General features: G+C 47.3%; 1 pseudogene; it reads left to right on the top strand.

Annotated features, from left to right (window-relative positions):
* The first annotated feature begins 16,325 nt into the window (after positions 1 to 16,325).
* LOC147701394 (syncytin-2-like) lies at positions 16,326 to 39,009 on the top strand (annotated as a pseudogene).
* Positions 39,010 to 72,089: the final 33,080 nt, after the last annotated feature.

Below are 72,089 nucleotides of genomic sequence, written 5' to 3'. Positions count from 1 at the left end.
GGAATGATACTGCTTATGATATTCAGCTGCTGTCTCTGTCTGCAGTGTGGCCGGGCCATTTGTGGCCTGTGTGCGACTGCTTGTGTCCCACATCCACGTATACAAAAGATTAAAGATTAACAAATGATGCTGTATGATCAGATATACGGTCTCATGAAAATAGATGTGTACTGAAGGGTAAAGTAGGGGACAAGGAGGGAATGAGGAAACAGAAATTTTACATGGTCAATGTGTCCCCTGCTTGTACCCCAGCGTTTAGTGTATATGCATGTCACCCATGCATTTTCCCTCTGTGGCCTGAGTAATGAGGCCTCTGCATTTACGTCCCACATTAGGATGTCAGTTACCATGTCTTTCATAAAAGAAACGTTTATTCTGCACTGAGGCCAATGTTGCCAATGTATTTGCATTGTGCACGTTTAAAATCGAGATGAACCCATTTTGTGGCTCAGCCTGAGCCAGGACCCGAATTAAGGTTTTCATGCCTCCAGACACTCTGAAAACTGCAGCTACGTATCCCTGACCTCTCGCATACTTTTGGCTCAGCCGAGAGGGGCCCAGCCCGGGGTGCCAAGACAGTATTTTGCACACAGTTATCTGCTTGCTCTACAGAATCACATTCTTGCCTAGTGAAGAAGGTAAACAGAACCCGTCTGCAGAGATAGGGCCTAGCCTTTCTGTCTCCGTTTAAGTGATTTGCAGAGCTCGCATTCATAGAAAGCCCACGGCCCCCACGTAATGAACAAAGAAATATATGAAATATATGCCCACACTGGCCCTTAGTGATGAGCAACCTTTGCTTGAGCGACCTTTACTTCAGATAATACATCCCCGGACTTAAGATATCAGATAATACCAGACGTGCAGGTCGCCCTGACACTGAAGGTTTCTCTACTAGACCGAAAGTCAGCTTCCCCCAGTTACACGTCAATTGCACGTCATGACCAAGTTGCGCACACAAGTAGGGCAAAGGTTCCAGCTGGCCATGCAACCCCCTTCATGTATCCACCCACCTATGACTCACCTATGACTCCTCAAGAGTACGCCTACATGAACGCCCTCATGCACGCCCACATGCTCTTATCTCTCTCTTTCTCTTGCTCTGCCTGGAGCGCTCCTCCCTATGTACAAGATTGAATGTATAAATATTGTACTCTGTGAATAAAGTTCAGAAGACCCTTGCTGAACCTTAGTGGTGATGGAACCCAATTCTCCCTTAACTCGAGTTACTGAAATAAAGCCCTTTTGAATCGGACACCACGGACTCTGCCTCTCATTATATGCATGACCCTTTGTTTAAGCATAGAAATTATGACAGGGTAATACTTTATTTACCACATAAATCTGGCGCCCGAATAGGGACAAATCCTCTTCCCCACGCGCCGGAGATGTAGGTCCAGCCCTTGCCCCCTTCTACAGCCGTGACGGACTTCAAAGTGTACACACCAGCGGGACTTCCTGCTTACTCCCTCAGGCCCACGGAGGAGACGGACTGCGACCAGGCATCCACACGAGGCAGTGAGGATTGCGGATCATCCCAACCAGAGCCCAAGCCGTGAGAGAGCAAGGTCCGAGGTTTCCAGAGGCCCACCTGTTCCGAGGCGCTTGCGCAGTATCAAGTTTCCGAGGCCTTCAAGTTCTGCTTCCCGGTGAGTACCGCTATTGGGAACGCATAAAGTTCAAGACGGGTTCATTTATATGAACTCGGTAAAGACGTGTCTCTTTACGAGACCGGTAAAGACGTGTCTCTTTAAGAGACCGGTAAAGACGTGTCCGTTCACACGAGCACGGTAAAAACGGGTCCACGGTAAACGTGGGCACGGTAAAGACGTGTCTCTTTAAGAGACCGGTATGGTTGTACTGTATTCCAGTGCATAAAGTTAACTGTTTTCAAGTACATGTATCTAGTCAAACTGTATCTGTTTTAATGTTTTAGTGTTGCAGTGTGAATGATTGTTTCAGTCAGAGTATTTTTGTGTTTATTGTGTTGTCCATTAAGTCGGTTTCAACATGCCACTGTTTTCGAAGTTACGTCAGATAGGGACTAGGAAAGGCATATTAGAAGAGCCAGTTAACATCCCGCCTAGAGACACACCTGGTCATTACATGTATAATAAGCACGGGCTAGATGCCGTATTGTATTTAGAACTATGGGTAGATTACACGAAGGATTTAGAGGAGAAGTACAGATGGCCTATTTCGGGAACATGGGATTCTGAATGCATTATGAAAGTAGAGGAAGCGCTATGGAAAAGGAAAGCAAGACCCTCTCAGAAAGATGCCATCGAGTTATGGCGCAAAGAAGCGCATAGGAGATCAGAGAAAGAATTCCACCAAGCAGAGAGAAGTAAACAAGCAGCGGAAAAAGCCAAAGAAAAAGAACTGCGGGAGGAGGGGGAACGGGTCAAGGCAGAACAGGCTGATAGAGAAAGAAATGCCGTCGTTACTGGTATTTATCCCGTCCTCTCAGAAGAACTAGCTAAAGTGACCCCCTCAGAAACACCCCGTAGGTCGAGAACGCCACCACCTGTACCCTTTAGAGTACGTAGAAAGAAGCCGACAGCATCAGAGGCTTTTATTTCCTCCTATCTAGAGGAGCCCGCACCGGACTACGTAAATGCAAATTTCCCTCCGCCCCCATCAGCGGATCAGCTCCAACAGCTCCAGCAGACCGTGAAAGACGACGTAGGGCCAGGGGCCGTAAGGGGAGGAGGGCCAACGCCATCAACGCCATATAAGTTTACTGTAGATGTAGCAATTTCACGCTGTATTTACGATCCAGTACCAGGAAAGGGCTCAATGCTCGTGTTTTCACTAAGACTAAGAAAAGCCGTTGACTATTTGGTCACACTACCTGACATGAAAGAACATCTAGATAAAATGTATCGTTTCATTAGGACGGGGCAGGGACCCGAGAGTATAGCAGAGGCCATGCAAAGCAGAAAGGTAGGGGTTAAGAACTACATCCTACGCTTTATGATTAACTGTCTGATCAGGGAACAAGACGAAAGAGACGGAGATGTAAAGCCAGGTTTGTTAGAATGGAGTGACAACATAGATGCCGGTCGGCATGATAAACAGGGACAGACAGATAGCATGACAAAGAAAATACGAAAGGAAATATTAGCGATACACAGAGCAGGGTCTGACGAGAAGGGTGAGTCATCAACGGAAGAGTCAGACGAGGCAAAGGACAAAATGAATTATGTAGGCAAGGCACGACAGTTTGACAGGCCCAAGTGCCTCGACTACCGTAAACAGGGAATGGCTATAAAAGAAAGATATTCCCTTGAAAATATATTCCAAGCTACTGAAAAAGCCCTGAAACAACGAATAGGAAGCAAGCGATCTCACACCCCACACGAAAAGGAATTGGCCCGGTCAGCCACCCAGTGGGTGTCAAATTCTAATATATATAGCAATGATATAGTGGCTCAAACTTTCTTGAGCCTTCCACCGAACGAACAGCGTTTGGCTGGTATTTACATGGTCCAACATTTAATAACGTTGTATGAAAGTCAATATTCTGATCCTGGTCACTTGTATAAATTACTGGACGACATACTTCTAGATAGATGGACAGGCCTAGGTACTGACTTAATTAATGTCATTCTGGATCAACGACATAAGTACTTGAATTCTCTGACCACATGCATGCTTCCCGCCCCACACCACGACAGAAAGAACATATACATAGACAGACAGAACCCCCTACGAGAGGTACATCCCGTTAAGAATGCAACCGGTGAGCTTCAACGAGTGTATGTTTACACCCCCTTAACGAAATTAGAAATACTGGAAATGAAAAAAGATGCTGCCCTGCCATGATAAAGACCCGGGGGGGGGGGGGGGTTCCACCGAGAATTAAAAGACATTCTCCGCATTGGAGATTATACGTACGCTGACATTCTGAAACTATTGAAAGTACTGTTGCCTGCAGGTATTTATGAAAAGCTTAAGGAAAAAGATTGGGAGGTGGGAGAGAAAAAGTTAAGTTGGACAGAATTGGAAACAGAGGATAAAGCCAGGCTCCCGGGGGTGGGGCTTGGAGACAAAGCTAGAGAACTGCCTGAACTCTTAATACAGGTTTTGCCGAGACTATTGACTACTAAAAAGGAAGATTGGGATGCTATTTCAGCCTGTAAACAGAAACCAGACGAGGACACTAGTGATTTCTATTCTAGATTCGAGAAATGTTTTGCTATTAATAGTGGCCTTAAGCCCAGTAGCGAGTCATATCCACATCTTTTCGTGAGCAAATTAGTAGAGAATTCCCTACCCCAGATCAAGAATAGAGTACTGAAGGTTGAGGGTACTTGGCAAGCAAACAGCCCTTCACAAATGTTGCAGATGCTACAGTATCACCAGAACAGGATTAGAGAAGAGCAGGATCAGGAAAAGAGACGCATGAAAGAGACAAAAATGAAGGTACTGGTTGCCCAAACGGTACAGGCAAACACGAATAAAAATGGCAAAAATGGCACGACACCTGTCAAGGGGAACTGTAATTATTGCAAGCAACCAGGTCACTATGTAAATGAATGTGCTGTCCTGAAACACAATATAGCTACAGGCAAGACAAAAGAACGACCACACCCTCCTAGGCAGAATAGCACCCCACAGAACACACCACAGACAGTAGCAAATTTTCCACCCCCACCACCGCCTGTTCATGCCACACAGCAAATGTATCAGTACACACAGTCAGACTATCCAGAATACCAAGCATACTCATGAAACAGCCTTGAGAGGGAAGTTGGCTTGCCCCTTATTGAGGTTCCTGTAGATCAAGAGGGTCCCTATGTACATAGTCGTGTATTGGGACAAGACAGAAAGTTTCTGATTGACACAGGGGCGAGCAGAACTTCCATCAGCCATGACGAGGTTCCAGGGGCACCCCTCTCGGGCTCACAGAATGTTTCCCTGGGATTTTCAGGAAAGCCTATTGTTAATGAAGTATCGAAACCAGTCTCCCTAGGAGTTGGTCCACTGTCACGTACCACAGACTTGCTACTTACTAAATCATGTCCAGAAAACTTACTCGGTATAAAGACACTGAAAGAACTAGGAGCAGTTATTTGTTGTTCTCCGGAAGGAGTGCGACTGCTCTTACGTGATTTTAAAGGACATTATGTGTTGACAGATTTTGACCACAGACTCCAGAATGTACCTCAGCACCTATGGGCACAAGGTCCGACTGACGTAGGTTACATGAACATCACACCACACCGTGTCACTCTCAAAGTAGGAGTAGTACTACCACGTATACGACAATACAGAATGCCACCTGATGCCGAAGTAGCCTTATTAAAAATTATTGACGAACTCATTGCACAAGGGGTGGTGGTGGAGACTGACTCGAATGTATGTAACTCGCCTGTCATTCCTATCCTTAAACGAACAGACCCTAATGCACCATCAGTTTACAGATTAGTTGTTGACCTTTGAGAATTGAACAAATGTGTAGTTCCACAGTACCCAGTAGTCCCAGACATTTCTTCATTACTGACTGCTATTGATTCTGAAGCAACGTTCTTTACAGTCATTGACTTGAAGAATGCATTTTTTAGTGTTCCAATTCATCCAGACAGCCAGTATGTCTTCGGATTTAGTCTAAAAGGACGCAGCTTTAAATTTACGAGAGCTCCCCAAGGTTTTACAGAAAGTCCTAGCATTTACAGCCAAGCATTAAAAAGACAGCTGGACAGTATTAACATGCCTACCAACACTGCACTGCTCCAGTACGTAGACGACATCCTAATTATAGCACGATCAGAAACAGACTGTGAACATGCATCACTGACAGTTTTACACTTTCTGGCAGACAAGGGGCACAAAGTGTCCCCTTCCAAGTTGCAATTCTGTGCACAGCAAGTGGTGTACCTTGGACACTTGCTTTCTGCTTAATTCAGAGACTCTGTCCCTCACCACCCCTTGTTGTAAATATTTTTGTCCACCCTAAGCGTGGAAGGGTATTCTCAGATGTGAGACCCTTGCTCATTGCACCATCAGGATTCAAGCAAACCGGGCCGAAGACGGCTGTAATGCCAGAAACCGGTCCCCGGGAGCTTGTTTCCTTCCCAGTGTAAGAATTGGCTTTTGTAGTTTGGTTTGCCCTGTTCCCATCATGCACTGGGACAGGAACAGACTAATTTGCATACAGCCAGGTTCTGAAACTGGGATGGTGCAGTGAGCTAAAAAACGGTGTTGGATCTAGCCCTGATCTCTTGACTGGGTGAGAGCTTTCTGCTTAATTCAGAGACTCTGTCCCTCACCACCCCTTGTTGTAAATATTTTTGTCCACCCTAAGCGTGGAAGGGTATTCTCAGATGTGAGACCCTTGCTCATTGCACCATCAGGATTCAAGCAAACCGGGCCGAAGACGGCTGTAATGCCAGAAACCGGTCCCCGGGAGCTTGTTTCCTTCCCAGTGTAAGAATTGGCTTTTGTAGTTTGGTTTGCCCTGTTCCCATCATGCACTGGGACAGGAACAGACTAATTTGCATACAGCCAGGTTCTGAAACTGGGATGGTGCAGTGAGCTAAAAAACGGTGTTGGATCTAGCCCTGATCTCTTGACTGGGTGAGAGCTTTCTGCTTAATTCAGAGACTCTGTCCCTCACCACCCCTTGTTGTAAATATTTTTGTCCACCCTAAGCGTGGAAGGGTATTCTCAGATGTGAGACCCTTGCTCATTGCACCATCAGGATTCAAGCAAACCGGGCCGAAGACGGCTGTAATGCCAGAAACCGGTCCCCGGGAGCTTGTTTCCTTCCCAGTGTAAGAATTGGCTTTTGTAGTTTGGTTTGCCCTGTTCCCATCATGCACTGGGACAGGAACAGACTAATTTGCATACAGCCAGGTTCTGAAACTGGGATGGTGCAGTGAGCTAAAAAATGGTGTTGGATCTAGCCCTGATCTCTTGACTGGGTGAGAGCTTTCTGCTTAATTCAGAGACTCTGTCCCTCACCACCCCTTGTTGTAAATATTTTTGTCCACCCTAAGCGTGGAAGGGTATTCTCAGATGTGAGACCCTTGCTCATTGCACCATCAGGATTCAAGCAAACCGGGCCGAAGACGGCTGTAATGCCAGAAACCGGTCCCCGGGAGCTTGTTTCCTTCCCAGTGTAAGAATTGGCTTTTGTAGTTTGGTTTGCCCTGTTCCCATCATGCACTGGGACAGGAACAGACTAATTTGCATACAGCCAGGTTCTGAAACTGGGATGGTGCAGTGAGCTAAAAAACGGTGTTGGATCTAGCCCTGATCTCTTGACTGGGTGAGAGCTTTCTGCTTAATTCAGAGACTCTGTCCCTCACCACCCCTTGTTGTAAATATTTTTGTCCACCCTAAGCGTGGAAGGGTATTCTCAGATGTGAGACCCTTGCTCATTGCACCATCAGGATTCAAGCAAACTGGGCCGAAGACGTCTGTAATGCCAGAAACCGGTCCCCGGGAGCTTGTTTCCTTCCCAGTGTAAGAATTGGCTTTTGTAGTTTGGTTTGCCCTGTTCCCATCATGCACTGGGACAGGAACAGACTAATTTGCATACAGCCAGGTTCTGAAACTGGGATGGTGCAGTGAGCTAAAAAACGGTGTTGGATCTAGCCCTGATCTCTTGACTGGGTGAGAGCTTTCTGCTTAATTCAGAGACTCTGTCCCTCACCACCCCTTGTTGTAAATATGTCCAGGAGGGGTAGACAGCTGACACAAGAACGTATTCAGTTAATTTCTAACCTTTCACAGCCCAAGACACAAAAGGATGTACGGGCCTTCATTGGCCTCACTTCATACTGCAGACAATGGATTCCCCAGTATGCCTATCTAGCCAAACCACTCATACAGTTGACAACACAGGAGACAGCATCTTCGACTGTCCTCCCTTGGACACAAGAACATACCTTGGCATTTGAAGAATTAAAAAGAGCCTTATGTCAAGCGCCAGTTTTAGCGACTCCTGATTACAGCAAACCCTTTATGCTTTTTGAAACTGAACGAGATGGAACAGCATTATCTGTCCTCACACAAGATCAAGCAGGAAAACACAAGCCTTGTGCTTATTTTTCTAGTACACTGGACCCAGTGGCCCAGGCTCTACCTGCGTGCCTGAAATCAGTTGCAGCAACAGCCCTAGCCATAAGACAAAGTGACTCCATAGTGCTGGGACACCCCCTGACAGTACAGGTACCGCATGCAGTGGAAGTTCTCTTGAACAGGACACAGACACAACACTTGACTGTAGCAAGACTGACAGGATATGAACTGACGTTATTTCAGCCACACATAGAGATCAGACGATGTAACATTCTGAACCCTGCTACACTTTTGCCCTCAAGTACAGTAGACACTGCACCGCATGACTGTGTGGAAATCATGAATATAGTGACGAAACCAAGACAAGACCTGACAGAGATTGCACTTCCAGACCCTGACCTGACACTCTATGTAGATGGATCATGCATGAGAACGAGTACGGGAGAGTTAGTGGCAGCATATGCCGTGACCACTGACACTGAAGTCATAGAGACACAAAGAATAGATACACTGTCAGCACAAGCAGCAGAGCTCATCGCTCTGACACAAGCCTGCATAAGAGCTAAGGACTTGAAAGTGAACATTTATACAGATTCACAGTATACTTTTGGCGTTGTTCATGACTTCGGAGTATTATGGAGGGAGAGAGGTTTCTTGACCTCTCATGGGGCCAAAATTCAGCACGGCCTGCTTATTCAAGCCCTGTTAGAAGCAATACATTTACCTGCAGCCATAGCTATCCTGAAATGCAAAGCACACACCAAAGCTACAGACACCATTTCCCAGGGTAATGACCTGGCAGACCGAACTGCTAAACTTACAGCCCAGACACCAACAGACACGACAAAGACAGAGGTACCATTACTGACAAAAAGCATGAAAGTCAAGGATCCTTCTCAAGACGTAGTCGACATACAGACACATGCCACTTCAGACGAAATAAAGAAATGGACTGAACAAGGAGGGGTCCAGACTGACCAAGGTTGTATGACTAAGGGCAAAGCCACATGGTTTCTTCCAGACTCCACGGTACAAGTGATCATAAACACAGCACATAGTCCAGCACACTTGGGAGAGAAAGCAATGTTAGACAGCTTACAGAATATCTGGTTTAACAAGCATCTGCGTGCAGCAGCGAAACAAAAGGTTAGAACTTGTATGATCTGTTGCCATTTCAATCCAGGTAAAGGCATCCCGGTGGAACAAGGCAGGATTTCATCCTCCTGACCACCCTTTTGAGGTCCCCCTGATGGATTATATACAAATGGACAGATGTAGAGGTTACAAGTATGTCCTGGTAGTTGTGTGTGCACTAACTAGATGGACAGAACCGTATCCAGTCCCAGATTATACTGCTGTGACAACCGCCAGGCAATTGGTGCGTGAATTCTTCCCTAGATACGGATTGCCCCGTGTCGTGCACTCAGACAGTGGTCAGCCTTTTTCTTCTGAATTAATGAAACAAGTGTCCCTTCTGTTAGGATATACCTGGAAGTTCCATTGTGTACGACACCCTGAAGCAGCAGGCCTTGTAGAAAGGCATAATCAGACAATAAAGACGAAATTAGCAAAGATCTGTGCAGAAAAAGGCGTGGATTGGATGGTAGCCTTACCGGTTGCCCTCTTTTACATGCGTATGGTAGCTCATTCCAGAACAGGCCTATCACCATATGAAGTGGTTTTCGGTAGACCGCCGAATATGTGGGGTACGCCTATGCCTAAGAAAATAACTGATGTTGACAGTAACATGCTGACAGATTACCTGGCTTGCTTGATGTCTGCACTACTCTCTTGTCGTTCACAGGTTGCCGCCACCTTCCCTGACAACACCCAAGTCAAGGAGCATGCCATAGTCCCTGGTGATTTCGTCCTTGTGCAGAATTTTGATCGATCAAGCCCCCTTGAGCCGCGTTGGAAGACACCGAAATTAGTGCTACTGACCACGAGGACAGCCATCAAAGTCGAAGGAAGAAAAGGTTGGCTCCATGCCCATCATTGCAAAAAGTACTTTGGAGATTCTGGAACTTTGATAAAGACAAAAGACATTACAGACTTTAAGCCCCCTTTGCTAGAAAAGACTCCGCAGCAAGAGTACAAGTCCAAGTTACGATCTAGAAAGTCAGACAGCGTTTAATTGTTTAAGTCCACTAGGTGGTGAATCGGTTAGACAGGTTTCTGACATGTATAAGATCGTAGACCAGAATAGTAAAAAGAGCAAAATGAAAGAGAAATACTGCAAGATATTACTCAGTAGATGTATAGTAACTCTGATTTTTCTGTCTCTTCTGTGTATCACTATAATCTGTATCAGCTTGACACTACATGTTTTCTTTCCTCCTATTGCCTCACATATACACTTTTCTATTAATGACACTGTAGAGCATACATTTAGTGATCTGCCTCCCCATGAACTGTCATATCAACTAGCACTGCGCAACAATACTTTTATTCGGATGTTGCACCGTTCTCATCAGACCAGCAATGCGACAGATTGCTGGGTATGTGGCCGACTCCCACCTTATCAGAAGACGAAGGGTGTTCTGCCCCTCGTCCCTTTTCCGTTCTCCCACAATGGTTCATGCGGAGCATGGTTTGCTTTAATGACATCGCTAGACAGAAAGTCCACAGTTTCCCAGGGCGACTGGATATGGGGAAACTTGAATAAAGTAATGAATGAGGCATGTTTTCCAGACGATGACGGTCTCCCCCAGAGGAAGGGGACCGATCTAGAAAATGAAGAGTACGAGCAAGGAAATGTTTCCCTTAGCTTTATGATTCTGAATGTCCAGCCCAAGCAAAATGCAGGTCCATCGACTATTACAGTCCTACCAGTAAAAGGTGATTTGTGCGTTAGAAAGAAAGGATCAGTACATATTGGACACAGCGAATGTAATGCTGTAGTAGAGTTTAATGATAAAGGAAAGTCTTCTTTCAAAGCATCTCTTCATACCTATTTCATTTGCGGTCAGACAGCCTATGTACATCTGCCCTTAGACTGGCGTGGAACGTGTTATATAGCGTTCCTGCTGCCACCCGTCTTTCTGGCCCCATCCCATTATCATCGAGATTCACGACTAGAGCATGTTAGAAACAGGAGAGAGACCGATTCCCAAGTGATTGATCAGACTGAGACAGCCTGGGAGCAATATACAGATTTCAATAGAGGATTCTTTTTCTTCATAGGTCCCGTCCAAAACAGTAAACTTATACGCAGGTTAACAAGAACTCTAGAAGCAGTAGTAAATGAGACTGCATCTGCTCTGGCGAACTTGACCCAGGAGCAGTCTGCCATGAGACTTGTTGTTCTTCAGAACCGTCTTGTTCTTGACGTCATCCTGGCAGATAGGGGCGGGGCTTGTAGAGTGATTGGCTCCAGTTGCTGCGTTTTCATTCCGAATAACGCGCCAACTGTGTACGCAGCAATAACAAGGCTCCACAAGATTGCTCATGATATACATCAAGACCCAGGCACATGGACTTGGTCCAGTTGGCTCTGGGGTGTAATATCGGCATGGGGATGGAAAGTGTTGTCGTTCCTAGGAATGATACTGCTTATGATATTCAGCTGCTGTCTCTGTCTGCAGTGTGGCCGGGCCATTTGTGGCCTGTGTGCGACTGCTTGTGTCCCACATCCACGTATACAAAAGATTAAAGATTAACAAATGATGCTGTATGATCAGATATACGGTCTCATGAAAATAGATGTGTACTGAAGGGTAAAGTAGGGGACAAGGAGGGAATGAGGAAACAGAAATTTTACATGGTCAATGTGTCCCCTGCTTGTACCCCAGCGTTTAGTGTATATGCATGTCACCCATGCATTTTCCCTCTGTGGCCTGAGTAATGAGGCCTCTGCATTTACGTCCCACATTAGGATGTCAGTTACCATGTCTTTCATAAAAGAAACGTTTATTCTGCACTGAGGCCAATGTTGCCAATGTATTTGCATTGTGCACGTTTAAAATCGAGATGAACCCATTTTGTGGCTCAGCCTGAGCCAGGACCCGAATTAAGGTTTTCATGCCTCCAGACACTCTGAAAACTGCAGCTACGTATCCCTGACCTCTCGCATACTTTTGGCTCAGCCGAGAGGGGCCCAGCCCGGGGTGCCAAGACAGTATTTTGCACACAGTTATCTGCTTGCTCTACAGAATCACATTCTTGCCTAGTGAAGAAGGTAAACAGAACCCGTCTGCAGAGATAGGGCCTAGCCTTTCTGTCTCCGTTTAAGTGATTTGCAGAGCTCGCATTCATAGAAAGCCCACGGCCCCCACGTAATGAACAAAGAAATATATGAAATATATGCCCACACTGGCCCTTAGTGATGAGCAACCTTTGCTTGAGCGACCTTTACTTCAGATAATACATCCCCGGACTTAAGATATCAGATAATACCAGACGTGCAGGTCGCCCTGACACTGAAGGTTTCTCTACTAGACCGAAAGTCAGCTTCCTCCAGTTACACGTCAATTGCACGTCATGACCAAGTTGCGCACACAAGTAGGGCAAAGGTTCCAGCTGGCCATGCAACCCCCTTCATGTATCCACCCACCTGTGACTCACCTATGACTCCTCAAGAGTACGCCTACATGAACGCCCTCATGCACGCCCACATGCTCTTATCTCTCTCTTTCTCTTGCTCTGCCTGGAGCGCTCCTCCCTATGTACAAGATTGAATCTATAAAAATTGTATTCTGTGAATAAAGTTCAGAAGACCCTTCCTGAACCTTAGTGGTGATGGAACCCGATTCTCCCTTAACTCGAGTTACTGAAATAAAGCCCTTTTGAATCGGACACCATGGACTCTGCCTCTCATTATATGAATGACCCTTTGTTTAAGCATAGAAATTATGACGGGTAATACTTTATTTACCACACTGTGTGAAGGGGAATGCTACACAGCAGAGACTACCCAAGAATATAGCTTTCTTCCTCTGTGATAACAACAATGTGAGCCCAGAATATGATGCGTTAGGAACAATGAACTATATCCGATGTGGAACTTATATAACCACCATTAGCAGTCCCACCATTAACAGCAGCACATAGCAGTGGGTCAAGTACCGTGATAGCGACTGGTCGTTTAACGCAAATACTATAAGTGGAAGAACGATTCAAACATCAACCATTCATTCTCAGATTATAGTCACCCCTGCCCTTTTGGGGCAAGCCGCTACACATAATCCCTAAGACACACCGAGGGTCCCCACTGTTCATAAGAGGTAGGTCGGGCCACAGCTGTAGGTTGAATCCGACGGATGATCAAACACCTTCGCCGCGGTCAGCCCTCTCCAAACAGCCATCTTGTCTCTGCATTGGACTGGGAGAGGAATGACTCTGTGTTCCGGAGGATTGCCAACTTTCCAGCCAGTCCCAGGTTTCCTCCTGAGTCTTGAAAAACCATGACGACCCATCTGCCTGCACTCGCAGCTTGGCCGGAAAGAGAATTGGGGACTTAAGATTGTGACCGCGGAGCGCCTGCTTTACTTCCAGAAAGAATCTGCACTTCTGTTGTACCTTCTACGTGAAGTCAGGAAAGAATGTAATGGTTGAGTTCTCAAAATTGAGTGGTCGGGCGGCCTTTGCAGTTTGGAGGATGATATCTCTGTCCCGGAAATTGAATATCCTCGCCAGTATGGGACGTGGTGGAGCGCCTGAACTCTGTGAGCATGCTCCACTGAAAAGTATTGTGAGAGGGTCCGAGATTGTAGTTGGTTTTAATTAAGTCCTCAACAAAAATGGTCAGTGGCTCTCCCCTCTGCCCTTTTGAGAACCCCTAAAATTCACACATTATTTCTACATGTGCACCCTTCATAATCCTCCAGCTTAGCTTCAAGGTCCGATGTTTAGGCCTGTAGTCATTTGACCATTATCTCAAGTGTTTTCATTGAGTTTAGGAGAGTTGAGACTGAATCTTCGGTCGCCTTGAATCTTTCTTGCATATTGCGGAGGTCGGCACGTATAAGAGTGACTTTAGTCGACACTGTGGCTCCTATGTCATATACCAGCATCGGGGTCCCCTTGTTGGTTTGCTGCTTTGCTATCCGGCACATCACTCTAAGCCTGATGTATACGTAACATCAGGCTTAGAGTGAGCAAATTTTGCCAACTTCATCAGGTGGGTCTGCCTGGAACTCTTAGAGGGGGCCATTGCTTTGGGGCCAGATGTCGGGTTAAGACCCCAGATACAAAGGGTAGCATAGGCACAGATGGAGGGGGTAGATTAGACCAATAACACAGATAAAACTATGAATGCACCGTGCTCCACCACCACACACCAGGAGTGCTCCACTGCAGCAGGGGCCTCAGAGATCTGTGTCCAGCAATAGTGATATGGCTCCCCACTTGCAGACCATGATGGACACGATTTGAGCCTCTCATCTTCAGTTACTTGTGCGCGGTCTTGCAGTGCTATTGTGGTCTTGATAGAGCAGCCCTCAGGCAGCACCACGACCAACATTGTGCTTACTGACCTCTGGGAGATATCGGGGTCACGAAGGCATCAGTCCCTCAGCATGTATCCACCTTGTATTCTTTCCAATGAGACCACAAGCGGGCCTGCCGTCTACCATGAGAGAGGGCGCAATGAGGAGCTGCAAAACTGGGCTGTTGAGTGGAAGAATCAGTCCCTCCTCTATATATTTATACTCACGGGTCACGGACCAACCCCCTAAATGTGGATGCAGCAGCAAAACTATGTAGAGGCCGGGTGGCACTCTTCATTCCATCCAACTTTTATTTCTTGAAAACAATCAACTTTGGTATTCAGTGCACACATAGGGCTACATGTAGGTAATTCCCATTTACAGACTCTTAAATACCGAATTTTACCGAATCGATATTTAAGAGTCTGTAAATGGGAATGGGGCAGATTTAGGTAATTCCGAATTTAGGAATACCGAATCTGTAAGATTCGGTATTTACCGATTCGGTAAATACTGATTCGGTATTGCCCATTGATTCCTATGGGCCTTGACGCCCATAGGAATAAATGGGAAATACCGATTTGGTATTTACCGAATCGGTAAATACCGAATCCTGCAAGGGTGCAGGGGGTGTCACTTTGACACCCTCTAGCACCCCAAGTACAGGCTTGTGTGACATGTGGCACACATACATGCCCTAAGGGCATGTCTGTGTGTCACATGGCACAGGTGCGCATGCACAGATGTGCATGCACACCTGAATTCGGTATTTTACCACACAATAGGATTGTGTGGTAAAATACCGACTCTTAAGGGCCTGTGGCACTCTTAGGAGTGTTAGCTACATATGAATTTACCGATTCGGTAAACATACCGATTTGGTATTTTACCGATTCGGTATATTTACCGAATCGGTAAAATTACCGATTCGGTAGGCCCCCTACATCTGAAAAGCCTAATACGTGTCGGAAACAGCCGAAATCGGCCGTTTCCGACCGGTATTAGGGCTCCTACATCTGGCCCCATGGTCTCTGAGTCTCTGATATGGTTCTGCGTTATGGCGAAGACCATACTTCTGGCTCTGCCTTCTCCATTTTGGCTACTAGCCACCAAAGTGTCAATTCGAGGTTCCCCTACACACATTCCTGGCGACTGTGATTGCTCTGCTAGCCTGGTGGTGTTTTTTCAGATGACTGCAGGGTAGTAGTCTCGCCTCTCTGCCTTAGGAGTGATGGCAATTTCATCTTCCTCCTGGTTGTCTTCCCCAGCCGGGTACTTCACTCGTTTGAACCAGGACACATTGCAGGCCACTGTTGCGTCCCCCGCCGCACAGTGACCATAGTTCCATGGATGTCTGTCACCTTCTAGATCTCCCTCTTTAATGATGTGTGGAGCTTCCATCCTGGATGGCTGTCTCACATTAAGACTAAATCCCCCACTGACAACCCAGGGGCCCATTATTGGTGGGGTAGGCTGGCCTTGTTGTTTGTACTTTTCCTTTTGTCTGAGTGGCCTGTACATCCAGAACTGTGGGCTGCCACAGAAGCTCAGATGGAATACAGTCTGAAGTGGCTCTTCACATCAGGAGATCCATTGGCACCCAGTTTGTCATGCTGTGGGGAGTTTGACAACATGCTCATGGGGTCATGGGAACCTATGAAGGCAACAGTCCATGTACTCCCTGTGTTCTATGCCTATTCTGAGCACCCTGTTCAATGTGCGCATAAAGCGCCCCACCTCTCCATTTGGTTGGGGCCATTGAGGGTCCATTATCCAATGGTTGATGTTTAGCAAATGCATATGTTTCTTAAATTCTTTCCTCAAGCACGGGGTCCATTGTCTGCCTTCACCTAGTCTTGGAATCCCAGTATGACAAGCACTTTCCATGTGGTGGACTACATGACTTCAACCACTGGGTACCTGGTGTGGCTGCCCACAGTTATTGTGGTGAGCCTTCGATCCGGGAAGCTCCCAAAGTGCATGCTAACTTGGGACCATGGCCGCAGACATTGTTCTGCTGTGACGACTCGTGCAGGGGACAGGTCTCCACTTGTGATCACACATGAATGACAACCCCACACTTTTTTGCCAGAAAACCACACCTTGTTTTACAACCTTGCTTTAGTCTTTACCATTCCTTGGTGGGCCTGATGAGCCAACTCAGCAATACTGGCCTGGAGGATCTACGGTATCATGGGTTGCCCTTCCCTGAGAAGCAGACCTTCACTGTTGGTGCTCAGTTAATCTCTGACGCACTAGATTTGGCTCATCATTCTTTGTGCCATCTCGTCTAGAGATTTGCAGTAATCCAGGAAGTTGCACCATTGCTTTCTCATGAGTGTTTCATAAGTCTTTATTTTGATTATCAAATCATAAAATACAGAAAGTATCAAAGACAGGATAAGAAAATTGGTCAAAACCATCATAACAATCATCATTTAAAAAGTATTAAACAGTATAATAAAGACTTTATAAATATAATACCACATAAAACATTTTCCATAATAAAATACGTTTGGGTTCCTAGTTCGAATAACCAATGCCCACCCAAGGTATTTTGCAACACCAACCGCTACCAGCTCAGAAGTGTTGGTACGAAATATCCTCATGGCTTCGGTGCTCCCTTTAATTTCTAGCCTACAGCAAATAGGCCTGATCCATTTCATTCTTGGGGCATGATATGCAGGGCAGGCAAAAAGAAAATGGCCCACACTCTCCGGATGGTCTAAACAAAAAGGGCAGGTATCGTTTGAATTGGCAGACCACTTTTTGGTAAAAGAGTTAATAGGTAGTGACCCAACTCGGAACTGGTGATATAATTTCCGGTCGAGAGTCTTAGTAATCACATCCCAGTAGATCTCTAGGGAGCGGGTCACTTTATGAGCCAGGAAAAGACCTGTTAGGCTAGTGGCATCAGACTGTACAACAGCTTAATGCTTAACTGAAGCCCAATACAGATCTTTGAAATCCTGTTTAGAGAGGAACGTAGAACTCCCCGGGGAGGCCCATAGCTGGTTTAGACCCATCTCTTCCAGAACCAGTTTCACTTCCCTTAACCATGTAATTTTTGAAGCGCCCCATAATGATTTTACCTCGGGTAGTTCGTTGGCAAAGAGGCTGAGTTCTGGAGAAGTCCAGAGCCGTCGCCACAATGCCACCAAACGATATTGGGCCAGCTCATTAATGGGTTTACAGCCCAAATCTAACAACAGAGGTTTGATAGGTGTAGATTGAGGAAGACCTACCAAATTCTGCAAGAATTTGTTTTGGGTTTTAACCAGGGAGGTTAGATCTTTGAAACCCCAAAGGTCGGCACCATACAGAGTGGCTGCATTTATTTTTGCTTCATAGATCTTAAGTACTGGAGCAATACGTTTGGTCACGGACTTCTTATGCTCCTGGATTAAACAACCCGTGAGGCATGCAAATTTAAGATATAATGCCTCAACCTGGGGTTTCCAGCAAAGGCGATAGTCTAAAGTCACGCCCAAATAAGTCATTACCTCCACTTGTTCGATACAGGCACCATTTAAACTAACCGAGCTTTTAATGGGGCGGTTTTTACTAAACACCATAAATTTAGTCTTACCAACATTAATTGGCAGATCGTTTACCCTGCAAAACTCATCAAACCTGTTGAGTGCTGTTTGCAGCCCCCCTCAAGTTTTTGAGAGAAGCAAAGTATCGTCCGCGAAAATCAACATCAGGTACTTTGTCCCACCCAGAGAATGGGCATCAGTCGAGGTGTTAGCAAAATACTTAACTACCTGATTGATAAACAAAAGGAAGAGGGTGGGGGCCAGCACACACCCCTGACGGACGCCGCGTGCTACTGGAAAGCTATCCGTCACCTGCCCTTGTTTTCCCCATCTCACCCTGGCAAAGTTATCCTCGTGTAGCCTAACCACCATGTCCAGGAGATCTGGCGGCAGGCCCATGGATCTAAGAACATCCTACATTTTCTCCCTTGGCACAAGGTCGAAAGCCGACTTGAGGTCCACAAAGACGGCATAGATTGCTCCTCCTCCCAACAGAACAACCTTCCAGTACAATATGGTTAGTCTAAAAACCTGGTCTATTGTACTGGTGCCTGATCTAAATCCGGCTTGCATTGGGGAGAGAATGTTATCCTGCTCCATCCACCCCTGGATTCTTGCGAGGACCATCCTAGCAGCTATTTTTTGGATTGAATCAATTAAACTTATCGGGCGGTAATTTCCCGGGGCCGATCGGTCCCCTTTTTTAAAAATTGGTAACATTTCCGCCCCTTTTCAAGAGTCCGGGATCCTTGCCCCTTTAGCGGTGGCATTAACGAGCATGGTTATATAGGGAACCCAAATATGTAAATTAATTTTAAAAAGGTCTGCCGGTATTGCATCCATCCCTGGGGTTTTCCCTGATTGTACTACAATGAGGGCCTGCTCTGTATCGGAGATGGTAAAAACAAGCGTGAGGCTAGAGCTGGAAGGCGAGAATACTCCCTTCACCGGCTCTGTATGGTATATTTAAAGCCCTAAACTGGGATGAGTAGAAAGCCACCCATTCATCAGGAGACACATAATTGACTGGAATTTGGGAGTCTGGATTCATACCCCACTTTACCATTTCCCAAAACTTGATTTGGTTGGATGATTGACATGCCAGGAGGAGCTCGGACCAGTGATGCTCATCCTACTCTTTCTTCGCGGCCCATTGAGCTCTTTTATATGTTTGCCGCGCCATTTTAATGTCACCAGTGACTCGAGATTTTATCGCTCTGATCAAACTACAATGCGCTACCCTGCAACTCTTATTATACCATTTATTTTGAGTGCCTAGTGCCTTTTCTTTCCTTAGATTTGGCAGTTGCATAAGAAGGGTTTTAAGTTTTGAGAACCACTGGTCATGCAGGTCACAATGCTGAGGGGTAGCCCCCAAGGGGGATGGGAGAGCTTTCATGGCCTTCAATGTTGCCAAGACTTCCTTCTCTATGTCATTTATTAAGGTAGGATCTTCGACTACCCTGGACCATCTAACCCTTCTTCTGTCATTGGTCAAAATAGCCTCTGACGTTAGACAAGGGGTTTTAGGGGGCACGCCCCGATCGCCTGGGAGCTTCAAGCCTAACGAAAGGGGGTTGTGATCGCTCTCTAGGCGAACTAAAACCTCCATGTCAATCACCAGAGACCAAGATTCTATTTTGACTAAAATATAATCTATTCGACTCTTGCTGACCCCGTTATTGAAGGTGGGATGCCCTGCCTTGTCGGAGGTTGTGTGCCCATTAACTGCTCGCAGACCCCATTCCAAACACAGCCCTAGCCAGAGGAGTGCCGCTTCAGTAGCCTTTACACCCTTGTTTAAAAATAAAGGCGGGATATCCCAAACAGCGTCTTCCTCTGCCCCCAGATCCTTACCCACACTAAGCAAGGGTTCAAACGAGCAATTTAGATCCCCGGCTACGAGGATAAGTTTATCTCTACCTATTGCCTCGAGAAGCAAATCTAGATCGTCCATGATGGCCGGCCTGTGACCTCCTGGACGTCCTCGGGCATAAATATTTATGACTACAATATCCTGTTTGTTGGCCCTACTAAGCTTTATTCCTAGTAGGTCAGGGTTGGCCACTGAAATTTCTGAAGGTCTATACCTAGTGGACTGCCTCATCCAAACCACTAAACCTCCTGAGGCTCTGCCCTTAGGACCCTGGATAGCTGGCTTGAAAAAGTTAAGATACCCTGCCCGATATATGGGGTCAGGGGCCCAGCTCTCCTGAAGGATGACAATATCAAAGGTGTTTATAAAAACTGCCCAATCCTCTGAATCAATTCGACCCTTTAATCCCGCTATATTCCAGGAAACGACCTTGAGCGACCCAACCTGACTAAAAGATGTGTTCGGCTTTAATACACACAAATACTCCTCCATTGTTACATCCATTCTGGAAAGGGAGCTAGGTGTCTGATTAAGAGCTATAGGACTTGAAATACCACTCTCTTTCCCTTTGAAGCCCTCATTAAAACACTGTTCTAAGTTGTATACCACCAAGTTGGTACCTTCGGCTTCTCTACAAATGCTTTCTAACCCTTTGTCTGATTCCAGTCAGTCAATACCCTCTAGGCCAGACAGAGATTCGAACCGGTTTGACAGACAGGGGTAGAAAGGGGAGTGGGGTATCCTCTCTACCAAGTTCCTCCCTACAGATCTATGCATTGGGAAACTATTGAAGCGAGGTGCACTATATCTTTTGGGATAAAAGTAATTCAAGCCCAAGGATTGCACATCCCCCATCCTCCTAAACCTGGCCTCCCTGCGAATATATTCTACCACCAGGGGTCCCGAAAGTTTATAAGAATGCAGTCGTCTTCTAAATCCTTCGTACAATAACCCACCCAATCAACTCTACGAACAGTCAAAATCTTAGTTGAAGAGGAGGGTGGGAGGGGACGATTTTTATTTAACCAAAAGGCGACCTTATTCATAAGATCGCCATGGGACTCAGAATGACCATCCCTTAGGGGTGCAACACCTGTAAGAACAATAGTATTGGGCATAGCATCAATTGGTAGGTCCGCTGGCGGGGGTCCCCTTTTAATAACTTGCCTTGGAAGTTGTGTAGTATTAGGCTTAACACGCCCAGCAGCAGCACTAGAGCTCCCTGAAGGCTGGGACGGAGGTTTAGGCTCGCCCTTCCTGGAGGTCTCGATGACTCCAGGAAGAGGAGGAGCTTGGCTGTGGCAGGCCATTCGATTTGGAGATAGCCTTCTTATGTAATGGAGCATGGGCTACGGTGGTCGAGGATGAATTGGGGGCACTATTTGATTTTAAATTACTGCCATTGGGTCCCAAACCGTTAGAATTAATGTGAGACTGCCTGACGGATGGGGGAGCCTAAGCGATTATAGGATTGTTTCCCTGGGACTTGGTGTACTACGGTACTACGTGGTCGTTCACCAATTTTTTAAGTAAACAGGAATTGGCAGTTGCAAGATTCTCAAGGCCATCTAATTTTAGATTCATCAGTCTAGTTCTTTCTAACACCGGCAACAGGAGGGTCTTAAATAAGACTTCCATTTTTGCCAGTATATCGGTATCACTACTGCTCGGGCTTATTGGGCAAAGACACGGAACCCCAGATGGAGCTATGGGGGAAGTGACCTGACCACTAGGAAGCAGGGGGTACTGTGAGCCACAGGTTGAATCGTGGTTATTAGCGAGCTGAGATGGGCAAGCTGTTTTTGGTATTTTTGACACACCCCCTCTCTGCCGTCCCTTGTTTCGCCTCCTCTTACCGGGGAGATTACTCTTCGGGGAGTCCCCTTCAGTGGACGAGGCTAGCAGTGAAGGGCTTCCTGACAGCACACTACCTTCCACCCTACTCCCAATTGTATCGACGTTATTAGAGTCGTTACTACAATGCAACAAAGAAGTACTTTCAGCTTCGCTGTGAACATCCACTAGGAAAGGAACCATGTTAGAACTTGGAGAAAGTGATGATGGGGGTAACAGGCTAATTACAGAAGCAATAGACCCAGAGAGAAACGTTTCCCACTAATGAGGTGTAGTGATAGCCTTTTCTCTACAAAGTCTATCTCCTTCTCCAAAATTCCCGTAGCCTTAATAATAAAAGCATCCAATGGACCAGAAACCGCCCCCTTAGAAGTCTGCAGGGTAACAGAGCGGTCCTTACCCGAGCGTAAGGGCATACTTAGGGCAGGTCAGGCTATACAAACAGTGAATTACACAGCACATATAGCAGAGGTAATAATTGGTTGAGTGAACCGACAACCCACTGTACCTAGTGAAAAGGAAGGAAAGTCCAATGTCCGAGGTCCTGAGGGACTGGCCCAACCCAACCACAACCCACCACAGACGGCCACAGACGGTCCCGCCCTTGTCCCGGGCTTCTCCCGGGACGCTCCCGCGCCGCTGGGAGCTGAACTTGCTAAATAAGAAATAGAGACAGGCGGGGGGCGGGGCAAGCAGGGAGAGTGGCCCAGGTGGAACAGGTTTGGGCACACAGGGACTCCTGGGAGATGGAGTCCCTGTTAGAACGCTCGCAGCCCTGCCTCCACACCGCACTCCCCGGGACCTCCTTTGCTGCACAGTCCCACTCCTTCCGTCAGCTCCCGCCGATGACAGGCGCTGCGGGACCCGCGCAGCGGGTCTGGCAAGCTGGACTTCTCAGGGGCTGAAAGGCAGCAAGTTCAGCAGCAACACTCCTGTGGCACAGCAATAAGGAAAGCACAGAGTCCCGCAAAGAGCAGCCAGAAGCCCGTTTTTACTCCGTGGGTGGGGGAGCAGGGCAAGCAGGGAGAGCGGCCCAGGTGGAACAGGTTTGGGCACACAGGGGCTCCTGGGAGATGGAGTCCCTGTTAGAACGCTTGCAGCCCTGCCTCCAAACCGCACTCCCCGAGACCTCCTTTGCTGCACAGTCCCACTCCTTCCGTCAGCTCCCGCCGATGACAGGCGCTGCGGGAGCCGCGCAGCGGGTCTGGCAAGCTGGACTTCTCAGGGGCAGAAAGGCAGCAAGTTCAGCAGCAACACTCCCGTGGCACAGCAATAAGGAAAGCACAGAGTCCCGCAAAGAGCAGCCAGAAGCCCGTTTTTACTCCGTGGGCGGGGGGGTCGGGGCAAGCAGGAAAAGCGGCCCAGGTGGAACAGGTTTGGGCACACAGGGACTCCTGGGAGATGGAGTCCCTGTTAAAAAGCTCGCAGCCCTGCCTCCACACCGCACTCCCCGGGACCTCCTTTGCTGCACAGTCCCACTCCGTCCGTCAGCTCCCGCCGATGACAGGCGCTGCGGGACCCGCGCAGCGGGTCCGGGGGGCTGGACTTCTTAGGGGCAGAAAGGCAGCAAGTTCAGCAGCAACACTCCCGTGGCACAGCAATAAGGAAAGCACAGTGTTTCTTTGGTCTTTGAGAGGCTTGTGTCAGCAAGGGCTGCCTCTATTATTTCTGCGTTGGACATTGCTCTAGGACATGTATCATGCACCACCATCCTCACTAATTATTCTGCCCCTTCATCCTCCTCAGCTGTTTCCAGTCCACACTTTCCTTGCAGATGACGGGAACAGATAGTCAGCTGGGTTGTTGACCCCGGGATGGTAAAGAATTACAAACTGATAAGGCTTCAGCTGCACTTCCCACCGTTGATATGAGATGCAGTACTAGGGCGACTAGTGGCTTGTGATCAGTCATGATCCAAAACTATTGCCCACAGAGTTATGAGTGGAAGTAGCGGCAGGCCCACCTGATGGTAAGTGCCTAGCGCTTGATCTTTGCATATATGCTCTAAGTGTTCAACAATGCTCTATTGGTGTATGCGATAGGGAGACTGGACCCTTTACTCCTCCCCCGTAGTAGCCCAGCCCCACTGGGCTTGCAATGACCACCAGCTCTGTGTGGCACTTTGGATCAAAGTAGACCATAGTGGCATCTCCCAGTAGCACTCCTTTTACTTGGTGGTAAGCCACATCAGCTCCCATGGAGTATCAGCTCTTGTCAGTGTCCTCAATGGCTTGCATATTTGGGGTGAACCCCCTACAATAAGTGGCCATGCCTAAAAAGCTCTACATCTCAGTTGCATTAGAAGGGGCGGATGCTGATTTATTCATATCCATTATTTTCGGTTCAACAAGCAGCCCTTTCCTTGAGGAGATGTAGTTGAAGAACTCAATCTAATTTGTGTAGAATTAACACATTTGGCAATGCAGCATCAAACCACAATCTTCCAGCCATTGAATATTGGCTCGGAGCCTCATGTAGTACTCCTTGAGGATATCAGAGAGTATCAGTATATTGTCGCTAATGTTCAAGACACCCACCAGTCTAGAGACTGTTTCATAGATGGTGTTTTGAAACACCTGTGCTACGAATGAGATCCGAAGTCCAGCCTCCGATACCGTCAGAGACCAATGTGGGTTGAAAAAGCTTTGATGTGCCAACTGGCTGGTTCTTGCTCTAGCTGATGATAGCCAGTGTTTAAGTCTCACTTGGAGAACTATTGGGCTCCATTCACAATGTCATCCACTGTGGGGGTTATGTGTTGCTCCCTTCAAGTGGCTTGATTTGAGAGCCCCATGTCTACACACAGTCAGATTGTGACTGGCTGTTGGAGTCTTGGTGCAATCCCACGGGGTGAGACCCACAATGTTGGGCTAGTGACCTTCTCAACCAATCCTTGTTTTTTCAGGTTTCACTACTCCTTTTCCACAAGTATCTGCAGGTGGAAAGGGACCCTCCAGTACCAAAGTGTTGTTGGTCTCATCAATGTGTAGTTGAACCTTAGTGCCCTTCAGTCATCCAAGCCCTTCAAACAGCTGAAGGAACTCCAGCGTGATGTTGGCAGATGTGACTTGTGGGTCTGTCGAGGAAAGAATACTTGCCTAACAGCTTGCCGGTGCCTCCTTCTGTGGTGTGGAATTGTACCTGCGCTGTTCTTTAATTGCTTGCCACTGTGATTTTCATCAACCCTCCTAAGGGCAATGGCTGGGCATTCGCTTCACTACAGCAAACTGGTGAAATGGTTCATGCATAACCATCCAGAGCAGATACAGCCTCGGGAAGAAGAGGTGTTCTGTACTTTGTGCTCAATGCTACAGTAGCCCCGACCATCTCCCTGCTCCCGTTCCCGGCGAAGGTCATCGAGAAAGTCGTCAACATACAACTGGCCCACCTCCTCGAGGATAACGACATCCTAGACCCATCCCAGTCCAGATTCAGGTGGAACCACAGCACCGAGACAGCCCTCATCGCCCCCACAGACGACATTATACGCCAACTGGACAACGGCGAAACAGCTGCCCTCATCCTCCTGGACCTGTCAGCCGCCTTCGACGCGGTCTGCCACCGCAAACTAAAGACCCACCTTCAAGAAGCAGGAATCCAAGAAAAGGCCCTCGACTGGACCACATCCTTCCTCGCCGACAGGACCAAGAGCTTCCGATCCGAAGCCACCGACATCATCTGCGGCGTACCCCAGGGCTCATACCGCAGCCCGACGCTGTTCGACATCTACATGGCCCCCCTCGCACAAGTGGCCCGCCAGCACGACCTCAACATCATCTCCTACGCCGACGACACCCACCTCATCCTCCCCCTCACCAAGGACCCGCACACCGCCAAAACCAACCTTCATGATGGAATGAAAGCCATCACCGACTGGATGAGGAACAGCTGCCTGAAGCTGAACTCGGACAAAACGGAGGTCCTCATCCTCGGACCCACCCCCTCAGCATGGGACGACTCGTGGTGGCCGAACACGCTGGGTACAGCACCGACACCCACCGACCATGCACGCAACCTAGGATTCGTCCTCAACTCCTCCCTCTCCATGGTGAAGTAGGTCAACGAAGTCGCCTCCTCCTGCTACAACACGCTCTGCATGCTCCGCAGTATCTACAAGTGGATCCCAGCCGAAACCAGAAGGACTGTAACACAGGCCCTCGTCAGCAGCAGGCTGGACTACGGCAACGCACTCTATGCAGGTATCCCAGCCAAACACCTGCACTGACTACCGCGCGTACAAAACGCCTCGACCGACTGATCCTCAATGTCCCCTGCCGCAGCCACATCACCCCCCACCTGAGAGACCTACATTGGCTCCCCGTCGAAAAGAGGATTACATTCAAGCTCCTCACCTACGCAAACAAAGCACTCCACAACGCCGGACCAGCCTACCTGAACAGCATACTCAGCTTCTACGACCCCACCCGCCAACTCCTCTCCGCCAGCCACACCCTCGCCTCTGTCCCCCGCATCCAACGATCGACCTTCGGCAGCAGATTCTTCTCCTACCTCGCCGCAAAGACCAGGAACACCCTCCCCACTCACCTTCGGCTGACCCAAGACCTACTCACCTTCAGAAGACTCCTCAAGACCTGGCTCTTCGAGCAGTAGCAGCCCACCTACCCCCACTCCACCCAGCGCCTTGAAACCCTCACGGGTAAGTAGTGCGCTTTACAAATGCAGTGATTGATTGTATGGTAGCTTCACCCCAATGGGTGTTTCTGGGTCGGGCAGGTCATCTCTGCAAAGCATCTACTTGCTCCTCCTTGACTTTGTGAGTCATGCCCACCTGGGCTGTCCCTTGTACCTCCATATCATTGGCCCATCTGTCTGCCAATTCGTGCGACCCAGTCAACACCAGTATGGTGTCCAAGGTGATTCCAGGTTCACACAGGATTTGGGCGCTTCAGACTTCAGCCTGTGAATCTCAAGAGTGTGTGTCAATCAGGTTCATCTTTCTTCCCAACTCGTCACACCATTGGGTGGATCAGCAAGCCTCACTGATACCACCCTACAGTGACGAGTTGGGAAAGGGTGGCAGCAGTAGACGAAGAAGTTAGTGACGTACGTTGCTGGAAGCAATGGAGAGCAAAGGATCGATGCTTGCTGAATGAGATACGTGGTGAGAGACAAGCAATGCTACTGCATTTTCAGCTCAGGTCCGTGCAGCGAATTTGTCTCCGGTCCTCTGTGAAACGTGAACAGTCTCCAAAAACTGAGGTTTTTAGTCATCCTTGGTGTTTGGAGTTGTGATTATTTTGCCTGCAGCTAAAGGTGGCTTGTGGGGACGAGGGTGACTCTTGGTGAGAACAGAACAGAGTTGAAAGTGGGAAAATTCTTCTGAATTGCTACTAGTTATTTATGTTTTTTAGGCAGCAGCACAACGTGGAATACAGAATTGCTTCTGTATCACTATCTAATTTTTCATGTGCACCACAGCAGTTTAGCGTACATGTCTTGAAAAGTGCATTGCTTTTTAGTATGTGACCTTTGCTTCCCAAGGGTATGAATTAGGAATAAAGAAATGGTGAGCAGTATTCTATATTTACCGCATGTTCCGAACCATTCACATTCTAATTCAACACTGACTGACTTTATTTGTTTACGTTTTCGTCTTGAAAGCTGAAAATATGAGGCCGATCTGAAGGACCTTTAGTTTTATGGAATGTGCTGCCAGTAGCAGTTACCTAGAAAAACATTTTTAGGTCTGGATTAGAAATATAAAAGTCTGTTAAATACTGAATTATCTCAGTCCTCACAAACCTTTATTTCCAAACGTTGGGCATTATCCTCTTAAATATTTTATTTAAGAGACTATCAGGCACATGCATCAAGCGATTAAGAAATTGCAAAATGTTCGAAATGGTGCAGTGAGCAAGGGACTCATGTCTGAGTATACCCTTGGCCAGGGACAGACTAATTTGCATGTAGCCTGGTTCTGAGCTGGGATGGTGCAGTGAGCTAAAAAACGGTGATGGATCAAGCCCTGATCTTTGGACTGAGTAGGAGTGTTCTGCTTAATTCAGATACTCTGTCCATCACCACCCCCTTTTCTGAATCGTTTTGTCCACCATAAGCGTGGAAGGGTTTACTCAGATGTGAGTCCCTTGCTCACTGCACCATCAGGATTCAAGCAAGCCGGGCCGAAGACGGCTGAAATGCCAGAAACCGGTCCCCAGAAGCTTGTTTCCTTCCCAGTATAAGAATTGGCTTGGTAGTTTGGTGTGCCCTGTTCCCATGATGCACTGGGCCAGGGACAGACTAATTTGCATGTAGCCAGGTTCTGAGCTGGGATGGTGCAGTGAGCTAAAAAACGGTGAGGGATCAAGCCCTGATCTTTGGACTGGGTAGGAGTGTTCTGCTTAATTCAGATACTCTGTCCATCACCACCCCCTTTTCTGAATCGTTTCTTCCACCATAAGCGTGGAAGGGTATACTCAGATGTAAGTCCCTTGCTCACTGCACCATCAGGATTCAAGCAAGCCGGGCCGAAGACGGCTGAAATGCCAGAAACCGGTCCCCGGAAGCTTGTTTCCTTCCCAGTATAAGAATTGGCTTGGTAGTTTGGTCTGCCCTGTTCCCATGATGCACTGGGCCAGGGACAGACTAATTTGCATGTAGCCAGGTCCTGAGCTGGGATGGTGCAGTGAGCTAAAAAACGGTGATGGATCAAGCCCTGATCTTTGGACTGGGTAGGAGTGTTCTGCTTAATTCAGATACTCTGTCCATCACCACCCCCTTTTCTGAATGGCCCAATATTACCTCAGCAGGTCCGGGAGGGCTATGCCCCCGTCGTGCCAGTTTTTGGTCACTTTTTGCATCACAATTCTGGGGGCTTTACAGTCCCACAGCAGCGTGGTTATCTCGCTCTCAATAGCCCTAAAGTACGAGTCTGGGACACTGTGAGGACAGTTTTGTAGGACATATAGAAAACATGGAAGGGCCAGCATCTTGAAAAGTGCCTCCCTCCCAACCAGTGTTAAGGGCAGGGTCCTCCAATGTTTCACATCTGCCCGCAGCCTGGCCAGAGGTGGGGCTAAATTTGAATCATAGAAACAGACTGGGTCTGAGGAAATAAAAATCCCCCAAGTATCGAAATCCTTCCATAACAACCGTTCTCACGCACCGTGGCAGGATGGGCGCACGTCTCCTTTCAGCATGAACAGGACTGATTTGTGCCAGTTAATCGTGTATCCCAAATATTTACTGAAATTTGTGAATATATCCAAGTTCACACTGATAGATCTATAGGGGGATGCCAAATAAAGCAGGATGTCATCCACATAGAGGGATATGCGATCTTCCACTTCAGTTGCCCAGCGCATGCCAAGAACCATCACATCCCTCCTGATCCAGGCCGCAAGTGGCTCTAGTACCAGGGTGAAGATCAGTAGGGACGGCGGGCATCCCTGTCTCGTGCCCCTACGGAGTTCAAACGTATGGGATGTGAAGCCAATAATCCTTACCTGGCCCAGTACTCCAGTGTAGAGGAGACTCACCCAGGCCACATATTTGGGGCCCAACCCCACCCTCTATAGCACCTCAAATAAGTATGGCCATTATATGGAGTCAAACACCATAGAGGCGTCGAGGGACAGTATGGCTGCGTCTTCTTCAATATATTGACTTCAGGCCATCAGATTGTGTACTCTATGGAGGTTGAGGGTTGTGTTGTGCCCTGGCATAAAACCTGATTGGTCAGACTGGAACAGTGAGGAGATTACTGTTGCTAATCTATTCGCCAGAACCTTTGTCTCTACATTTATCAACAAAATCGGCCTATAAGAGCCACAGACGTTCATCGGTTTACCCTGTTTATAAATAACTACGATAGTAGCTAGTCGCTGATCTAGTGGTGGCCGACCCTCCTATAAGCTTTCCTCATACATGGCTTTCAAATGTGGCACAGTCAGAGAGGTCGTAGTCTTCAGAAACTCTACCGGGACGCCATTAGGCCCCATCTCTTTTCCAGATCTGAGTAGTGGTGCGCAGACATCTCCGTTCTGCCCACGGAATGTGCAGAGATTTGCCCCTTCCGCCTTTCGCAAAGAAGGCGGAGAAACGGGGCAAATCTCCGCTCACTCAGGGGCGGAACGGAAGTTGGCCGCCCGCCTCTTGCCCGCAATATTAAACAACATTAAAGCCTAAAATAGGATTTAAGTAACACTTAACATATAGGGGGGTCATCTTTCTTGTCTATCTAGCCTTCTTCTTGAAAATGCGCAGGCGCGGGAGCCTGCGCATGTGCATTCCTGGTGAGGAATGCACATGCACAGGCTCCCGCGCATGCAGAGTTCCAAGAAGAAGGCTAGATGGACAAGGAAGATGACCCCGCAATAAGGTACGTTTTTAAAATCTTATTTTAGGCTTTAATGTTGTTTAATATTGCGGGCGGGTGGCAGGCGGGGGGTGGGTGTCGCAATACTTAAATATGCAGGTTCAATCTCCGTGCCTCTCCGAGCAAGTCTCTTACGCGACTTCCGCCCACCCCTAGATTTGAGTTGTCCTAGGGCTTTACCTATTTCTTCCATTGAGAGGTCTGCCTCATAATTTCCCTATCCACCTCTGAAATGCATGGGACATCACTGTCTTTAAAGAGCAGGCGGGAGTCTTCTGCCGTATAGTGGGTAGAGGGTGAGCATACCCTCTCAAAGTGAGCAGAGAATTGTTCAGCCATGTCCTTCGGGTGAGCTACTATGTCTCCCTCCAGCGTTGTCAGCTTATGAACCCACCAAGAGCCCTGCTCCCGCCTCTCCAGCCACGCCAATGTCCTGCCCGTCCTGTCCTTGAGCTCATAGAGTCTGTGCTGAATTGCGCGGTGCTTGGCTACCATCTGTTCTCTAGTCTTAATCTGAAATTTGTCCTGTTTCAGGAGAAGCCTATGACTGGTGTCAGGCAAGGGCTCTCTCTCTAGTTCAAGGAGGTCAGATTCCACTTTGGTCAGGAGCTCCGGTTTTTTGGCGATATATCCAAACTTCAACGACCGGGCCATCCCCTTAAGTACCACCTTGAATGCCTCCCAGATTGTGCACATGGAATCAACAGGGCCCACGTTCTCAACAAAGTAGTTCTCTGTTTGTGTACGGAGTTCGTCTCTAATGTCTGGGATGTGTAAGAGCCATGGCTTAATCACTATCGTGGCTGGTGGTTGGCGTTCCCATTGTGTGTATTCTGTTCAGACCAGAGAGTGATCCGATATCCCTCTAGGTAAGACTCTGTATTGGGCAAAGTTGCCAATGGAGGACAAATGTGTGAAGAAGTAATCAATACGTGACAAACTACGGTGGAAAAAGGTAAACAGTGTGTCGGTGGGATGGAGTATCTGGCCCACGTCTGCCAGACCCAGTGCCTGCGCAAAACCAAAGAGGAGGTCGCTAGATTTGTCTTGTGGCCTTGGTGACTGCCGATAGACAGTATAGTCTAGTATCATAATCAGTACACCCTCCCGAAGTCCAGTCAGCTTGTTGCCCAGGTCTTCCAGTGCCGTCTTGCCCAGAGCGGGCGGCAGATAGACTGAAAGTATATTGATGTCTTTCCCTTCCCATTGGGCCTCAACCTCTGTAAATTGGCCTGCAGTGTCCGCCCATGGGTTGTGTACAATAAGGGGTGTGGTATTTTTCACCAGCGTAGCTGTACCCCTTGAACCCGTAGTGTAGTCTGCGTGTGCTAAACGTTTATACCCCCATCTAGTGAGGGCTTTGGATTTCTGGCCTACCAAATGGGTCTCTTGCAGTAAGACCACATCCGGCGAGTGCCTCTTCAGGTATTGTTGCACTATTCCCCTCCTAATTCTATCCCCCAACCCATTCACATTCCAGGACATTACTGTCAGATATCGCTCACTGTCCTTCCCCATAGTAACCTGCCACCCTACGTCCCAATACACAGATCATGGCAATGTAGGAGAAAGCATAAACCCACTCATTTAGCAATTGTCGTCCAATAGTCAATATGTTCTTCGTGCTCTTTGAATGCTATAAGTCTAAAGACATACTATTAAGCGTTCCTTCATATAGTACTCTTCCTAATGTCGGTGAAACAATCATCACAGCAATAAACCAAGCAACCTCTAAACAACCTCCCTGTCCCCCCTCCCCTTGCTCCTCCCCCCACCCTGCCCCCCTGCCAGTGGATTCAAAACTACCCACCCTCAAACTTGGCAGAGTGCTTCTCTCCCCCCCCTACAATGTTGAAAGTACACAGGGTAAAGCAGCCCCTCTTCCCATTGAATCAAGTCAAAAGAACTGGAATTGTAGCCTTCCACTATGAGTCAGATGTGTCTCTCCCAAATCACTGCTAGATAATCACATAGTACGTGACACATCGGTAGAGACCCTTACATTAACAGATCATACAATAACGAGTATCATCCCCTGCCCCACTTCCCCAAATGCACTACTTGCGCTTTTGCTCGTGTCCCAGCTTGAGCGCTCCATTCCCGACGCCTTTGTCCATTAGTCCTGTTCTTCAAGCTGGCTAGGAACATCTGCTGGGCTTCCTTGGACAGTCTTCACTGGAGCTCCATGTCGTTGGCCCGGTTTACTCTGCCGACCTCTCTTCTGGCTCCCTACCATAGTCCAGCCATCCATCCATTTCCAGACTGCCTCCGGGGAGTCAAAAAACCATGACTTGCCATCGGATTCAACTCTCAGGCGTGCAGGAAACAGCATCGCATATCTGAGCTCCCTGTCTCTGAGTTCCTTTTTTACTGCCTGGAAGCTGCGCCTTTGGGCCTGCCCCTTGGCCCTGAAATCCAGAAGGAAGGCCCTCTCGTAGTTACCATTTTCAGAGGGGGTTTGGAGCAAGCTGTCTGTAAGATAATGTCTCTGTCGCGGTAGTTGAAAACTCGTGCAATAATAGGTCTTGTGGCACTCCAGGCCGTAGCTTACCTCCTGGTACTCTTTGGGCCCTTTCAATCGAATAGTAGCTGGATAGAGTCTTGGGTTTAAGGTGTTTTGTAATGAGGTCCTCCACATATAGATCCGCCGCCGGCCCCTCTGTTCTCTCCGGAACCCCCAAAAGGCTAATGTTATTATGGTGGGCCCTGCCTTCGTAGTCATCGAGTTGTTGCCACATTCTTTCCTGCTTTGTTTGCAGTTCACGCATCTTTGTTTTCAGCTCTGAGGTGTCCGTCTGTAGGGCATTAGTGACTATTTTTAGCTCCTGGACTCTCTCATCCATCTTTTGGAAGTCGGCCTGAATGAGCGACACCTCAACATTAACCGAGTCCACCGATGTCGGCACTCCACTGATAGCCGCCATAACATCGTGAAGGGTGGGCTCCGAGTCCTCCACCGATGTCGCTGCATCTCCCTCCTTCCCCGATTTAGGGGAGCTGCTTGTGTCTCCTGCCTTGGACCACGCAAATGTTGCCAATTGTTTTTGGGGGGTTACCCCTGGGACCTCTCCCTCCCGTCGCCATTGCAGTGCTCCGTCAGCCAGCACACTTGACAGGGGAAGGGGGGCAGTCACGGTATCTCTATCCCAGAGTTGCCTTTGCAATATATCTCAGCCGGTTGATTCGGCACAACTTCCTTCACCGTGTCCAATTTCCAATAATATGGTAAGTGTGACGAGTTATTCAGATACCCCCAACCTCTGGACCTTCTCCGTAGATAGCGTTGTGGTCCCACAGAGTGAGTTGCGCTGTCTGTGCCAACACTCCATCAGCTCAGGCAATAGGGCCTTCCAAGAACACGCAAATCCACTTCACCGCTGGTCACGCAACAGCCTTCGCCACGCGCCTTTTATGTCACTCCACACCAGACTGGATGTAAGGAGGTCTCCCAAAAGTCCAAAGGGTCTCCACCTATATGTGGTGCCAAGGACCACCACTGAACAGCACTCCAATTTCACCTCTAACCCCCGATGCTCAGGGGAAGACAACGGCGAGGAAATGGGGAAGGAGCATTCAAGGAGCGCTCATTGCGCCAGAGGCTGTGCGGATTCCAGCCACCTCCCAGCTCAATCCACAAGTCAGGGACCACTGCACAAACAGGCCCCAAGCCGGGGCCTCAATTTTCGTGTTGTGGTCTGGGTCTCCGAACGTGGGCAATCTGCAGCACTGTCTATATTCCGCCCGACCCAGCCGCAGCAGGCACATACAGGTGTGGTCCTCCCCCACCGCTCGCCGCCACTGACCCAGTGCCGGTGTGTAAGAAGTGCTGTATTAGGGCCAAGTGTTGTCTGCAGAAGGCAAAAAGATAGCAGGTTCTAGACTACAAACTATACGTGATCAGCCTCAGCCAAGACAGTAAAAGACATGCAGAAATTTCTAGGCCTTTGTAAATTTGTACGTCCGTGGGTATTTGATTATGCTTGAAAAAGAGGGGGGACCGGGAGCCGACATTTAAGCAGGTAGAAGGTAGCCTGATGTGGGGCCCTAGTAGTCCTGTACTGGGCGGTTGGAGACCCGCAGTACAAGAGCTACAGCCCGACGGGGATGTAAGAGAGCACAGTGTTGCTCCACTCGGCTGGGTCGCGGCAACTTGCTTGTTTTGCTACCCTCGCTCTGATTCAACCGCCCAGGACAGGACAACTAGCGCCCGCATCAGGCTACCTTCTAAATAAATTGGAGCCTGTTATTAGTTGTGCACTACACTTTCACATAGGCCCTGAAGAAGTGCCACACGATTCCTTAGGAACAACTAGGCACCTCAGTGACTGCTGTTAGGAACATCACATTCCCACAGGGCGTCCATTCCATTTTATTTAGGCAGGATCTACCTAAATCATTAAAGTTCTTTGAGAATAGGACTGACCCTGACTTATTTTAGGTCTCACTTCACGTGCACAAAACCTCCACTTTCTCCTTACCCACACGCACCCTACAGCTTCTTCTAAAATGATCTCAGGGAAAGAACCCCATTTACGGAGAACCCGTCGGGCATTGCAGCGCCGGCCCGACGAGGGGTAAGGCCCAGTGATGAAGCAAGACACCTCTTGGGGTGTGTGAGGGCAACATGAAATAAGACCTGTCCTTTCCCCTCCACCTTCCACCCTCACTTTAGGACCTGCATTCTCCTTGTTGACATATTTGATTACGCTACCATCATACAACCACTAATATATGCAATGAAGCAAGCTAAAACTGACAACACAGGCATACATTGGAGTGATGACAGTGTAAGTGCATTTCAGACATTAAAAGATGCAATTGATTCAGCCCTAGTGCTAGCAAATCCAGACTATACAAAGAGATGTTCTCTGTTTTCTGCTGCCACACAGGATTCCATGATAACAGTCCTTACTCAAAAATACCCAATGGGTCACAAACCCATCGCCTATTCTAGTGGACTATTAGATCCAGTAATGAAAGGTCACTTTCTTTGTGTGTGAGCGTTTGCAGCAGCAGCTTTTGCAGTTGAAAAGAGTAGTACTATTACAGCAGGATGCGCTATAACATGTATGTTGAGCACTCTCCATTTGCTGTGCTGCAGAAAAGCAAAAGTACACTAGGCACTCAAAGGGCAACAGGTTATGAAGTAATACTGTCAAACCCTTCTATCTGCATTGAGCGAATTCACTCAGTCAGCCCTGTAACTTTTTTAGTGCATCCACTAGAGCCTATTGATCATGACTGTAGTGCAACATTGGAGGAGAACGATCACCTGGCACATGAAGACCCCTTGTCTGATGGCTGACAACTGTTTATTGATGGTTCCTCATAGATAGAGCAGAAGACAAGTATTAGACATACAGGTGCAGCTGTGTTGAGGCTATTGGTACACCTACTGAATGTACCTTGCACACATTGCACCTCTTACCCTTGCCATCCCAAGACTCAGCCCAAGTGGCTGAATTAGAAGCATTGATAACAGCCCTACAGGCTTGTCAGGGTCAGCCAGTAACAATATACACTGATTCAGCATATGTAGCTTCCACAGTTCACTCAGGGCTGAAGAGATGGGAAAGGCGAGGATTTCTTAAATCTAATTGGACACCAGTAGCGCACCAACATCTTTGAGCTGGCCTTATTGCTGCATTGCAAATATCATGTCAAGTAGGAGTGGTTAAGCGTTAGGCACATACAAAGGGAACATATTTGGTGTCTAAGGGAAATGAAGCTGATGATACAGCAGCAAAAGAAGCTTGTTTATATGCAGTGAAAACATGCACTGTGCACACTGTAGATGCAGATGATGAGGTTGAGATAAAACACTATGAGAATATTTCTGAAGAGGCATTATTAGACATTCAACATGCAGCGCCACAACATAAGATAGATCTCTGAAAATCAAGGGGGGGGGGGAGAGTGACTGGATTTTCAGATCCTATTTATAGATCAGCAACTTCAGGTAAAGTTATAATGCCTCAGTCATTACTTAAAACAGCCCTTCGACAACTTCATTTACCAACACACAATTCTAAAAGAGTAATGATGGATGAATTAAATAAAAGCTGGTTTATCCCTAATCTAGGACCATTAGTTGATGTATTTCTAGCTTCTTGTCATGCGTGTTATCAGTACTCTAATAAGAGGTCACCAAAAATGACTTCATACTCTATTCCAAGACCAATAGGTCCTTTCATAGAGTTACACATAGATTTTGTAGATATGATACAAAAATCTAATGGATATAGGTATTTGTTAGTAGTGGTATGTCCATTTTCACGTTGGATTGAAGCAGGACCCTGCTCCAGGTGTGATGCTGACCAAGCAGCCAAATTACTGGTGAGAGAGGTCATACCTAGGTGGGGGGTTCCAGCAGCGATACGCAGCGATAATGGAAAACACTTTGCTAACACAGTATTTCTGCAAATGACTACACTATTAGGAGTGGAACACCAGTTTACCTCAGTTTACCACCCAGAGAGTAATGGAATTGTTGAGAGGATGAATGACTTATTGAAACGCAAAGTGTCAAAAATTTGTGAGGCACTGAAAATGAATTGCCTTTACTGCCTTCCCCTTTTCTCTGTATTCATTGAGAAATGCCCCTTCAAAAGATCATCATTTGACCCCTCACCAAGTTGTAACAGGTAGACATTCTAATTTTTCTTTTAAACAAAATCAAATGATTCGTTCTGATACTAAGTCTGCCTCAGAAAGTGTTTGGCAAGAAATGAATGCCTACATGTCTATCTTAACAAAAGCTGTACAGGTTTATTCTAAACAGGTTTAGCTACAACAGGCCAACAGTACTGCACCACCCCTGCCCTTGTCTACAGCCATTGGCATCGGTTCCTGGGTCTTCGTGAGCAACTTTTTGAGAACATGGAAGGATTCCAAGTTTCTAGGCCCCTACCAAGTAACAGAGAGCACGCCAACAGCAGTAAAAGTGGAGGGGATGCGAAATTGAGTGCACGTAACGGACATTATTCTATTTTTGGCATCACTCCCACAAGGAGTTGAGGAGGTAATGGTCCAAGAACAAATTATACAATGAAGAGACAGCTACATTATATTTTTCATAGTATAATAATGAGTTCAGTGCTTATGATTATTACTCTGATAATCTGCTATTGTCTTATGTGTTATGTAGATGCAAAAGATCCCGCCCATAGGGAAGAAGTATTAAGCTTTCATAGAGCTGTTTTCAATGAAAAAGATATACATCCTTTGCATGATTCTCTACTTGATAATTTGTGGTACAAAAGCATGCATGATATAGGTACCAATACACAAAATGATAGTTGTTATGTGTGTTCTCTTATTCCCCATGCCATAGAAACACCACCTTTAGTGAATCCTAAAGAAGTGCCTGTTAGTATGACAAAGTGTTTATTGCATATTTTATTGTATGGGTTAAAAGCACAGTTACAGCCAACGCATGCTAGCCCTATGACAGCCAGAGTTAATACAACCAGACTTGATACACCCCCTGAAATTTTGCAAATTTTGACAGATAAAACAGAGATAATGAAAGAGATATCCAGAATGTAAGGATCAGGGCAGAAATATAGTCATGTAAATTGGGAGGAAGCCGTATTGGAACGAGGTGTTCTAGGGAGATCTAATCCACCATCCACCTGTAATAATTATTCTGCCAAACCACTGCCGCCAGATTTCGCAGCCAGGCCAATATTAAGTATTGAAGCATAAGTATTTGCCACTAATAAAAGGTTTACTGGAGCTAGGTTTTCCTGTAGAGCCATATCTTTATAGAACGGCACAGAAACAAAAAATCATTTGAGATTTGGTGATATAAAAACATCATGTCAGCAAGTATGGGAGGAAAACATCCAGAGATATACATGGACTGGAACTAAAATTCATCCTAAGCTGGCTGTGAAACTAATTTGATTTTCTCTTTGCTTTCAGGGAAATGGGATTGTTAAAGTGGGACCGAATCTCAATTGCAGTTCAACTATTTGCAATGCCGATATTCAGGGCGGTACCTCCAGCCTTATGGATTTTTACTGGCAGTGTGGAGCTCAAATATACACTCAATTACCCAACAACTGGAGCGGAATCTGCTCTCTAGTGACTTTGCATACTCCATCTACGGTAATCACTGCAAAAGAAATCAAAGATTTGCATTTGCATTCTAAGAGTAAAGCATCAACTTTGCTTCATCATCACAGAAGAAAAAGGATGGCTGAGTACTTTGAAACTTCAGTGTGGCAGGATGTGCCCAAAGAGTAAAGGTTGTTCAATGATGCCCAAACATTTTTTGGAAGTCTGATACCTATGTTTCAAACAAAAGCAACTGCTCACTGGGTTCAGATCAACCGCTGGGAGCTGATGACAGCCATAAATGCTACTGAAGATGGCTTCAATGCAATTAAAGAAGAGCTGCGTTCAATCAGACTTATGGTGATGGAAAACAAATATGTTTTGGACTTAATGACAGCAATCGAAGGAGGAGTATGTAAAAAACGTAATTCAATATGCTGTACTTTCATACCGGCGAATGATGAAAATGAAGGAAATCTAACTCAGGCCATATTGACTATGTATAATTTGCATACACAGATGAAGAAATAGGGGGGTGCTCCAGATGAGTAGTTCAATGGCTGGTTTGATTTGGTGCCGTCCTGGATGTCGGGGTTGTCTAAGGCCTTGTTGCCTCTAATAGTTCTGTTGCTATTGATGTGCCTTGTATTTCCAGTTATCTTAGCATGTTGCAAGAGGGTTACAGCTAAAGTGGGAGGAATGTTCCCTATAAGGAGAAATAAAGAGATGCAAAATATAGAACTGAAAGAAATGCAGAGGGGTAGTGCGGAAGTAGTCAAAGAATTGACTAGAGAGGGGAATGAAAGGAATCAAACCCCTAATTTAGATTTAAGACCTAATTATTCAGTTTTATCTGTCATGTGCCCACGCACTGTGAAATATTAAGTAAAGACAGAAAAACAGTATAATGCTGTTTAAACGTGCATGTTAAAGTTGCACAATTGTATCTGGAAATAACCTACAGCCTGCTTTCAAAAAAAGGTCTCAATGTGGTTTGGTTTAAGTGTTTTTTCCTCCTCATTGTATTCGAGCTGAGAATGTCCTGCCTAGGACATTTAACAGGAAATTCAGAGCAGCAAGAATGTTTTCCATTGTAGACTGTTAGTTTAGCATGAGAAGTCACAAACAACAGGAAAGAGCTGTTCTTTAAATAAATGTATGTAATCTGGGTGGGACATAAGGGAAACGCAGGAAGCTTTTTCTATTGTGAACATTGTATTAAATATGGATCCAGGCCAAAATTAGTATTATAAGAAATAGACTTGAAGTGTATGGTAGTTGAGACTGACTTATGCTTCGCTCATAGCACATCACTCTCCCAGCTGAATCAGCCTGGTATGTACAATAAAGCTTTTTGCACTCCTGTTTGTTGATGTGATTAAATGATGTGCACTGCTTAAAGGATGTTTCTTCCCGACATTAACGTTAAAATGCAAACTCTGTCTGATATGTGCAGCTTGCACATGAAATGTTTGCATTAATCCATGTTACAGATAGGAGGAAATTACTTTGAACGTCTGTTTTTTAGGACATTGCTAAACCCAACTCAGCCTGATCTCATTATGCTTGTTTGGCACATGTGTGTTTTTGCTTTGTGTAGCCATTGCAAGATAGTTTTTTTAGTGACACTTCTTCCCTGGAGCCTAGGTCTGAGAGCTCATCATGGAGAAGGAGCATCACAGTGAGAGAAGCGTGAGGATATAGGTAAAGAGTGGGAGAAGTGGAAAGAGAGTCTGATGGAGGCATAAGGCAGATGCCTTGACATACAACCAAGTGTACAGCAAAAAATGGGAAAGGAGAGAAAGAAGTGGAAATAAGGTTGAGAACAGAGCTAGATAATAACTGTAAGGAAGCTTTGCACATCAGAGGAACACAAAGGCGAATTTATAGCTAGTCACTGGTTCAAGTGACTTTTTGATTTAACTTTGAATTTTGGTACTAATATTTTTCATTTAAGTTTCAAATAATTGAATGCAAAGGAAAGAGATCTGGATGAGCTACTTAACTGACTGCTCACATTGAGCAATTTGAGAATGAAAATGTTAGAGAGAAAGGGAAGGACTTTGAAGGAAGAGGCAGCCAGAAGAAGAGAGGGAGAGTGATGGAGATAAAGCAGGAGAAGGAGAGTAGAAAAGTAATAAAGGGAGATATAGAAAAAGAGGGAGAAATCAATTCATTGAGGGAAGGGAGACAGAAAAACAAAATGGGACTAGATAGAGGCAATGTACAGAATAATTCAAGTGTAACAGGTGACACAGGATAACATGAACTCTTTTAGAAAAGATGAAGGGAGGGACGAGAGAGGACATGTAAATGGCAAACTTGAGGACGTGATGGGAAATTATACAGATTAGGCAAAATAAGATGAGCAATTTCTTTATACAGTGTTCTGTTACCTATTGGTCTGGCTTATGTAACTCTAAGTAAAATAAAGGAAGGCTAGTGAAGTGAAGGCTAGAGAGAGGATAAAAGATATGGAGGATGTTGTACATAGCTTATTCCTTTCTGTCCTTTCCCTGCCTGTCCTGGCTCCAACCTTCTAGACTGTTTACATAGTTCTCTCTGTGTCACCATCAATGATTCCATTCTGTGTCAGTTACTTCCTGGCCAGATGGGAAACGGTCCTGTTACTTTTCTATCTGCTGCAATAAACTACTTACCTGCCACCTTCCTGGATGTGGAGTCTTCTTATCATTTACTACATTTTGGCGACTTCTGGATGGGAGCATCTGGCCATTCCAATTTCGTTTGCAGCTAAAGAAAAGACTGGATAAACGGCGATCCGTTCCCCAACGAACTCACGAGTTGCAGCGTTTGTATTTCCGACGACTACCTCTTCTGCAGCTGTTTGACGTCGAGATTTCTATATCCGTAATCTTATTTCAGCGTTTCTTTGCCTTTTCATCTTCAGTTGCCGTAACCAGCGTCACTTAGCAACGGACCCTAACAACAACGGTGCGTATGTTGTTCTTCCTGTTGCCATGTCAACTGCCTCGCGAGGAATTGTGAGCGCGAGCAGTGTCAAGAGCGTGAGCTGTGTCTGAGCGTCTTGCGCGCTCACAGGAACACTGAACTCCTGGACGCTACGCGTTGCCTACGCGAGGTCATTAACGTGACCTCCGTGACGACATACGCAAGCGGCCATCTTTGTTCGTGTTAACCTGTGCTTACCTTCGGCACTCCGACGCTGAGGGGTTTAACACTGAGGCGATTCCGCGAATGAACTTCAAAGACTTCAGTGCACAAGGAAACAGGCAATACAAGTAAGCGTGTTATTTGCTGTGACTCAGTTATTGTTTTAACGCTGAAAAATTTAGCGCTGTGGCAATTCCGTGAATAGATCTCATAGACTTCAGTACACAAGGAAGCAAGCTTTACAAGTAAGCTTGTCATTTACTGTCAGACATTTATTGTTTTAACAATATTGGCAAGCAAGTTGAAAGTTAATATTGAGTATTTTAAAGTTCGTGACCTCATATTACATTAAACTCACAGTGCTCCGTGGTCAGCGATAAGTTTTGCAAGACTATCATGGCACAATCCATAAATGTCGCCCTTCCTCCACAATTCTTGAGCGAACCAGGCAATCCTTCCACTCCTTGGGAGGACTGGATCATTATGTTTAATGACTATATCGAAGCCCTGGATGGAGAAGGTTTCTCTGCCAAGAGAAAGAAAGCGCTATTGATGACCACATTGGGAAAAGAAGGGCAACGACTTTTTAAATACTTACCCCAAGTTCTTTCTGCCACTTCACAACCTTTGGATGAATTCAAAGAAGCCATTGCCAGGCTGGAGAACAGATTCGGAAGAGAGGAAAATTTAATCCTTCAACGTTATAGATTTTATAAAAACAAACAACTTGAGGGTGAAAGTATAGATGATTTTGTTGCTCGCCTACGCGAATTGTCTGTGAAATGCAACTTTGGCCAAATGGCAGATGAACATATTAGGGACCAATTAGTTGTACAGGCTAATAATAGAAAGATCCAGGAACGCTTGTGGGCCGCAAAGAACCCCACTCTCAAAGTAGCAATCGAGCTTGCTAAAGTAGTTGAGGAGAGTGAGAAATGTATTAAGGAATTAACAAAAGGTGGTTCTGATTCCAAAGTTGCTGAAATATCCCATAAAATGGTTAATAGCGATATTAGTGATGATGAAGCGGCTGCTGTTGCGATAGTTAGGAAGAAAGGTTATGTGTTACAAAAGAAGAATATGCTTCAACAGTCGTTCAATAGGCCGCAACCACAGCCTAGTAACAAATTTGTGTCTAAAATGTGCTCTAGATGTGGGAGTTATTCTCATACATCTGATGCAAAATTTTGTTTTGCTAACAACAAGGAGTGTTTACGGTGTGGTAAATTAGGCCATTTCGCAAAAGTATGCAAGAACAGAACCAACCAAAGAGTTACTGTAGTGAGTGATTACAATGACCTAAAGCGTGATGTTAACAAAATACTTGTTTTGTATGATTCAGTATGTGCGTGTGACGAAAAGAGAGAGCGGATAATCAAAGCTAAGTTTTTGATTGATGAGAAAAATGTCGATTTGATGGTTGACACCGGGTCCAAGTGGACTATTATTCCCTCGTCTATGCTGAAGGAGGTATGGGGAAATAAATGCCTGGATGTGTGTGATATCTTTCCATCCGGTTACCAGGGTGAGAAAATCAACCTTCTTGGTTACTTTAAAGCGATGATTGTTTTCAAAAACAGGTCAACCTGGGGCAAGATTTACGTGTCCGTGGATGGTCCCGCAATACTGGGACGTTCTCATCAGTATGACCTACACATAATTGTTAATCCCAGAGCTGATGAACCTGTTCTAGTTGTGGATGATTGCTACATTGATGACATTCTTGCCAATCATAGTCAGGTGTTTCGCGAGGAATTAGGTGAACTACAAGGATACACACACAGAATACTGTTAAAGGAGGGCAGTATTCCTGTACAGCACAAAGCGAGGCGTGTCCCTTTTGCCTTGCGTGATGAGGTTAAGGCTGTTTTGAATGAGATGCTTCAGGGGGGTATCATTGAACCGATTGAAGCTTCTCCATGGGTTTCTCCCGTAGTTATCTCACAGAAACCCGACAACAAAATTCGTTTCTGTGTAGACCTACGCTCTTTGAATAAATGCGTTGTGGCTGACATATTCCCTTTACCCAATATAGGCGAATTACTTTCCACCCTTAAGGGGGCTAGATTCTTCAGCAAGTTAGACCTTAAGCACGCCTATCACCAGATTCGTCTGGATGACAGCTCAAAACATCTTACAGCTTTTATTACGGGCGAGGGAACTTTTCAATTTACCCGGTTACCCTTTGGTCTAATCTCTGCTGCCAGTGTTTTCCAGCGTATGGTTACCGAGGTATTCAAGGGATTAGATAAAGTTATCTTCTTCCAAGATGACATTCTCATTTTTGGCGATTCCTTGGAGGAACATAATTGTGTTTTACGCAATGCTTTAGGTAGAATTGTTGATGCTGGTCTCACGTTACGTCGTGAAAAATGTGCATTTCTGGTCGAAGAGGTCGAATATCTGGGTTTCTGTCTCTCTGCTGAGGGTGTAAGGCCTAAGAAAAACCTCTTAGAAGCAATTGAACTGGCACCCTCTCCTGTGGATAAGGAACAACTCAGGTCCTTCATGGGGCTAATTGAGTTCTATTCTAAGTTTGTAAAAGATTTTTCCTCGAAGACAGCTCCCTTAAGATCTTTGTTAAAAAAAGGTGTCAAGTTTTCTTGGATGAGTGAACAAGAGTCTTGTTTTAACAGCATCAAATCTGAGCTTAAGTCCTCAGATGTTCTCACTCCTTTCGACATTAGACGTTCTTCTGTTCTGATGGTCGACGCAAGTGGTGTTGGTCTTGGGGCTGTTCTTCTTCAGAAACATGAGAGAGGTGAAAAAACTATCGCCTTTGCTTCTAGGCCTCTGTCTACCTCTGAGGTCAATTATTCTGTTATCGAGCGAGAAGCCCTTGCGGCTGCATGGGGTGTTAACTATTTTAGAACATATCTGTGGGGTTCTCGGTTTGTTCTTCGTACAGATCACAAACCCCTAGTGTAGGAGAGTAGGGTCTGCAATCCTATGATCACCCAGATTTTTTTGCTTTTGTTTCACTGGTTTACGACTTTCTCTGGCTGTGGGCCTGCCAATCAGACCCACAGCCTGGCTGTTCTCTTTCTAAAATTACAACATGTACCCTAGGTGCATTTACCAATTGGTACTGGGCCACCTTATCAGACCCTGTAACTCAGGGCATAGGTGTACCCAGGGCCGCCAGGGGCTGCAGCATGTATTATGCCACCCCTGACTGGCCTCCTAAATTTGACACAACTGGCTGCATGACAGCTGGGGCAAAGTCGTGTAATCACCCTTTGCTTTAGGTATAGTAGCTCTATATCTAACCATCCAATGGACACCCGAGTTCCTATCAGTCACTCCTATGGCAGGCCTTGACAATCCTGAAGGCAGAGTGCATGGGCTCGTGTGAACTGTGTTCTGGCCCGAGCCGAGCCGGTTGCAGCTTGCGGAGAAAAGACCCAATGGCTGTTCCATGATAACGCGTGCCACATCGGTAACTTCGGTGTCGCGTTATCAAGACATGTCGAGTAAGGTGTCATACGAATCGGGATGCTGCCCTCTCACCAACTCTGGCGACGAGGTTAGCATTCCGCCCTTCTAGAGGGACACGACATGTACGTAACTGTGAACCCCGGTTAAAGTTAACGAAAGCCTCAGCTCCACAAAATGGATGCTGCCACCACAGACACGAGTCTGACCTCCTGCTGCTGGGAGTCCTTCCAGCGAGGAGCACTTGGACAAAGGGTTTCCTGTCGAGGGCGGTGTTCGCACCGTCCCAGACAGGGTTTGTGTATTCTGGGTAGGTAGGGCTTTTGCGAGAAGGTGACTGCGGAGTGGCACCCCGGTGCTCACTACGCATCTGCCGGTTAGAACCAGTTCCAGGGGCGACAGCCCTGGCCTGGGGAAAGTCCGGCAGGGGAGAGGGGTGTAACTACCCCCCTCCCTGGTCCCACCCTTAGGGCAGGACCTAGTCATGTAACCGCCCCTTTCTTTAGGATAAAGGCCGGAGCGGGGACCCTTCCAAATTAGATCATCTTTGAATCAAGAATACTTTCTACGAAAGGACTTCAAGACTCTTCTCAAGATTTCTCCCTTGTGGCTAAGGAGTAGTCACCCTGCATCAGCGGGCACCATCTAAGAACTCTGCGGTTTGCTGTAAGTCCTTCCTCAAGGAATCCGACGGCCCAGCTCGACGAGAACCGGCTTCCCTGGCACCTCTGACCTCTACCCACGTCATCAGCTCAGCTGTGATCTGTGGGTGCGACGAGACCTCGAGGGACCGGCCATCATCAGAACCTGCACGCTCTTAAAAACCAGCACGACCATCGAGGTAACTCTCTGGTGAGTGCTCTGGGGTCCGAGAAGCCCCGACCCTGAGCCGCTCCAGCACCGAAGTGCAGTCTCCCAGCATCTCCACGATCTGCGTGGGGCCCTTCTGCTCGCTGCTCAGCACGTTGTCTGGTCACTAGCCGCTGGCTTGTGTCCTTCTGTGACGACATCCGAGAATCATCACTGCCGGTCTGGTTGCTCCAGACTGGCCCTTGCTTCCATCTTATCGAGAAGCACCCCGGACCCTCCTGGTCCACTCAAGACGCCGACAGCGACATCCGTCGTGGGACAGCTCGCACCTCCACCGTGGTCGCCGACAACGCCTCCTGGTCCGGGAGACTGCAGAGCCTAGCGTCGCCCACTCACCTGGTCGAGGTGACGGCCAACCGGTGCCTTCCTGGTACCCTCTGACTACTGGCTAGTAGTACGAACTTGGTCCCCTCTGCTTTCAGGTTTTATCACTCTCCGATCCAGGCTTGGATCTCTACGAACTATTCAGCACTGGTCGCCGGCCAGCAACTCCGTTTCTTCCGGCTCCTGGCTCGTCAGCGAAGACCCCGACGCCTGTAAGACTTGTGCAGCCGCAGCCCTCGTGGCTAGGTAACTTGGCATTTCAGTGCCTGCATAGCCTCCTTACTCTAGGGTCCCGAGTCCCTCGCTTCCGACTTGCCTTAACCTTTCCGTGTCCTCGGACGCTTGTTTTAACTGTGCACTTAAAGTATTTGCTAAAGAGATTTGGTTTGTGCTAAGTACCCTGTCCTCATAAAGAGTACAGGGCTGTTGTGATTCTTAATAAATATACTGTTTATTTTCATAACACTTGTGTGGTGTCCTTTCACTGGGTGTTCAAGGGGTACATGTGTGGTAAACAGCTGGCTTAACGCGCCCTCTCGAGCCTTTAGCCTTAGACTGCTCGTATCCACGCTACTAGGATAGCTGGTCTATAGGTTGACTTACAACCAAACACCATAAGAGTCGTTGGAACGATACATAGCGGTCGCTAGAATAGCGAACGTTGCATATCGGGCCAACTTCTCACATTGGTGAGCAGCGGTTGGGATTTGAGCTTGCTGTTGTTTTACCACACGTATCCTAAGAATATCTTGTTGAAAGATCGCGCAAGTACTGTTAGTACATATAACTAAAGCTTAGAATACTCTGAGTTCTACTGAACCAGCTGTTGTAGCTCCTCAAGGCTTAGCACACCTTGGCTACAACTCTTAGCAAGGGATCAGTAGGAAAACACATAGTGTAGGTAGGTGCATCACTTACACCACACTAGAAACAGTATGTCGGGCCAAGGAGGAAACTCTGAGTCTCCCCTTGTGTCAGTTGACCCTCCACAGGTCATCCCTTCAGGATATACTGTGCTGAGCTTCAAGGAGTTAAGACGATTATGTCACTCCCGGAAGATTCAGCAGGGGTCTAACCCCACAACGTCCTTTCTGATTGGTCTCTTGGAGACTTATGATGCCAGGAGAGCTGAGAAACTTCGTAGCTCTTCTAATCCAGAAGGAGACATGCCTCCCCTCGAGGGAACCCGGGACGATCCTGACCTCATTCACCTCGCAACCGAGAACGAGGATGTGGAGGAGGATGAGGATGAGGATCTCTCTGGGGACGAGGCAGATAAGGGACAGGTAGAAGTCGTCAGACTAACACGGTCCAACTTAAGCAGACACGATAGTGGTACTGGGGGAACCCCGGCGCTGCTGTCGGTTCCGCTTAACCTGGGGAATGGACGAGCCCGATCTCTGTCAAGAGACTCTGGCAGATCCCTTCATACCAACGGCTCTCACAACTCTTCTCAAAGAGGGATGACGTCCCCTCAGAGGAGAGTGTACGAAGCGAAAGAAAGGGCAGCTAATCTAAGGATCGAAAGGGAAGAACTTGCCCTGGCCAAGGAAAAGCTTGCTTTCGCTAGAGAGCAACAGTTAAGTGGGGCAATCCCCACTGGTGGCAGCAATGTACCTAGTAATAGGGAAAAGAGTTTCGATACGAAACACCTTGGGAAGATAGTGCCCCCCTTTAAGCAAGGGGACGACATCCACAAATGGATTACTGCTTTGGAGAGGGCCTGCACTGTGCAAGGCGTTCCCCAGAGTCAGTGGGCAGCTATCTTGTGGCTCTCCTTTGAAGGAAAAGGAAGAGACAAGCTCCTCACCACAAGGGTAGAGGACGCTAATAATTACCAAGTCTTGAAGAATACACTCGTTGAAGGGTTCGGCCTAACCACTGAGCAGTACAGGGTGCTGTTCAGGGATACCCAGAAAACGCAGGCTCAAGACTGGTCTGATTTTGTCGATTGTGCCACTAAGGCTTTTGAGGGCTGGTTGCTGGGCAGTAAGGTTACTGATTACAAAGGATTGTATAATTTGATGATGAGAGAACAAATTTTAAACAATTGTCAGAACCAGTTGTTGCATCAGCATCTTGTCGACTCGGATCTGACCTCTCCCCAAGAATTGGGACAGAAGGCAGACAAATGGGTTCGTACGAGAGTTAAACAGAACCAGGGCCAGAATCAAGGTGGTCAGAAGAAAGCAGACCAGAAGGGTAAAGATTCTAAAGGGGAACAAAATGACCAGAAGTCTTCGACAGGTCCCCAACAACCCAAAGAGGGTGGGGGTCAGGCTCCCCAAAAGAAGAAAGAAGGCCAATCCAAAAGATGGTGCCAGTACTGTAAAAGTAAATCTCACTGGTTTAGTGAGTGCACCAAGAAAGGAGGAGGGCAGACTCCTGCCACTGCAGCCCCTAAGGCACCTGTGCCCCCTAGTACAGTCAGCAGTGGTAGTGCGCCTCCCAAGGGTTTAGTAGGGTTAACCCTGGGTTCTGAGGGGCGTGACAACTTAGTTGGCACACTCACTCAGGCTGTCCTTGTCAGTACGGGGGACGCGGACGTGTCCCCTGACATAAGTCCCAATACGCTGGGCAAATACCGACAGACGCCTTTCATAAATGGAAAGATGGCTCAGGCCTATAGGGACACTTGTGCCAGCGTCACCATGGTGACGCCTAACTTTGTGGACCCTGGACAGATCATGCCAGGTACAGAATTCCTGGTGACCAATGCAAGCAATGTCACTACCAATCACAGTATGGCAATTGTAGCTTTCTCCTGGGGAGGGGTAACTGGCCAAAAGAAGGTTGTAGTTAGTCCAGACCTCCCAGTGGATTGTTTGTTGGGCAATGATTTGGAGTCGTCACAATGGTCAGAAGTGGAGCACCGGACTCACATGGAAATGTTAGGTTTGCCAGCACATGTGTTCGCTGTGACTAGGTCACAGGTCAGGAAATGCCCCACTGAACAGGTGCTGGATCCTGGAACAACGGACCAGACACCTCCCAAGAAAAAGAGCAGTAGGGTTAAGGCTGCGCCTTCCCCCTTGCCCCAGGTCGAGGATCAAGTCTCAGAGGAGGCTGACCTACAGGAATTGAGGGAAACTGAGCCTCGGGAGTTCGAACTTGATCAAGTTGAATTCTTGGGCTCAGGGGGACCCTCAAGGGAAGACCTGGGGAAGGACCAGTTAGACTGCCCTTCTCTTGAACCCCTCAGACAGCAGGCTGCTGCTGAGGCTGCTGGGAACGCCACAGGTACCCACAAGGTATACTGGGAAGATGGACTCCTGTACACTGAGTCAAGAGACCCCAAGCCTGGCATGACCAGGAGGCTGGTCGTCCCCTTGTCTCAGCGTGGTTTCCTACTTACCTTGGCCCACGAGATTCCCTTAGCAGGTCACTTAGGCCAGACGAAAACGTGGGACAGGCTTGTCTCGCACTTTCACTGGCCTCACATGAATGAAGATACCAAGGAGTTTTGCCGCTCCTGTGTCACTTGCCAAGCCAGTGGTAAGTCAGGTGGCACGACAAAGGCCCCCCTTATACCAATGCCTGTGGTGGGGGTGCCCTTTGAACGGGTGGGGATCGACATCGTCGGTCCCATGGAACCACCAACAGCATCAGGGCACAAGTTTATACTGGTGGTAGTGGATCATGCCACCAGGTACCCTGAGGCTATTCCCCTTAGGACCACTACAGCACCTGTTGTGGCAAGAGCCCTAGTTGGAGTATTCTCCAGAGTGGGCTTCCCTAAGGAGGTCGTCTCCGACAGAGGTGCAAACTTTATGTCGAGCTACTTAACTGCTATGTGGAAGGAATGTGGTGTCAACTACAAGTTCACCACACTCTATCATCCACAATGCAATGGGCTTGTTGAGAGATTCAACAGGACCCTAAAAGGGATGATTCATGGACTACCGGAAAAGCTTCGGCGTAGATGGGACGTCCTGATCCCCTGCCTCTTGTTCGCCTACAGAGAAGTCCCACAGAAGGGGGTTGGCTACAGCCCTTTTGAACTTTTGTACGGGCATCCTGTAAGAGGACCCCTGTGTTTGGTGAAGGAAGGATGGGAGAGACCTCTCAAAAAGCCGGCAACCAACATAGTGGACTATGTGCTCGGCCTCCGCTCGCGGATGGCTGAATACATGGAGAAGGCATCCGAAAACCTTAAGGCCAGCCAAGAACTCCAAAAAGCTTGGCATGACCAAAAGGCTGTCTTGACTGTTTACCAGCCCGGACAGAAGGTGTGGGTGTTGGAGCCAGTGGCCCCAGCAGCACTCAAGGACAAATGGTCCGGGCCCCACACCATCCTGGAGAAGAAGGGAGAGGTCACCTACCTGGTCGACCTGGGAACTCCCCGGAGCCCCCACAGGGTGCTTCATGTCAACAGGCTAAAAGCATATGTCGACAGGAAGGACATGAGTTTGCTCATGGCCCTAGATGAGGGACAGGAAGAGGAGAGTGACCCTCTCCCCGACCTGCTCACTCAGAATCCTGACGATGGCTCGGTAGATGGTGTTGTCTTTTGTGGCAGCCTCTCCGAACATCAACAGAGCGACTGTAAACAGGTTCTTCAGTCGTTCCGACATCTGTTTTCTCTGACACCCAGTCAGACCGATTGGTGCACCCATGAGGTCGACACTGGTGACAGCTTGCCCGTAAAGAGTAAGATCTACAGGCAGCCTGATCACGTTAGAGACTGCATCAAAAGTGAAGTGCAGAAAATGTTGGAGCTGGGAGTCATTGAAGCCTCGGATAGCCCTTGGGCTACTCCCGTAGTTCTAGTGCCGAAACCTCACACCCAGGGTGGTAAGAGAGAGATGAGGTTCTGCGTAGACTACAGGGGTCTCAATGCAGTCACTAAGACTGACGCCCACCCAATACCAAGGGCAGACGAGCTTATTGATAGGCTGGCTTCGGCCAACTACTTAAGTACGTTTGACCTGACAGCTGGGTATTGGCAAATCAGGTTAGCTGAGGACGCCAAGCCTAAAACGGCATTTTCAACCCCTGGTGGGCATTATCAGTTTGTGGTGATGCCCTTTGGTCTGAAAAATGCACCTGCCACCTTCCAACGGTTGGTGAATCACGTCCTTACTGGGCTGGATGACTTCTGTGCGGCGTATCTTGACGATATTGCTGTCTTTAGCCCCACCTGGGAGGATCACCTGGTCCACCTGCGGAAGACATTGGAGGCGCTGCAAGCAGCAGGCCTCACTATCAAGGCCACCAAGTGCCAGATAGGGCAGACACAGGTTGTATACCTGGGCCACCTTGTAGGTGGAGGTCAGGTTCAGCCACTGGAGAGCAAGATACAGTCAATCAGGGACTGGGCTCCTCCAACCACCCAGACTCAGGTTCGAGCTTTCTTGGGCCTGACTGGTTACTATAGGAAGTTTGTCAGGAACTATGGTTCCATCGTGACACCATTAAATGAACTGACAAGTACGAAAATGCCAAAAAAGGTTCAGTGGACAGCGAGCTGTCAAAAAGCATTCGATGACCTAAAGCAGGCCATGTGCACGGCGCCTATCCTCAAGAGTCCGGACTACTCCAAACCATTCATTGTCCAAACAGATGCTTCTGAGTTGGGTGTGGGAGCTGTTCTTTCTCAACTGAATTTTGATGGTCAAGACCAGCCCATTGCTTTCATAAGCAGAAGGCTGACCCCTAGAGAGAAGAATTGGTCAGCTATCGAGAGGGAGGCCTTTGCTGTGGTTTGGGCCCTGAAGAAGCTGAGGCCATACTTGTTTGGCACTCACTTCAAGATTCAGACCGACCATAAGCCCCTCTTATGGCTAAATCAGATGAAGGGTGAAAACCCCAAACTGCTTAGGTGGTCCATTTCCCTACAGGGGATGGACTTCACAGTGGAACATAGACCTGGTACTGATCATGGCAATGCCGATGGGCTCTCCAGATATTTCCACTTAGAACAAGAAGACTTACCTGGTCAAGGTTAGCTAGTTGTTCCGACGTTTGGGGGGGGGTCATGTAGGAGAGTAGGGTCTGCAATCCTATGATCACCCAGATTTTTTTGCTTTTGTTTCACTGGTTTACGACTTTCTCTGGCTGTGGGCCTGCCAATCAGACCCACAGCCTGGCTGTTCTCTTTCTAAAATTACAACATGTACCCTAGGTGCATTTACCAATTGGTACTGGGCCACCTTATCAGACCCTGTAACTCAGGGCATAGGTGTACCCAGGGCCGCCAGGGGCTGCAGCATGTATTATGCCACCCCTGACTGGCCTCCTAAATTTGACACAACTGGCTGCATGACAGCTGGGGCAAAGTCGTGTAATCACCCTTTGCTTTAGGTATAGTAGCTCTATATCTAACCATCCAATGGACACCCGAGTTCCTATCAGTCACTCCTATGGCAGGCCTTGACAATCCTGAAGGCAGAGTGCATGGGCTCGTGTGAACTGTGTTCTGGCCCGAGCCGAGCCGGTTGCAGCTTGCGGAGAAAAGACCCAATGGCTGTTCCATGATAACGCGTGCCACATCGGTAACTTCGGTGTCGCGTTATCAAGACATGTCGAGTAAGGTGTCATACGAATCGGGATGCTGCCCTCTCACCAACTCTGGCGACGAGGTTAGCATTCCGCCCTTCTAGAGGGACACGACATGTACGTAACTGTGAACCCCGGTTAAAGTTAACGAAAGCCTCAGCTCCACAAAATGGATGCTGCCACCACAGACACGAGTCTGACCTCCTGCTGCTGGGAGTCCTTCCAGCGAGGAGCACTTGGACAAAGGGTTTCCTGTCGAGGGCGGTGTTCGCACCGTCCCAGACAGGGTTTGTGTATTCTGGGTAGGTAGGGCTTTTGCGAGAAGGTGACTGCGGAGTGGCACCCCGGTGCTCACTACGCATCTGCCGGTTAGAACCAGTTCCAGGGGCGACAGCCCTGGCCTGGGGAAAGTCCGGCAGGGGAGAGGGGTGTAACTACCCCCCTCCCTGGTCCCACCCTTAGGGCAGGACCTAGTCATGTAACCGCCCCTTTCTTTAGGATAAAGGCCGGAGCGGGGACCCTTCCAAATTAGATCATCTTTGAATCAAGAATACTTTCTACGAAAGGACTTCAAGACTCTTCTCAAGATTTCTCCCTTGTGGCTAAGGAGTAGTCACCCTGCATCAGCGGGCACCATCTAAGAACTCTGCGGTTTGCTGTAAGTCCTTCCTCAAGGAATCCGACGGCCCAGCTCGACGAGAACCGGCTTCCCTGGCACCTCTGACCTCTACCCACGTCATCAGCTCAGTTGTGATCTGTGGGTGCGACGAGACCTCGAGGGACCGGCCATCATCAGAACCTGCACGCTCTTAAAAACCAGCACGACCATCGAGGTAACTCTCTGGTGAGTGCTCTGGGGTCCGAGAAGCCCCGACCCTGAGCCGCTCCAGCACCGAAGTGCAGTCTCCCAGCATCTCCACGATCTGCGTGGGGCCCTTCTGCTCGCTGCTCAGCACGTTGTCTGGTCACTAGCCGCTGGCTTGTGTCCTTCTGTGACGACATCCGAGAATCATCACTGCCGGTCTGGTTGCTCCAGACTGGCCCTTGCTTCCATCTTATCGAGAAGCACCCCGGACCCTCCTGGTCCACTCAAGACGCCGACAGCGACATCCGTCGTGGGACAGCTCGCACCTCCACCGTGGTCGCCGACAACGCCTCCTGGTCCGGGAGACTGCAGAGCCTAGCGTCGCCCACTCACCTGGTCGAGGTGACGGCCAACCGGTGCCTTCCTGGTACCCTCTGACTACTGGCTAGTAGTACGAACTTGGTCCCCTCTGCTTTCAGGTTTTATCACTCTCCGATCCAGGCTTGGATCTCTACGAACTATTCAGCACTGGTCGCCGGCCAGCAACTCCGTTTCTTCCGGCTCCTGGCTCGTCAGCGAAGACCCCGACGCCTGTAAGACTTGTGCAGCCGCAGCCCTCGTGGCTAGGTAACTTGGCATTTCAGTGCCTGCATAGCCTCCTTACTCTAGGGTCCCGAGTCCCTCGCTTCCGACTTGCCTTAACCTTTCCGTGTCCTCGGACGCTTGTTTTAACTGTGCACTTAAAGTATTTGCTAAAGAGATTTGGTTTGTTCTAAGTACCCTGTCCTCATAAAGAGTACAGGGCTGTTGTGATTCTTAATAAATATACTGTTTATTTTCATAACACTTGTGTGGTGTCCTTTCACTGGGTGTTCAAGGGGTACATGTGTGGTAAACAGCTGGCTTAACGCGCCCTCTCGAGTCTTTAGCCTTAGACTGCTCGTATCCACGCTACTAGGATAGCTGGTCTATAGGTTGACTTACAACCAAACACCATAAGGGTCGTTGGAACGATACATAGCGGTCGCTAGAATAGCGAACGTTGCATATCGGGCCAACTTCTCACACCTAGTGAATGTTTTAGCACCAGGTGGTACAGGTAAGGGTTCGCCCAGGCTGGCCAGGTTAGCCTCTCGCCTTCAGGATTATCAGTTCGAAGTTGAATTTGTTCATGGTTGGAGGAATGTCCAAGCTGACTGTTTATCGCGCCTCCCTGTTTCTCCCTCTAATCCCCGAGATTCCTTGAGTGAGCTGTGTGATGACAGAGCTGTTGCCTCTTTACACGATGTCTTGTTTTTGTGTGAGAGTTCTTTTTCGGCCGAAGAATGGTCCAAAGGCATGGATGAAGATCATGTCTTAAAAGCTGTGGTTAATCTTGTTCTCAAGGGGGCAAGAAGAGAAAGTACCTTGGAACCAGCTGTCAGACCCTTTCTTAAGGTCGTAAACGAGTTGTCTGTTTTTGGAAAAAATGTATTGATGAGAGGTGATCGCTATATTCCCCCAAGCTCCTTGAGGGGAAAGATTCTCAGTTTAGCTCATGAGGGTCATTTGGGCCAAACCCTTACTCAGCGGCGTGTAAAAGAAAATTTTTGGTGGCCCTCAATCGATAGTGATGCTGTAGACTGTGTAGTCAAGTGTTCCTTATGCATGGAAGGGGAGAAGCGCCTCAAGATTGTTGGTTCCCAATCTGTCGGTAACATTTCCTTTAAAAACTTGCCCTGGCATACAATATGCTTGGATTTCATTGGCCCTATGTGCGAATTACCCTTAAATCAACGTTTCGCCGTGGTTGTTGTTGATTGCTTTTCCAAGTGGTTGACTGTACGTTTCATGAGGGAGATTACAACTGACTCCACAATTCTTTTTCTTAAGTCTGTTTTCATGAATGAGGGTTATCCTTCAGTTCTAATTACGGATAATGGCACCCAGCTCACCTCTATCAAAATGGCAAGTTTCATGCGTGAATGTGGAATATCTCATCACCGCACCTGTCTTTATAATCCTGAAAGTAATGGTTTGTGCGAAAGGGTCAATCGACTGGTAAAGGGTGTGATACAAATGTCAGTTGCCAGTGGGTGTTTTTCTGATGAGCGTGTACAAGAGTTGGTTTGGGCATACCGCTCAACGCCCCATGGGCAAGCTGAAAAGTCTCCTTTTGAACTAATGCGCGGTCGTTCCCCTGTTTCTAGGCTAACTCCTGCCTGGTTGAGGGAAGATAGTAAGCATTCTTCTCCTTCAAATGCTTCCTCTCTTCCCATATCCACTGGTGATTTGGTTAAAGTCAAGCCAGGTCGCTGTACTAAGGGCCTCTCAAAGTTCAGCGGTCCTTTTCGTGTTAAGAAAGCTTTTCCCCAATTTGTTCTGCTTGAGAATGGTGCCAAATGGAACTACAGAAGGGTTGCTTTATATCAGAAAAAGGTCTCAAACGTTTCAGATTGTAACCTTAATTCTTCTGAGACGGGTTGCAGTGGCTATATGTTGTCTGCTCAAAGAGATTCTGATTTGCGTGGTTTACCTGCTGTACGGGGGGAGGTGGGTGGTGGCGATGCTCCTTCATCTGTGTGTGATGATGTGCTTGGGAGTTCTGCCTCTGCTACTACCTCTGTTATTCCTTCTTCCAACGTCTGCTCAAGGTGTCCTCGTTCTCGCCATCCTCCCGCTTATTTGAATGACTATGTTCATTAAGAGTTGTTACTGTTCTTTTGCTCTTTCCTTTTCTTGTTTTCTTTTGGTATCCAAAGGGGGGAGATGTGTTGTACATAGCTTATTCCTTTCTGTCCTTTCCCTGCCTGTCCTGGCTCCAACCTTCTAGACTGTTTACATAGTTCTCTCTGTGTCACCATCAATGATTCCATTCTGTGTCAGTTACTTCCTGGCCAGATGGGAAACGGTCCTGTTACTTTTCTATCTGCTGCAATAAACTACTTACCTGCCACCTTCCTGGATGTGGAGTCTTCTTATCATTTACTACAGAGGACGATGATATGGAATTATAACTATGTGTGGAGGGTTATAGACAAAGTAAGAGAGTCATGAAGGGAAGAAAGGAAATAACAGCGCATTGAGGGCACGAAAGAAGAGATATTATTTCTGAACACCATTCTCAAAAATATTGTGCTAAAGAAATATCATTGCCAAGATATTACCTGCCAAAATATACTTCAAGTAAGTATATATAGGTAAGTATAAATTTACTATCTTTAATTCTGAACCTGCATGCGTTGAGACACCCACCCAAAGTCCTATGGTGACAGTTGCACCTGCCTGCTACATTCGCTCACACAGTCTAATTTCGGACTTTCTCTTAGCCTCACTACTTTCAAAATTCACCAGCCACCACTGCTGTAGGCGCCTGACCTACAGCCGCCAGCATAGTGCAGCAGTCATGGGAACCGGCAGCTTATGATGGAAAACAAATATGTAGGTAGCTGGCGGGAGTGGTGCTTGTTGTTGCTGCTGCACGGACATGGCGGGGCAGTGTCAGGGTCAGTGCACAGTTTGGGTAATGCAGGCTCAGCTTCTATAGTGCCCCGCTCAAAGGCAGTCCTCTGTTACAGTGTTGTAGTGTCCATGTGCTCTCTCTATTAGAGTGCCTTACATCACATGCACCAGTTCTCTGGTTGCCACTTCATGGCTTTTGGCTTTCTTATTAATTTCTGCTTTATACGGTGTCAGTGCCTGCTTCACCAGGCTCCTGTATTACCTCTTTTTTCCAGGCCTCAGTCACTCCATCTACAGGTTCTGCTGCACAGATCCCCTGGGGCAGGCCTCTAGCTACCCTTCCTTGGCTTTGAATAGTATGTTCTCATTGAGGCAGCCGTGCTGTGAAAACACTGTTCCATCAGCACTCTGCCTCCTTCAGGGGACAAGGGAAGTCACCGCACACATGGTGCCTTTCATGACTCAGGACGGCAACCAGCAGGTGGAGCTGTGGACAAAGCCTGGTCTGTGCTGAGGTGCTGCAGCTTTCAGCAAGCTCTGTCACCTCAACAGCATGCACTCGCGTGTGGCCGTCCTCATCGCCAGTATAAAGTGTTCATGGCTTGTAATAGTTACTGGCCTTGCTTGCATTCCGGCACCACTAATAAGAATTTGCTTCAACACACTATAGCATAGTGCATGCAGTAATTGGTCAGCCTACTTCAGCTACTGGCTGTCTTCACTTTGATTGACTGCATTTTGCTCTTTTGTAAGGATTTGATGTGAGTTCTATGCACATTGCAGCTTAATCAGCTCCAGCCTTCTGCAGGTGCTGTTGGAAATGTATTTTGGGTGGCCCTATTTTTATCTGGCTACTACTATTTCAAAGTGTACCAGATTCTATCCATTTGAAACTGTTCTTTATAAAGTTATGTTTTTTTCAGTATGCACTCAATGAAGTACATTTATAACTGCACTCCTGACTTTCATGTTGGTAAGCATTTTAATTGAGGACTACAGCTATACTTGTAAATCAATATAGTCTCTATGTTCTGTTTGGCTAAACTTCTAGTTTGATAATTAAGACGTTGCTGTTTATTACAAGCTATCTCTCGCTTTTATAATATATCCATGTATCTATCTAACTAGCTATCTATCTAGCTTTTTTGTAGTTACTGTTTTATACAGTGGAGCGCTTTACATTAGCACTGATCCAGCGTCAATACGAATAATTGATCAGGGAACAATGCTCAACGACATCACAATACAAGGGCTCATACACATTCACCCAAATCCCTGATGTGCTGGGGTAAATGTATACGTTACAACAATTCTTTTACTTTATAGATTCAAATGAAACATTTTAATAACTAATCCTTTTAATGTAAAACTTCCTTCTATTTGGTCGATGAACCAATTAGTTGAATAGTTGATGGCAATGATAACTACTGACTTTATCAACTGTTTAGTCAATAAAATTATCACAGACTCTCGATAAAGTTAATAATGAATTTTTATCTCAAATATTAAAGGGTTAGTGCTCAGTTGCATTTGGTCACAGAGCACAAACACTGAATCTCACGAAAGAATCAATTATATAAAATTGCTCAAAATTATTTAACAACACAGCCGCCGCTGAGCCGCCCACACCAGCTTCTTCCCGCCGCTGCCTCCCTGCGGCCCCGCCCCAGGCCAGCCCATTCGCCGCCCCGCTCCCGCTCTCGCCAACCACCGGTTCCGCCCACCCGGCTCCCTACTTATACTGCCCTCACGCACGCGCAGCGTTGACGTGCAGCGGGCGCACCGATTGTGCGCTGAAGGCGCGCCAAAGGCAAGCCCATCTGCGCCCGTCCGCACCGCGCCCAGTGCCAGGACCCCAGGTCCCCACTACCGATGCAAGGTTACACGACAGACCTACAACGCCGCCACCCTCAAAGCACTCAATGCCGCCCGGAACCCTCCCTCCTACCGAGCCACCCCGAGGCGCACCCATGGACCCTTCACCTGCAAAGCCTGCCGATTCACCTGCTACCGGACCTGCACCACCCCCGCAAAGTCCTACACCAACAGCAAACACCAAAAGTGCATCCTGCTCAACACCCGCTCCGTCCAGAGGCACGCCGTGGAACTCTGGGACCTGCTCGACGCGACAGCACCGGACGTCGCCTTCCTCACCGAAACCTGGATGAACGCCTCCTCAGTGCCCGACATCGCCATAGCCATCCCGGACGGATACAAGATCACCCGGAAGGATCACGTCAACCAGACGGGAGGAGGCATCGCCATCGTACACAAGAACACCATCCGCATCTCGACTAACTCCGACGAAACCTTCACCGCCGCCGAACACCTGCACTTCCAGATACGCACCACCCCCACCCACTACGCCGGCCACACGCTTGACCCCGTCTTCTCATCCAACAAGCACATCTCCTTCAGCCACGCCACCGGACTCCACTGGACGGACCACAGCTGCGTCCACTTCAGCTTCAGAAGAACTACGACCCACCACCACCCGCAACAGGTCCCCCGCCGAAGCTGGAGCAAGATCACCGCCGAGCAGCTCACCGCCTCCCTCAGCCAGAACACTCCCACCAGCACAATGGACCCCAACGAAGCAGCCAGCAACCTCACCAAGTGGCTGACCGCCTGCGCGGATGACCTCGCACCACTAAATAACCCTCCCAGCAGACCCGGCAGCAAAAAAAAACCCTGGTTCACCGACGAACTCAAGGAATCCAAGAAGAACTACTGCACCCTCGAGAAAGCCTGGCGGCTCGACCAGACCACAGACAACAGGACCGCCCTCAAGCACGCCACCCGCAAACACCATCAGCTGATCCGCGCCACCAAGAAGACGGCACTCAAAGAACGACTGGACAACAACGCCCACAACAGCAAGGAACTCTTCAGCATCGTCAAAGAGTTCTCCAACCCCAGTGCCGGAAACAACAACATCAATCCCTCGCAAGACCTCTGCGACTCACTCGCCTCGTTCTTCCACCGCAAGATCGCCGACATGCACAACAGCTTCGACGCACAGACCACTCACCCTACCACCGAACCAACGCCCGCCACCACCACCATCTGCAACTGGACCCCGATCAGCACCGAAGACACCACCCGCACGATGAACTCCATCCACTCCGGATCACCAACCGACCCGTGCCCACACCACGTCTTCAATAAAGCCGATGCAATCATCGCACCCCATCTACGAGACACCATCAACTCCTCCTTCCACACCGCCACCTTCCCGGAGAGCTGGAAGCACGCCGAGCTGACCGCCCTCCTGAAGAAACCAACGGCGGACCCCACCGACCTCAAACTTCTGAACGTCCGCCCCCCAACCATGTGGTAATGTCTCCAACAACTAAGGGAGGCGCTTTCATAAGTGGACAGTGAATTCATTTTCGAGACAAGCGGCATCGGAGGAAGGCTATTACGCTGAAATGCATCATGCCGATCGAATGTGTGCACTGAAATAAAAGGACGTACCAAACCTTACCTGCGTGGGCTGATTTCCTTTCTGGCAAAGGGAAGGTTTTCGGTTTCATTTGTAGAGCTGGCCACAAGCTCTTTACAGCCCCCTTCCAAAAAGAGTTCGGCGGTGAGTGGCAATCATGTGTGGACTCTCAAAGCGCTTGGGAAACGCCAAACCACCACACTCTGCAGCGAACCTACTAGCAGAAATGTGCGGGACTGTGACTTCATGGTGGTACTCACACTCACTGTAGTGGTGGGTGCCTCTGCTCGCTGTTGTGACTTGCGGTTGGAAGTAAGGAGGTTTGATGCTGTTCCTTCCACTACAAGATCCAGGATTCAGTGGGGCAGCTGCAGACACCGCCCACTTGGACAGGTACTTACGAAGGTGTTTCTGCAGCGCGGGAAGTTCAGACGCTTCTGAACGTCCGCCCCCAACCATGTGGGAATGTCTCCAACAACTAAGGGAGGCGCTTTCATAAGTGGACAGTGAATTCTTTCTCGAGACAAGCGGTATCTGAGGAAGGCTATTACTCTGAAATGCATCATGCCGATCGAATGTGTGCACTGAAATAAAAGGACGTACCAAACCTTACCTGCGTGGGCTGATTTCCTTTCTGGCAAAGGGAAGGTTTTTGGTTTCATTTGTAGAGCTGGCCACAAGCTCTTTACAGCCCCCTTCCAAAAAGAGTTCGGCGGTGAGTGGAAATCATGTGTGGACACTCAAAGCGCTTGGGAAACGCCGAACCACCACACTCTGCAGCGAACCTACTAGCAGCAATGTGCGGGACTGTGACTTCATGGTGGTACTCACACTCACTGTAGTAGTGGGTGCCTCTGCTCGCTGTGGTGACTTGCGGTTGGATGTAAGGAGGTTTGATGCTGTTCCGTCCACCACAAGATCCAGGATTCAGTGGGGCAGTTGCAGACACCGCCCACTTGGACAGGTACTTACAAAGGTGTTTCTGCAGCGCGGGAAGTTCAGACGCTTCTGAACGTCCGCCCCCCAACCATGTGGGAATGTCTCCAACAACTAAGGGAGGCGCTTTCATAAGTGGACAGTGAATTCTTTTTCGAGACAAGCGGTATCTGAGGAAGGCTATTACGCTGAAATGCATCATGCCGATCGAATGTGTGCACTGAAATAAAAGGACGTACCAAACCTTACCTGCGTGGGCTTATTTCCTTTCTGGAAAAGGGAAGGTTTTTGGTTTCATATATATATATATTCACTGAAAAAACCATAGGTTATAGACCATATATAGTTAGGAATTAGCATTTGCACTAACTATATATCGCGCACCCGCAATCCACTGCTGATGATGTCACATATTACATCATTCATGACATGGTCAGTGACATCACTGATGACATCACTGATGACATCTCAAATGACATCACTGATGACATCACTGATGACATCTCAAATGACATCACTGATGACATCACTGATGACAACATCCAGTGACTGTATGTTTCTGTAAAGTTAAAATATGTCTTACATATTGAAGAATGAGTGGATGTATAAGTGTCTGGATGTAGGATTTAGTAGGTGCATGACTGTATGAGTGAGTGATTAAATGTGTCTCACTGAGTGCATCGGTTAGTGACTAAACTGTCTTAATTTGTGCATCATTATGTCTGTTGTTCTGTAAACTGCTGCATGTGTTGATCAGTAGCTATATGAGTAACTATATGGGTTATTGATTGGTTGCCCAAGTATTTGCATGGGAGACTGAGTGTGTGTGTGGGTGGCTGGGAGGTGTATGACTCTGTGCATAGATGTGTGAGCAGTTGATTCACTAGATGTATGGGTTAAAAAGTGCATGTGGAAACAGCTGTATGGGCGGTTGACTGTGTGCATGAGTGTATTGGTGAGTGAATGGATATCTCAGTGCTACATGTCAAATAAGTACATATGTAAAACACAGTACATGTGAGAGTTGACATATATAAATAACTGTGCATAAGAGCCAGTGAATGTGTGAGTGGCTGTATGGATCATTGTGAACTTGTATCAGGGATTGTATAAGAGAGTAAATATGTGTTAGTATATGTTTGAATAAGTAAGGTGTGTATATCTGTATAGTTGAGGAAATGGAGGTGTGATTGATTCTTTGCATGACTGACTAGGTGTGTGAGTAACTCCATGGATGAGTGACAGTCTGTGAGTGTCTGTTTACACTGATTGTATCTAAGGTTATATTTGAGTCTGAAGAGGTTCATCGTATTATCACATGAATGATATCATCAGTGATGTGATCAGTAATGTCAAATGAGATGTCATCAGTGATGTCATCAGTGATGTCATTTGAGATGTCATCAGTTATGTCATCAGTGATGTCATTTGAGATGTCATCAGTGATGTCATCAGTGATGTCATTTGAGATGTCATCAGTGATGTCATCAGTGATGTCACTGACCATGTCATGAATGATGTAATATGTGACATCATCAGCAGTGGATTGCGGGTGCGCGATATATAGTTAGTGCAACTAACTATATATGCGAATTTCAATGGTTTTGTGTGAGTAAAATAAGGTTTTGTAAATGCTAATTCCTAACTATATATGGTCTATAACCTATGGTTTTTTCAGTGAATTTTCAAGGTTTTGTAAATGCTAATTCCTAACTATATCTGGTCTATAACTATGTTTTTTTCAGTGAATTTCAATGGTTTTTTAATTGCAAATATCAAAAGCTGTAAAATGTATTCTTCTTTTAAAGGAAAAATATATTTTTTATGTATTTAATATAAATTTTTTATGTATATAATTTTTATTTTTTTTCGCTACCGGTCCGCGCACCGGGTAGCTTCCCGTTAGCTCAATTTGGTGCCACGACCCGATCCGCGCACCGGGAAACGTTCCGTTAGCGCAACTGCCGCATTCGAAAACAACATCGTGACGCGTCACGTAAGCGCGACGTATCGCGTTGCCGCGTAATGCGTCTTATGACGCGCCGCGTTAGCGCACTCGGAAGTGCTCCGGAGCGCGACCCGAGGCGCGAAGCGCAGCACCCCGGAAGCGCTCCAGGCGCGGAGTGGGACGCGTAACGTAAGCGTAATTTATTTATTTATTTATTTATTTAAAGATTTGTAGAGCGCCTGGTGACCCGGAGGCATCCCCGCGCTATAAGACCTGTAAGGTTGGCTGAGAGGGGGGAGAGGGGAGAAAAACCTGTTTATTTAGGGAAAAGCAGCGTTTTGAGCTGCTTGCGAAGCGCAGATAGCAGGGTTCCAATCGCAAACTGCGGGGGAGCAGGTTCCATCGGGAGGCTGCCTTTACTGAGAAGCGGCGACCTCCGGTACGTGCCCTCCTAAACTTGGGGACATTCGCCAGTCGCTCATTGTCCGAGCGAAGAGATCTCGGGGCTTTGTACGGGGTAACCATGTCTCCTAGGATAGAAGGGCCTTGTCCATTGAGGAGCTTGTGGGCGATGCACATAGCCTTGAACACGATCCTCTCTCGCACTGGCAACCAGTGGAGTGCCTTAAGGGCCGGTCTGGCGGAGGATCTGGAAGGAAGGCCCATCAGCAACCGAGCAGCTGCATTTTGGGTTTGTTGCAGCTTGCCCAAGGTGGCTTCAGGGGCTCCTAGATAGAAAGCATTGCTGTAATCCAGTCGTGCAAGAACCAGTCCTTGAACCAGCAGTTTCCTGGCAAGAGGGGGGACTACGGGGAGGATCTTGCGGACTGACCGCATAAGTCCAAAGCAGGTTCCGGCTGTTTTAGTAGCCTGGGTTTTCATGGATAGGTCCGGTTCAAGCCAGACCCCCAGACTCTTAATTTCTTTTCTGGGGGTGGGCACCTCACCCATGGTGTCGGGCCAAACGGATGGTGGAATTGTTGCCCATTTCTTGCCCATCGAGCATAACTTCTGTTTTGGACCCGTTGAGTTTGAGAGAGGATTCGCACATCCAGAGGTGGATTTTCTGGAGGCAGTGCAGAAGATTATCTGGGTATTGGTCTAGATGTGAGAGCGAGACGACCAGTTGCGTGTCGTCCGCGTAGCTCACAATCTTAATGTCAAAGGGGGCAACTACATCCTCCAAAGGGGCCATGTAGGCATTAAAAAGGGTGGGGCTCAGTGAGGAACCCTGGGGGACCAAATGGGACTGCGACTCCGCACTTGAGTGTTTTTGACGGTGTAAATTGTTAAAACAGGATTTTTTTTGAGTGTGATTGGTGCTTGATGTGAGTACCCTTCTGAGTCACAGGGTCATGTATGCATTTCGAGCTACACAGCTCTTCCTCACGGAATACGGAACATTACTCTGGCCAATCAGAAGGCAGGTCTGGGCCTCTCTGAAAGGGGACTGGCTGTCGTGAGCCTGGGGTTGAAGGTTAAGGTTAAGGCTCAGTGGTCGTTGTTCCTAGGGAGAACAATTCCCTCTCAGGAAAATCCGGTTACCGGGGACATCGGTTGGGGTATAAAACCAGCGTCCCAGAGATAAAAAAGTCCCCTGAGGAAGAGCTGTGTAGCTCGAAATGCATCGGGCAATGTAAAAAGTGATATACTATCATGATAATCTTGGAATAATTCAAAGAACATGGAAATTGAAAGTTGATAATTTCATGAAAATTAAATGAAATGAACAGATCAATGAACTTGTGAAAAAAGTTTTTTGGAACAACCAACGAAATAATCGTTTCCACCTTTGTATGAAAGATATTCGAGTACGGATGTGAAAGTGAATCTTGAGGCTCAAGAAACACGTGTCGACATTGAACCCTGGGGGACCCCACTTGTCAGAGGAAGAGAGTCAGAACGGGAGCTGCCATCCCAGACCTGAAATGAGCGGCCCGACAGGAATGACTCTAACCAGGCCAGCGCTGTGCCCCCGAGTCCTGCCCTGGCCAGCTGATGGAGCAGGACACTGTGGTTCACTGTGTCAAAGGCTGCACTAAGGTCCAGGAGGATCACTGCCACTGATCCCCCTGAATCCAAAATGCACCTTGCCTCCTCGATGACGGCGAGGAGGGTGGTGTCCGTGCCTTGGCCAGGGCGAAACCCCGTTTGGGACCGTCGCAGCAGATTGTTTGATTCCAAAAACTGGGACAACTGGGCGTTGACCAGTTTATTGGCAATTTTGCTGATGCCTGGAAGGAGCGAGATCGGTCTATAATTGGCCAGATCGGCGGGGTCCAGTAAGGTTTTTTTTAGCAAGGCTTTGACTACCGCTCCCTTTCAGGTAGGAGGGACGGTGCCTTGGGACAGAGAGGCATTGATCAACTCCAGAACTGGGGGAACAATCGCAGGGGGGACTGCTTTAAGAAACCTCATGGGTGCGGGGTCAAGGGGGGAGCCACTTTTCATTTTGGCCAGAGTCTTTTCGACTTCGTCCGATGTAACCGCCCTAAAGGCATTAAGCAGCGGGCGTGGGGCGCCTACTGGACAGGTGTCGGGCGCCACAGTGTCCCAGCATGTTAGCTGACTAGGCTGCGGAAGTGAGTCTAGGATGTGGGAGATTTTGGAGTCGAAGAATTTTGCTAATTCATGTGACCTGAAAATAACACTTTTCATTGGTTTAGAACATTTTTTTTCCCCAAATGATGAAAGGCCCCACCTTTTTTCCTCACTCTGACTTTCATCTTTGTGAGAGGAAGACCTGTTTCTGCTTGTTCAGTCATGGCATCTGTAGTAGCTGCAGCTGGTGGACCCCCACCACCACCACAACCTCCTAGGAAGGAAGGACCACCTGCAAAGTTCCTTCCAAACCCAGAGGAAGAGGAAGAAGAAGAGGAAGAGGAGGTAGAGCCGAGGCAGTTCTTGCGTGAAGAGCCCCGGCAATCCCACCGCTTAGACCATTTTATATGGCTATTTTTTTCTTACCCTCGAGGGCAAAAAAAGGTCAATGCCCGGCTGGTGACATGCCTCATTGCGATGCAGTTCTGTCCCGAGGCACAGACAAAAAGTATAGTTTTGGAAACTATACTATGCACCGCCACATGCAGAGGTGGCATCCAATGAATTATAGCGTTGCTGAGGTGCGTCACCTCCAGGATAACCCACCAATATTATTTTACTGTTTCCCTTGGTTTTCCCCTTGTTACGCTTTCCGGAACGCTACCCGGTGCGTGGACCGGGCGCTAACCGTGCAAAAATTTGAAAAAAAAGGCTGTTTTACATATATGGGCCTCCTCAGCCACCCTCAGAAAACCTAGGGGGTAAGGATATGTCTCCCGTGCCCCCTTATACCCATTCCCAACATTGTTTATCCTCTGTCTTGTGACTAAATTCGTCCGAAACACAAGATAGCGGACTCCCGTTACGCTACCGGTGAGCTACCCGGTTTGCGTACCAGGTAGCGCTTCCACCGCGAAAAATCGATTTATTTTTTATTTTTATTTTTTTGCCCCGCTGGGCCCTTTAATAGCTCCCACATCAATCCTAGGGGGTCAGGAGGGGTCTACCTTACCCCCTTTCATTCATTTCCCCCTTCGTTTATTTCCACCTCTTGTCTCTCGATCCTACCGAGAGACAAGATGGCGGCCGCTCCGGACTGTTTAGAATGTTGACAGTCACCGGAGAGCCAATCCGCTTCTCCTCGCGAAATTCCGTTACGCGTCTGGTACGCAAACCGGGGCGCTAACCGGGACGCTGTCACAGATATATATATTTTTTTGAACGTTAATTTCTCAAAATCCACTGGAGCACATATCTTGAGACCTAGCAAAGGCACATCGGGCAAACAGTCTTTACAATTTTGCCAGGTTTCATAGAAATCCATTCAGCCGTTCGAGGTAAAAATGAGTCCAACCGCCCTATGGAAAACTCAATGTTAAAAACACGTTTTGGGACCCTGCTTTTTTCTCGGCCCCCGCTTGACGAAACCCCCCCAAACTTTCAGGGGACGCTCAGAAACAAAATGTGCCATTTTCCTGAAAATTTCAGCCAAATTCCGTCCATCAACGCCAAAGTTATTCAACATAGAATTTTCAGAAATCCCTATTAAAAAAAATCTTAACTATATATACCTACTGGCGACCGCCAGTAGGTAATATATATATATATATATATATATATATATATATATATATATATATATATATATATATATTCAATGAAAAAACCATTGGTTTTAGGCCATATATAGTTAGAAATTAGCATTTACAAAACCTTATTTTACTCGCATAAAACCATTGAAATTCCATATATAGTTAGAAGCGCTAACTATATATCGCGCACCCGCAATCCACTGCTGATGATGTCACATATTACATCATTCATGACATGGTCAGTGACATCACTGATGACATCACTGATGACATCTCAAATGACATCACTGATGACATCACTGATCACAACATCCAGTGATTGTATGTGTCTGTAAAGTTTAAATATGTTTTACATATTGAAGAATGAGTGGATGTATAAGTGTCTGGATGAAGAATTTAGTAGGTGCATGACTGACTGTATGAAAGAGTGATTAAATGTGTCTCACTGAGTGCATGGGTTAGTGACTAAACTGTCTTAATTTGTGCATCAGTATGTTTGTTGTTGTGTAAGCTGCTGCATGTGTTGATCGGTAGCTATAAGAGTGGCCATATGGGTTATTGATTGGTTGCCCAAGTATTTGAATGGGAGGCTGAGTGTGTGTGTGGGTGGCTGGGAGGTGCGTGACTCTGTGCATAGATGTGTAAGCAGTTGATTCACTAGGAGTATGAGTTCAAGAGTGCATGTGGAAACAGCTATATGGGCGGTTGACTGTGCATGGGTGTGTTGGTGAGTGAATGGATTTCTCATTGCTACATGTGCAAGTAAGTACGTATGTAAAACACAATACATGTGAGAGTTGAGATATATAAATAACTGAACATAAGAGCCAGTGAATGTGTGAGTGGCTGTATCGATCACTGTGAGCTTGTATCAGGGATTATATAAGAGAGTAAATATGTGTTATTATATGTTTGAATAAGTAAGATGTGTATAACTGTATAGTTGAGGAAATGGAGGTGTGATTGATTCTTTGCATGACTGACTAGGTGTGTGAGTAACTCCATGGATGAGTGACAGTCTGTGAGTGTCTGTTTATACTGAGTGTATGTAAGGTTATATTAGAGTCTGAAGAGGTTCATTGTATTATCACATGAGTGATGTGATCAGTGATGACAAATGAGATGTCATCAGTGATGTCATTTGAGTTGTCATCAGTGATGTCATCAGTGATGTCATCAGTGATGTCATTTGAGTTGTCATCAGTGATGTCATCAGTGATGTCATTTGAGATGTCATCAGTGATGTCATCAGTGATGTCACTGACCATGTCATGAATGATGTAATATGTGACATCATCAGCAGTGGATTGCGGGTGCGCGATATATAGTTAGCGCTTCTAACTATATATGGAATTTCAATGGTTTTATGCGAGTAAAATAAGGTTTTGTAAATGCTAATTTCTAACTATATATGGCCTAAAACCAATGGTTTTTTCATTGAATTTTCAAGGTTTTGTAAATGCAAATTCCTAACTATATATCCACTATAACCTATGGTTTTTTCTGTGAATTTCATTGGTTTTTTAATAGCAAATATGAAAAGCATTAAAATGTAAAGTACGTGATAGATAAAAACATTTTCGTATTTATGCACGCTGATGTGCTTTGAACGCTGCCCCCCTCCCCTCTTTTCTCTTAGTAGTACTCTCTCTTTGCAGATAGTGAAGAGTAGTTAACGCAGGCCTTTACCCCCGTTGTAATCCGTCCTGCCTGCTTGTCTCTCCATTTGATTGATTATTATCCAAGCATTTACTGTTTTTCAATTGATTCTCTTTGGTTCATTCTCTATTTACAAACAAGCACAAAGTCGCAATACTCTGTTTAGTCTTTGCAGATCGTGAAAAATCGTGTAAAAAAATAAAAGTAATCGAGCAAAATCAGTAGGCCACTAATTGGATCTCTTTTTGACCTCGCTAAAATAGAAATATTATAAACAACCCTTCATGAGAAATACGAAAATAGTGAGATGAACTGAGCTCCACACCATGAGGGCTGCAAGACAGCTCGGCTCCGTCACCCACCCCGCCCAAAATAACGACAAACCCTATGCAAATATTAAAAATATAGACAACACACCAGCAAAGAAACAGGGTAAAACATTTTATTAAATAACTATTTACATAACGTTGGTTTATAAGATGATGTCAGTAGTGGACCGATGTGTGAATAGGTCGGAAGCAGCACAAGGCGCCAAGATCCGGATGGAAAGTCCTGGATATTGGGTGCCATAGTTCAGAGTTCTGAGTTTGAGCCTTTTTCAATGCCTGTGCTTTGTTGTTTCCCCTCCATCAAAAACAAAAAAAAATATATAAAACTGTGCAAAAATACAAAAAAAAAAAAAAAAGTTTACAAAAGCAGTGCTTGTAAGACTGTCTGAAGCTTATTTCCACCTACTGCAGCTTCACTATTCCAAAGTAAGTGAGGGTCGTTTGTGGACCTGACTGCATTTGAAAACAATGTTATATGGTACCTCCCTAAACCGCTTGACGGAGGCCCCCGAGGGGCGGTGTGATGGCCATGGACTCGGAGAAGACGCTTGGCTCCGACACCCTCCCCAAGTCTTATAGCACTGGTGTAGCGGAGATCGCCCCCGACATAGGCGGCCGGCTCCCGGGGTCCGGCGGAACTTTTTGCCTTTTGATGACTCTTCAATTCTGGACCTTGTCCCACAATCCGTTTGACCTGAAGACAAGCTGTAGTGGGGCGCCCCTTTATCGTTTTAGTTGCCATTCCGCCCGCTTTTGCTACACTGTGCCTCTTCCGCCATTCAGCTGTTTACCGCCCGCTCTTGCGACTACAGCGTCTCGCTCACCATGTAGTTGAGATGCGCCCGCTCTTGCGGTGCAGCGATAGACGGCTGCCACAGGACTCTCAAAATGGCGGCCGGCTCTTCGGTTTTGGGCCTGGTCCACTAAAATGGCCCTGGGACACCTTGGAACTCGGACGCTTGTCTGCTAGGGCTTGGGTCCCATTCTCGAAAAGCGTCCCCTCAGCCGTGAAGATTCTACAAAAGTCTTGGGGGCCTCCGACTCCCGCAGGCTTCTGGTGGGGAGCGGCTGCCATGATTGCTCGTGGAATGGCCACGACGGAGCTACGAGATGGTAGTGGTCTCATGCTGACGCCAGCTTTAGTCTGAAACATCCAGAAACACTATAGACTACCAATTCGATCAGTTCCGGTAGCGCCCCAACATGAACCGGAAGAGAAGAACTTGCCCTCCCCTCTTTGACTGATGGTTCTTGTTGCCTGTCCCCTCTGTTGTCATTTAACAGAACTTTTTGGACTGCTGAAAGGGGTTGTGTTCTGAACGCTGGTTGGTGGAGACATTTAGACTATATTCTTGACCTACGTTGTCGCGTAATGCGTTTTATGACACGCCGCGTTAGCGCACCCGGAAGTGATCCGAGGCGCGGCGCGCAGCGCGTAACGTAAGCATAACAGGTCATGTGACTTGTTAATAAAACTTTTCATTGGTTCATTTTACTTTTGTTAATTTAATGATGAAAAGCTTGGTCATATGACCTAAAAATTACGCTTTTTATTTTTTTCGAACATTATTTTATTTTCAAACATATGTTATAATATTCCAGGCTAATGTACTTTCCCGGAAAATTTACAACTGTCCTGCAAGTAAAATATATTCCTTTTTCGACAAAAAGGGCGTTTCTTCGTTCCATGACGGAGCCGTTGAGTAAGAGAGACTCGGCCTGCTGTCTTAGTCGCCGATACGCCTGATTATCAGATTCTTATCGATCACTTTATGTTGCAGAAATGAAAAACACAACTGCCCTTGACCATTTATCTTTACTGCGTTCCTACATATTATACCTTTTATCCGTCATGTAATTGGACTGCTTTATTTCACTTGCCTTTTACTGATTCGAAAACAGTGACTAAAAGTAAAAACTTTACCAATGTAAATACTACTACCGTGTTTTGTTTTAAAAACCTTTATTGTGAAAATATCAGTATACAAATACGGGCCTATAACCACGTGGGCCGGCCACGGAGCAAACTGAAATCGTATATGATGAGGAGACATTTACACTGTAGAGGAACGTAACGAGCGGGCCATTAGGTTGCAAGAACTAAGGTGTCTAACAGTTGCGGAATCGGTGGACGTACATTTTGTAATTAAAATAAGACAGGGCCACTTACAATAACATTTTCTAGATATACATTTGCGGGCAAGGAGTTACGAGTCCCATTTATACCGGCGCCATTTTGGGCGAGGCCGGGCAGGTCCAAGATATAGTCAAAATGTCTTCACCAACAATCGACAAGACCAGAACCCCTTTCGGCCCTTTATGCTACAAGATGGTGTCTTCCATTCAGAAAATATTGTTGGCAGCATTTTGAAAGGAAAGATAAACAGCCGTTCTCCTAGTGAGTCTCACATTGTTACATTTAGGAAGAATGTTGAAGAGTAATATGTGGAAAATCTGAAGCCATTTTTCTACAAACTCTCAATCAGCCTAAGTCATGGGCGATCTTTGTCCACACCAGGGCAATAGTGAAGCTGCAGCAGGTGCAAAGGAGCTTCAGACAGTCTTACAAGCACTGCTTTTCTAAACATTTTTTTGTATTTTTGCACAGTTTTATATATTTTTTTTTGTTTTTGATGGAGGGGAAACAACAAAAAACAGGCATTGAAAAAAGCTCAACAGTGCAGGGCGCCTTGTGCTGCTTCCGACCTATTCACACATCGGTCCACTACTGACATCACCTCATAGGCCAACGGGGCACCCCACACTGACTTTCGGCGCAGCATTGTAGGATGGCCACACCAGTGCGGCAACTTGCTGGACACCACCTCGGTGCCATCCGGATCTCGGAGCGTTCGAGTCACTGTACCGCAAGAGTGACCGGAACTCAGCTGGTCACACCGTCTTTCGGCGCAGCATTGTAGGATGGCCACACCAGTGCGGCAACTTGCTGGACACAACCTCGGTGCCATCCGGATCTCGGCGCGTTCGACTCACTGTACCGCAAGAG

Source organism: Lissotriton vulgaris, chromosome 7 (assembly GCF_964263255.1).
Source record: "Lissotriton vulgaris chromosome 7, aLisVul1.2, whole genome shotgun sequence".
Taxonomy (NCBI): Eukaryota; Metazoa; Chordata; class Amphibia; order Caudata; family Salamandridae; genus Lissotriton; species Lissotriton vulgaris.
This window is presented reverse-complemented; position numbering and strand designations above follow the sequence as displayed.